Source organism: Miscanthus floridulus, chromosome 11, assembly GCF_019320115.1.
Source record: "Miscanthus floridulus cultivar M001 chromosome 11, ASM1932011v1, whole genome shotgun sequence".
NCBI lineage: Eukaryota > Viridiplantae > Streptophyta > Magnoliopsida > Poales > Poaceae > Miscanthus > Miscanthus floridulus.
Window position 1 is genome coordinate 7,200,611 of NC_089590.1, and position 62,802 is coordinate 7,263,412.

Here is a 62,802-nt window from a genome sequence, read left to right on the forward strand (position 1 = left end):
GGCGCAGCGTGTCAAGGAGGCAATGGAGCCGATGAAGGATTCTGCTGTCATGGTCCTCGACATCGTGTATCCGGTGCCCGGGCATCCTCCAATGCGACCGGAGCCTGGGTTCTTCGAATTAGTAAGCCCTCTTCTCCTGCACTCTTTTCTTTCTCCTGAATCTCCCTTTTTTAATACTTGCTTTTGTGATGTTGGGGCTAGCCGAGGGGGCTAGTCTTCAAGGATAGTCCGGCTCCACTGCCGAAGGACAGGGCTGTGGCGGCGGCGAATCGACTAGCGGCCGAGCGGGACAAGAAAGCAAAGGAGGAGATGAAGAAGGCGAAACGACTGAAGCAGGAGGCACGGGATCAGGGAGAGGACGTGAGCAGTGAGGATGACGACGATGATGATGATGACGACGACGACGAGGTAGCCGTCGACGTGGATTGGGGTGTCCTGGAGGATGAGGAAATGCTGACAAGTGGCCACCCACCCGTGCAGGGGCCCTTCACTTTTCACGCAGAGGGAAGTGAAGCAATGAGGTCAGTGGAGGCCGGTGAGTCCGCCGCTTCGCACGGCGTGCCGGCCGAGGATCGGTGGATGGAGGACGCCGGGCTTGCTGCCGCCGACCCTGAGGCGATCGTGGAGGGGGGTGGTACTGGAGCCACGCCCGGCTTTGGTGCCACGCCTTGTGAGGTGACGGAGGGGAGCAGCTCCGGTGCTGCGCCCCGTGAGACGAGGGAGGGGGGCGGCTCCGGTGCCGTGCCCGTCGAGACGATGGAGGGGAGCGACTCCGGCGCTGCGCCCGACGAGATGAACCCCCCTGCCCTGGAGCAGGGGGTAGGCATGAAACGGTCCCGTCCGGACGAGTCAGGGCAGGGATCTGGGGATCCGTCCCCAAAACGCTTCCGCCGGCCGAGGACGTCAACGTAAGCTCTTGGCTCCTCTGTTTTCATCTTTTTTCCATTTTTATTTTGACTTAACGGTTATTACCTTTGTATAGGTTCTTGCGGACGGGTCACCCCCTGGGGCTGGCGCCCAAGAAGAGTCTCGCCCTTCAAGCGGGACAGACGGCATCACCTGGAGTCACCCCTGTTTCGAGCAGGGGTGGTGCCGACGTTGGGGCCGCGTTGGCCGAACCGACGGCGTCCATGGTGGCTCCCATGCCCGCGGAGGCTACTGAGCGAGCGGCTTCTTCCGTGGCGGGCATGGAAGAGCCGGCCGAGGACCGCATACCGCCGGTGAAGGTGATCCTGACTGCGCCGAGCCAGGATCAGCCGGGCGTGGTCGTGGTGGCACCCGAGGGCGTGGTGCAATCCGCGCCGCCAGGTGTCCATGTGGATCCGCCCGTGGCGCCTGAAGCGGTCTAGACGGAGGAGGGTCCAGCCGGAGGGTCCTTGAGTGCGGCGGTGGTGTCGCACAGGGTCAGGAGGGAGCCACCACCGGCCCCTTTGTCGGGAGGAAGCCGCTCCCCTGCGCGGGGGGAGCCGCCGCTCCAGTGGATGGCTGCTCAGGACCCAACGTCGGCTCTTTTCTCGCTCGATGATCATTCCGAGAGTATGGAGCGAGAAGGTCTTGACATCGGGATCTCGACCATGCTGAACGCTCTGGACCAGGCCAGAGGAGCCCTCCGTGAGATCGTTATCCCTACCTCTCAGGTATTTTCTGGACTTTCTTTCTTCTTTCTTTGTGTGTTTGTGTGCTCTCGCATTTCTGATATCAGTCTTCTTCTTCTTCAGATTCTTGTTGCTCGTAGCCGGAAAAAATCCCAATTCCTCCGTGAGTAGAAGGCAGAGCGGGATCGCCTCTCCGAGGAGGCCCGGCTGCGAGCAAACATGGCCGCCCAGCTTGCTATCGCCCAGGAGCAGGAGGCCCAGGCGCGTCAGGATGCGGAGGAGGCGCACGGGATGTTCGAGGACCTATCGGCGAGGTCCAAGCTGGATGGAGAGGAGATTGCCAGGCTCCAAAAAGAGCGAGACGAGCTGCTGCAGAGGAATGCCACGGCCAATTAGAAGGCCGGCGAAGTCCTGAAGGAGCTGGAGATGGAGCGGGACCTCTGGCAGAAGGCCGAGAGTAGGGTCACAGCCCTCCAGCAGAAGGTGGATGAGGACGTCGAGGTGGTCCGCTCTCTCCGGGCGGAGCTTGATGACGCGGTGAAAGGAAAGTTGAGTGCTGAGAACATCGCCACCAAGCTGGAGAAAGAAGCTGCCTATACGCGAAGGGCCCTTCAGGCTGAGAGCGATGAGCACGATCTTCTACAAGCTGCGGTCAGGGTGGTCCTTAACGCCCTGAATGTGACGGAGCCGGTGGAGACCAGCCCGCTCGCGGCTCATGTCGGAGGTATCACGGCTCGGGTGGGCCAGCTTGAGGAGAGTGCCTTTCACGCCGGGATTACCCAGGCCTTCACCGTCGCCCACGCCCACTATGAGAAGGAAATAAACCTGAAGGTGATGAGCGAAGGCTTTCTGTCCACCTATGAGGATGAAGAGCTAGAGGAAATGGAGCAGATGGTCGCTCCTCTTGCGAAGAACCTGGCAGACAGTCTGAAAGAAATGGTTCTCCCTTCACGGGAGTAATTAATCGAACAATTTTGAGAACAGCTTATATGTAATATGTGGACAAGTGTTGGTACTTTTCGAGTCTGGACGCCTTTTGTGCTTTTGCATCTTAATTTCGTTTTGTTTGATTTTTTGCGATTTGATTTTTTACGGTCTTACCAATATGTCCCCCTGAATTATGCCACTGATTATAATGTGAGGAGATTGAGGAGGTAGCCGTACCTTAACAGCCCCCGAGTAAGGTCCGACCCCCGCACCTGCTGGGGTCGGGTGTTACTGGAGACCGGAATCGTGGTTTTGGTGACGATGGATGTCATCGCAATAATCCCCACCCTGTCTTCCAACAGAAATCCCAACTGGGGACTCTATGGGCTCGGCAAGGTGGGGCCTTTGAACCTGTGTCCCTGCATTGTTTGGCCCGAGCCCCCGAGCCTTGTTAGGGTCTGATAGGGGTCGGCCGTTATTTGCGTGTTACCCCGTCCTCGGTTTTCGCAATCGGAGGGGCTGAGTGAACGACACTTGCCTCGATGGCTTGAGTACCGTGCTCAACGAGCTCGCTAACGGGTACGTTCGTGCGGAATCCAGGTCCATCATTTGCTGATGGGGTCGGCAGAGCCCTCTGGTGGCATTCCACAACTTCTTAACCCGCCTCCCGGCAGATGCCTGAGTCGTTCGATAAGCTCAGGGGGCCCGATGGCCTCTCCTCGATGGAGATTCTGTGGGTTTGGCTCGAGGTTAGAATCGAACGAGAGAAGGTCGAGACGTCCCGGTTCGCTTCTGAGCGGGATCGGGCAGGGCCGCTGGGGCTCGTCTTGGTTATCTCTCCCTAGCCCTGTTCGGTGTGAGGCGGCCTCGAGCCCTTCGCGGGCCGACCTTCGAACCTCAGCCTATGGTTGCCTATATCGAATAAGGCGACAGCCGTTTTGTGTGCGACACGAATCGTTGGGATGCAATTTTTTGCATATGAAATGTTTTGAATGCAACATTTAATTGAAAATAAAGGCGGGGTCGGTAACGTTATCTTGGTGATATGAGTGGCGGAAAAGCTCCTACCAGATGGGTTCGGGCCCTGACGTTCGTGACGAGGTTGAAAAAACCTGCGTAAGAATTGCTATCCTTTGTTTTCGTGTCTCGGTGACGATCCGAGCCGTTCGATTTACTTGGGCAGCCTGACAGCTTCTCCTTTGGGGGAGACTCTGTAGGCGGACCCCTCCGATCCCTTCCTTGAGAAGGCAGACGTCGAAACTAGAGACGCGAGGGGCGTTGAGTAGGATTTTTCTGGTAAACAGAAACACCGTAGCTATCGGGGCGTAGGGTTTGCTAGTTCATCTAGTTTTACTCGAAGCTTTGTGCCTGTATGTCGCGCCCTTAGTTTCTGGCATACGGAGGGGTCGGGTGAAGAGGATGTCTAGACTGGTAGTCATCCTCGGCAGCCCCCGAGTGATGCTCGCGTCCCCGCTATTTGACGGGGTCGGAATCTTGCGAACGAATTTTAACGCATAAAGTGAGAAAGCTGAGAGGCTTATCTTTCTTTGGTCGTTCGTTCGTCGTGTCTTCTGGGCCAAATGGTCGACCCAGGAGATCTGAAAGGTCCCGTCGTCGGGTCGTCCGTGGTCCTGCATGGGGAGGCAAAAAGTTGTCTGCCTATGTGGGTGCCTTAATCGCCGCGTCCAGAGCGGGTCAGTGGCGGGCCATACCCAAGCAGTGTTTAGTTTGACCAAAGAGGGACGCTTCGTAGACCGTGATTCGTCCCGTCACTTCTGGCGCGTCCTCTCATATATCAATCAGCATTGATTGTATATTAAAAAAGAGGAAGGGAGAGGGTTTTTCGTCCGACCTTTCGCCTTTCCTTAGTTACAGCGCCTCCTCTTTAAATAGGGAGGGGGAGAGGAATTCTCATCCCACCTCCCCTTCTGCCTCCGAGCTGCTATCTCTCCTTCTTCTTCCTTTCCGCTGAACGTGTCCGTGCGTCGTGGCAGTTCCTGAGTGAGGAAGAGTAATGCCAGAGAGAGAGAGAGAGAACTTACAACCTTGCTCATGAGTCTGGTGCGTGATGTCGAGCCGGAGGTTATCCAATGTAGATGAGATGGTGCGCGCGGCCCTGGGTGAGGAGTTGCTGCTGCTGAAGGAAAAAAGGCATCGGTGGGCGTCGTACGTCGTTGACTACGCCGTCATTCGCTGCGCTCCTCCCTTGGCGGGAGGTGTTTCCTGCCCATATGCCGTTGTTAGGGTTATGGCTGGGGATGATGGTGTAGTCCCCAGACGCCATGACGGTGGCGTTGTTGCCGGGGTTGCGGCTGACGACGATGGCGTAGTCCCCGGACGCTCCGGCGGAGGCGTCGTAGATGGTGGCGCCTTCGAGGATCCAGCGAAGATGTCGCCGATGGAGAGCGTGGCACGGCGTCCGCAGTAGACGAGCTGGCCCGTGTACACGCCCCGAACGTCACTGATGGAGAGCGTGGCACGGCGACCGCAGTAGACGAACTGGCCCGTGTACACGCCCCCGACGTCGCCGATGGAGAGCGTGGCGCGGCGACCGTAGTAGCACTTGTGGTAGAGCTGAGCCGAGACTGTAATGAAATAACGTTGTGGGGAAGCCCCCGAGTAAACGGTCTTCAGAGTATATTGTTCCTTTTTGTAATGACATCGCTTTGTAAGTGGTGAATTTGTGCAAGAAATGAACAAAATTACATCCTTTGCTTATGGCAAGTCATCTTAACGCTTTCCAGCTCTTCTCATGGTCTAAGTCATAGGAAACTAGGAACGTGGGCGAACTAATTCTGATTGAACTAGTGAGCAAAGAGGTTGCAGCCGCTGGGGCGTGGGTGTCTCGCAGTCCTACCAGTTGTGTTCAGAATTGGTTCCCAAGATCTTAGCCCTCGAGACTCGTTTACGAGGCGAATGGAAAACTTAGAGAATGTTTGTAAGTATAACACAGGGATTTTTTTTACAAGCGTAATACTTGTATTACACATGACATATGTTACGATCACATGCCAGCCCCCGAGTGAGGTCTGACCCTTCGCGATTTGCAGGGGCCGAAAGTCACTAAGGATCAGGGTTCTGTTAAGACAAAAAACTGATAAAGAAAAGTGTAAGCTTATTTTAAGGATAGAAACGACGTAGCTGTTCAATGTTCCAGGCGTTGGTGAAGACCTCGCCTTTGATGGTTTTCAACCGGTAGGCGCCTGGGTGAAGTATTTCCGCGACGATGTAGGGTCCTTCCCAGGGCGGGGAGAGTTTGTGATGATCCTTGTTGCTCTACACAAGGCGGAGGACGAGGTCTCCGACGTTGAAGGCTCGACCCCGCACCCGTCGGCTGTGGTACCGCCGTAACGCTTGCTGGTACTTGGCTGAATGGAGGAGGGCGATGTCGCGGGCCTCGTCCAGCTGGTCCATGGCATCTTGGTGAGATGCCTCGGCTCCCTTTTCGTCATATGCTCTGATTCTTGGTGCTCCATAGTCGAGGTCCGTCGGGAGAACGTCCTCGGAGCCGTAGATCATGAAGAAGGGTGTGTAACCGGTGGTCCGACTAGGAGTCGTCCTTAGGCTCCAGAGCACAGCCGGGAGCTCAGCGAGCCAACGCGCGCCGAACTTGTTCAACCGGTTGAAAATTCTGGGTTTGAGGCCTTGAAGAAGCATGCCGTTTGCGCGCTCGACCTGTCCATTCGTCCGGGGGTGCGCGACGGCTGCCCAATTGATTCGGATGTGTTGTTCATCACAGAAACGAATGAATTTCCTACCGGTGAACTGTGTGCCGTTGTCTGTGATGATGGAGTTCGGTACTCCAAAGCGATGGATGATGTCGAGAAAGAACAACACAGCTTGCTTGGATTTGATTGTGGATATTGGTCGAGCTTCAATCCATTTTGTGAACTTGTCTATGGTGACAAGCAGGTGGGTAAAGCCTCCGGGCGCTTTTTTAAGTGGCCCAACCAGGTCAAGCCCCCAGACCGCGAAGGGCCACGTGATGGGGATCATCTGGAGAGCCTGGGCCGAGAGGTGTGTTTGCCGAGCATAGTATTGGCACCCTTCGCAGGTGCGTACAATTTGCTTGGCATCGGCTACTGCGGTGGGCCAATAGAAGCCCTGTCGGAATGCCTTCCCAACCAAGGTTCTTGGTGCGGCATGGTGTCCGCATGCCCCACCGTGGATGTCGCTCAGTAGGAGTTTTCCCTGTTCGCCAGGGATGCAAAGCTGAAGAATTCCGATGTGACTTCGTTTGTAGAGTTCGCCCTCTACAAGAACGAAAGATTTGGCGCGTCGCGCGAGCCATCAGGCTTGTCTTGTTGGTTGGTAGTACGTCGTGGAGGAGATAGTCGATGTAAAGCGTTCTCCAGTCATTGGGAGGATCGGACTCCATTGCTGGGTCTTCTTCAAGCTCCATGACCTCGGGGTCGGGAGGAACAGTTGGCGGATCGGCCTTGGGGGTCAGACTAGAAGAGCCGTTGTCGGCTTGTTCCGACCCCGCGTAGCGTACCGAGGGTTTGTGTTGGTCACTGGCGAAGACGCCTGTTGGAACTGGCTCTCGGCTGGATGCTGCTTTTGCAAGTGTGTCGGCCGCTTCGTTGAGGCGCCTGGGGATATGATTGAGTTTGAGGCCGTCGAATTTGTCCTCCAGACGTCGGACCTCTTGACAGTATGCCTCCATCTTGGTATCGTGGCAGCCCGACTCTTTCATGACCTGGTTGACGACCAGCTGAGAGTCGCCCCTGACGTCAAGGTGTCGGATGCCCAGCTCGATGGCGATTCGTAGGCCGTTGATGAGCGCTTCGTATTCTGCAGTATTGTTTGATGAGGGAAAATGAAGCCGAACCATATACCTCATGTGCACCCCGAGGGGGGATACAAAGACTAGTCCTGCTCCGGCGCCCTTTTTCATCAGTGATCCGTCAAAGTACATTATCCAATACTCTTGGTCGATGGCTGCCGGTGGCATCTGGACCTCGGTCCACTCCGCGATGAAGTCAGCCAGTGCCTGAGATTTGATTGCCGTTCAGGGGACATAAGAAATGCCCTGATCCATCAGCTCGAGTGCCCACTTTGCGGTTCTTCCCATAGCGTCATGGCTACGAACGACTTCGCCGAGGGGGAACGACGTCACTACTATCACGGGGTGTGACTCGAAGTAGTGGCGTAGCTTCCTTTTGGTGATGAGGACAGTGTAGAGGAGTTTCTGGATCTGGGAGTAGCGAGTTTTGGAGTCAGATAACACCTCGCTGATGAAATATACAGGGCGCTGCACCTTGAAGGCGTGCCCCTCTTCCTCTCGCTCTACTATTAAGGTGGAGCTAACCACTTGGGTGGTGGCTGATATATATAGCAGGAGAGATTCTCCATCGCATGGAGGAACTAGGACTGGCGGCTTAGTTAAAAATTGTTTAACCGTGTCAAGTGCCTCCTGAGCCTCGGTCGTCCACTCGAAGCGGTCAGTTTTCTTCAGGAGTCGATAAAGGGGGAGTCCTCGTTCGCCGAGGCGTGAAATGAATCGGCTGAGGGCGGCGAGGCACCCGATGATCCGCTGAACCCCCTTTATGTTTTGGATCGGGCCCATCCTCGTGATGGCTGATATCTTCTCTGGGTTGGCTTCGATGCCGCGCTTGGAGACGATGAAGCCGAGCAGCATGCCCCTCGGGACCCCGAAAACACATTTTTTGGGATTGAGCTTGATGCCGTTCGCCCGGAGTTTCGCAAAGGTGCGTTCAAGGTCGGCGACAAGGTGGTCAGCCCGCTTAGATTTGACTACGATGTCGTCGACATAGGCCTCAACGGTTCGCCCGATGAGGTCTCCAAAGCAACTAAGCATACAGCGCTGGTACGTTGCCCCAGCGTTCTTCAGACCAAACGGCATTGAAACGTAGCAAAATGATCCGAAGGGCGTGATAAAAGATGTCGCGAGCTGGTCGGACTCTTTCATCGCGATTTGATGGTAGCCTGAGTATGCGTCCAGGAAACAGAGGGTTTCGCACCCCGAGGTGGAATCAATTATTTGGTCTATTCGTGGTAAAGGAAATGGATCCTTTGGACACGCTTTGTTGAGGCCAGTATAATCAACACACATTCTCCATTTCCCGCTCTTTTTCCGGACAAGAACAGGATTTGCTAACCACTCTGGGTGGTATACTTCCTTAATGAATCCTGCGGCCAGTAGTTTGGCTATCTCCTCACCGATGGCCCTGCGTTTCTCCTCGTCAAAGCGGCACAGGCGTTGTTTTACTGGCTTGGAGCCCAGGAGGATCTGGAGAGTATGCTCGGCGACCTCCCTCGGGATGCCCGGCATATCCGAGGGTTTCCACGCAAAGATGTCCCTGTTGGCGCGGAGGAAGTCGACGAGCGCGCTTTCCTATGCGGAGGAGAGCGCGGTCCCGATTCGGACTTTTTTGCCCTCGGAGCTACTGGGATCCAAGAGGACGTCCCTGGAGCCCTCTGCCGATTCGAACGATCCAGATGACTTCTTTGCGTCGGGTGTCCCTTCAATGACCTCCTCCCTGAGGGTGGCGAGCTCTTCGGATGCGATGACCGTGGATGCGTGTCCGCAGCATTCGACCTCGCACTCGTAAGCGCGCTGGAAGGGGGTGCTAATGGTGATGATCCCATGGGGGCCCGGCATCTTCAGCTTCAGGTATGTGTAATTGGGTACGGCCATGAACTTCGCGTAACATGGTCGCCCCAATATGGCATGGAAAGTCCCCGGGAACCCCACTACATCGAAGGTGAGGGTCTCAGTCCGGTAATTGGATTGATCCCCGAAAGTGACGGGCAGGTCAATCTGCCCTAGCGGCATGGCTTGCCTTCCTGGCACGACGCCATGGAAAGGTGCTCGGACGGGGCGGAGGCGCGTTCGGTCGACGCCCATCTCGTCGAGCGTCTTGGCGTACATGATGTTGAGGCCGCTGCCCCCATCCATCAGTACCTTGGTGAGCCGCTTTGGACCGACGATCGGGTCGACGACAAGCGGATACCTTCCCGGGTGCGGGATGGTATCCGGATGGTCGGTCCGATCGAAGGTTGTGGCGGATTCCGACCACCGGAGATAAGCTGGCATAGCCGGTCCAGCGGTATAGACCTCTCGACGTGCGACCTTCTGGCGGCGCCTGGAGTTGTAGGCCGCTGATCCTCCGAAGATCATGAGAGCACCGGTCGGAGTTGGGAAGGTGTCGTCCTTCTCCTCCGTGTCGTTAGTGGTGGGAACAAGCTGCTTCCCCTGCTCCTCCTCGTTCAGACCCCCGGCCAAGTATTTGCGCATAAGGCCGCATTCCTTGTATAGGTGCTTGGCCGGGAAGGCGTGGTTCGGGCATGGCCCTTCGAGCATTTTCTCGAAGTGGTTCGGAGTGCCCTCCGCGGGCTTTCGGCCACCTTTGCGGTCGGCAGCGGCCACGAGTGAGTTGTCGCGCCGTTGCTTCTTATTTTTCCCTTTGGTGGGACGGTTGGAGGCGCCTTCGCTGGCGTCCTCGACCCGCCTGGTCTTTCCGTCGGAGCGATCAAAGATGGCTCCGACCGCCTCCTCTCTAGAGGCGTGACTGGTGGTGATGTCCAGAAGTTCCTTGGTAGTTCGCGGGCCCCTGCGTCCTAGCTTGTGGACCAGGGATTCGCAGGTCATTCCGGACAGAAAGGCTCCTATCACGTCGGCATCGGCGATGTTCGGGAGCTCATTGCACTGTTGGGAGAAGCGCCGGATGTACCCGCGGAGGGTTTCATCGGCCTTCTGACGGCAGTTCTTGAGGTCCCATGGGTTTCCAGGTCGTTTGTACGTGCCCTGGAAATTACCCACGAAGATCTCAGTCAGATTCGCCCAACTCTGAATAGCGTTGGACGGTAGGTGCTCCAGCCATGCTCGTGCCGAGTCGGCCAAGAACAGCGGGAGATTGCGAATAATAAAATCATCATCACTCGCACCACCGGCCTGACATGCAAGCCGATAGTCTTCGAGCCAAAGCCCGGGATTTGTTTCGCCAGAATATTTAGGAATGTTCGTAGGCGGTCGATACCTTAGGGGGAACACAGCGTTGAGGATGTGCCGGCCAAAGGCCTGAGGGCCTGGCAGAACGGGGCTCGGGCTTCGGTCCTCGTTGCTGTCATAGCGCCCGCCACGTCGGGGATGATAGCCGTGGCGCGCTGCTTCTCCATCGTCGCCGTGGGCACGTCTCCGGGCGTCGATGATGCTATGTACGTCGCGGCCACGGCCGAGGCGTTGATGTACAGGGACGACGGAGGGCTGCCCGCCGGCTGGCGGTGTTTGGTGTACGGATGCGTCTTTGGTGGGACGCACTGAGGGCGCACGCTGGCTGGTGTCGGGTTCGCGTCATCGAGACAATGAACTTTCCGCCTGCTGCGCTGCTGCACGCTCGAGCAACGTGCGAATCTCCCGATAAGCGCGTCGATCCTCGGACGTTGCGGCCTCCGGGAGGCCATGCAGCAAGGCGGTTGCTGCGGCGATGTTCTGGCTAGCTCGAGCAAAGTGAGGAAAGGCCCCATCGTCGGTGAGGATCCTTTAATGTACGGTGCGGGCTATGGCGCGTGCGCGCCCCCCGTCTTTGCGGCGTTCAATCTCGCGATTGATGTCCGCGTATTCCCGTGTGAGCCCTTTCCCGGCCTCATCGATCTCTTGCTGTCGAGCCCTTAGCTGCTCCATCCTCAAATGAGATGGGGTTGTCCCCTCTTCCCCGGATCTGCTATCAGGATTGTCTGTGGGGGTGGCCTCTTCCCTGGAGGCGCTTTCGACGTGACCCTCGAGGGTCTGCGTCATGTAGCATTCTCGGGAAGGGTGGTGACTCCCCCTACTGGAATCTGAGCTGGAGAGCGATACGGGCTCCTCGTTGAGGAGCTCGTAGAGGGTCTCCGTATCCCGCTCAATTGTCCCCACGAACTTGATGTCCGTGGGTGGTTGAACCACACGTAGCGCCAGAAGGCGGCCAGCGGTTGCCGCAACGTTGCGGAGACCGAACGGAAACGCTGTCAGGGCGCTCCATACGGACCCTTCCGGACTCATGGTGGCGTTGTGAGAGGTCTCCTTAGGTGGCGGAACTCCCCGGGAGTTGCCCGGTGGACCCTCAAGCCTGAGAAGGTTCAGGTTGATGGGAGGGAGAGACAGAGCGGCTGAGTGAGTCAGCGCCAGCTCTCCTCCTAATGTGACGATGAAATCCAGGTCGCCGAAATGCAGGTGTGCGCCCGAGGCCCAGGTGATTGCGTGGGTGGCCATCCGAGACCTGATTTGGAACGCGCAAGGCCCCTACCTGGCGCGCCAACTGTCGGTGTTTCATACAAGCACCGGCAAGTAAATTTATAGTAATGCGCGTTAGGCTCGGATGGTGCGCTAAAGGACACAGGATTTATACTGGTTCGGGCGGAACGTCCCTACGTCCAGTTTGTTGCTGCTTGTGTTATTAGCACCGTGATCGGTCTGTAGTAAGGGATACAAACTGCCGAGAGAGGGACTGGTCCCAAGTCTCTGATCGAAAGATTGAAAGGTGGTCGAGAGCTTCGTAGCTGCTCGTGTGTACGAGTGCGTTCTATTGTTCGGTCCTATTTTTTCTCCTCCCTTTGATGGAGGAAGCGCATCCCCTTTTATAGATGAAGGAGCTGGCTTTACAAGGGTGAGGGTTCCAGGATGCGTACTCTACTTAGCCTTGTGGCTCACGTCTACCTGGTCAGGTCCCCCATTCTGATGAGTGCGAAGGAAGATAAATGCTTATGATGTTGCCGATATCTCTGTAGGATGTCAGATTAGTCACAGCATGCTGCCCCCAGGGTATGGGCTGTAGTACAGTGGTTTTGACTTAGTAGCCTCTCCCAGCCTCGCTCCGTGCGCCTTCTGGTTCCCATGATTCCTTGTTGGGAGAGCTCGGGGTCGGGGTCCGGTGTGGCACCGTGGCCAAGGCCTTCCGACTGGGAGGACCTGAGGGGTCGGGAAGCGGGCGCCGCTCCCTTGGGTCCACAGCGTGGTGACGGAATACCCGTCGTCCGTGGAGATTGCAAATCCGTTCTTGGAGCATAGTGGTTGTCGTATATCTTCGTTGGGTTCCGTGTCCCAGAGCTGAAGGCGGTGCCTACAATTCTACAGAGTGAGGCGTACACACCTGTAATACCTTTTGGGCTCTGCGGCGCCCGGAAGGGTCTAAAGCATCAGTCCTGTCGTTCCCTGGCAGTCCTTTTCCTGCCAGGGCGCAGGGTATGGTCGTTGGAGCCATGGTTGACCCGAATGTCTTGTCTCGTCCTGTACCCATCATTACGAGGGATAGATATCGATCAGGGCGAGGCTCATTCTTGACCGTCGGGTGAGGCGGAGACCAATCCCTATCTCCTGGGCGAGACTAACCCTATCCCTCCGGGATCGGGCGAGGCGGAATCCATCCCTTTGCCTTCGGGCGAGACCGAGCCCGCCCTATAGGCGTCGGGCGGGACGGAGATTTGCCTTGAGCTTTTGGAGCGAGGCAGGGTTGTCCCACAAAGGCATCGGGTGAGGCTGACCCCGCCCCTCCGGGATCGGGCGAGACGGAATTCATCCCTCAGCCCTCGGGCGAGACCGAGCCCGCCCTCAAGGCGTCGGGCGAGGCGGAACCGAACTCCTGTCACTCGAACATGGGATGACAAGGAGCCCTTGTGCTTCTAGAGGTTTTTCACGTTCGGTGGTTATCGGTTCCACCTTCTGGGGTACCCTGGTATTAGGTCCCCGACAACTAGCTAGGTCACCGTATCTTTATTTAGTTCAATTCATTATTACCCTGCTTTATTGGTTGATGATGAATCTTTTCCTTGTAAAGTGGTGTCTGCAGCAGGGAGCGCGGAACAACTATGTGGATACTACGTCTGTGAGTTCCTCATGGAGTACTCAAGGAGAACAAGTGAAGAGATCCTTGAAGTACGTGAAAAATATACACAATTTATTTATTACCATTGTGTTGATATATATAATCATATGTATATATATATATGTATATATTCACACTTTTCCTTTCATTCGAATTGAAGATTGAATGGAGAAAGGAAAAGGTTCTGTGATGTGACCAGATCAAAGCAATTCATAAGGCATTGTCAGGATTTTTTATGGATGAGGTCATAGATCCCAAAGCCACGTACTACTGTGACAATAAAGAAATATTACCTTGTAGCCATACGACTGAAGATTAGGGTTGAATGAAATCCCAAGGACATGAGTACAAGGTTTTTTTTACTTTATTATGTACATATTCCATGCATCTACAACCTCTTAATATATATATATATATATATATATATATATATATATATATATATATATATATATATATATATATATATATATATATATAGTTTCATACATTTTAGTATGTTATTTATGTATAATACTCGAACGGAATCATATAAGTACGTATATATGGACGTATATTTGTAGCTTAGAATTCATATACGAAAAGCTAATCAAAACAAAAAAGAATTGAATTAAAAATAAACCATAAAATGAAAAGAAAAGAAATAAAAAAAACCTTTAGTACCGTTTGGAAACACCAACCGAGACTAAACGTGTCAGCCCCAGGGCAAGGTCTGAAGACCTTCAGTCCCAGATTCACAATTCCGATTGGGAAACCGAAACTAAAGAGAGTTTCTCACCCGGGACTGATGCTCTGCACCAGTGAACACTCTCCAGCATCTGATGTCACACAGAGAGGTTCAGGAGACTCCCATAACTCATCGAACATGTTCGATGTCACCCCATCAGACGCAACTTATCGTCCGATGCACGTTGGCCCGCCTGGTCAGCATATGAACAGTGCTAGCGCCACGTCCGATGCCTTCACACGTTATCGTCCGATGTTTAACCAATGTCCGAAGAATTATTTCGTGCAAACAGAGAACAGCCGAAACACATCAGACAGCATCCAATGCACACAGTGTTAGCATCCGATGCTCTCTGTAGCGCCAGGCTGAGCTAGGGTTAGCCATAGGACGCAACGCCTTAGCGTCCGATGTAAGCGTGATCAACGTCCGATACTACCTGAGCAACTTCTTCACTCCATGTCTTCCACCCTTGTGCAAATGTATTAACTCTGCAATGTTTCCAACACTTGTGCACACTAGTATATTACCCGTGTTAACGCTACGGTAAAAACAAAAAATACAATATATTTCTTGAAAATGAAGTAAATACTGAGATAGCACATGTCTCGTGCTAGCCTTAAGCGCAGCAACGTCCTGCTGGATAATCTCCACCAGGCGTTGGACGGCATCTCCCTGGCGTTTTGCGGCTTGGCCTCGTTCGCCTCAGATCCTGGGGCACGCGGCCCTCATCTCCATGGTGTTGTAGGAGCTGCACCCGGGGCACTTCTGCACCAGCACGTGGAATCGCATGCTCGAGGTGCACTCATTATTGTCATCAACAATCCACCACCAGAAGGAATTAACCCAGCTCTGCAAAGATCAAAAGAACAATGAAATTATGGTTTGAAAAATTCAGACCGATTTACATTTAGTGCTCGTGCTGATGCCCCTGCCTAGTATGTTGTTGTTCCCGCTGTCCGAAGTTGGTGAAGTCCCATGCCCACGTAACCATGGAAAACAAGCTTGCTGATGTTGACAAGTTATTTAGAAACCATGGAGATGAACGGATATCTCAATAAAGATGCCATCTATAAATCTTCATAAACACTGAATTCTGACATGATGAAAAAAATGTAATAACAGCACCAATCAGAAGACAACCAAAATCCCCAATGCCATCCTTTGAGGTTCAAATGAGCAGTGTTCAGGTTAGTTATGTGCTTATATATCTCTCCTAAAACTAATATAAATAGTTTTTGTCTCCCCGAAGCAATGTATAACTCCAAGGAAATGTAACAGATTGTATCAGTCACCTACATAACAAAATCCAAAGGTACCAGGAATAAATACATCATAGGAACCTGGAAGACCAAGCCTAGACACAAGCCGAGATTTTTGTGGTGGCAAGCCAAGATTTTTGTGGTGGCAAGCAATCCTGAAAGAGAAAAAATATTAATCATATGTGAACAAAAAAAGAACAATTCTAAACACACCAAAAGACAACATCTAAAAAGCTTGAACTTTGGGTTCAGCTTAGTCACGATCAACGGCTGTATGGTAATCTAAAACCATGCAAATTCTTGTTTCAACCTAATATTGCAAATGCAGAATATGACCATTCAATGCTACATCAATGCAGAATATGGCAATTCAATGGTACATCAAAAAATAAAATCGATAAAACAGTCTGAATATGATCCTTCGATATTCCATACAAGAAGGATTTTTTTCTCACTTGTTACGGCATTCAGGAAACTGTGATGTTATTCAATACTCTCTCCAAGGCCAAATCCTGCAATCCAAAAGCCTGCAATGAATTTGGCAACAAAAGCAGTAGGTTTTTCCAAATCCAAAAGACAACCTCTCTGGTAGCTCCAAGTTATCACAACTTGGCCGTGGTTTTGATGGTGCTTCCTGTGGCTAGTTCTCCTGAAAATCCATTCAAAGACAGGGCCTTCCTTAACATCAATGATAATCCTCCATAGAAACTAAAAAGCCCTAAGAAACATGGGTGGCAACCATCCTACCATCCGTGGTATGGGACAAGAATTGAGGAATGGAGTACGTGGCCGACGACGCTGTTCAACTTGGGGTTGTTTGAGAAGCTCCTGTGTCCACTGCAAACAGCAGACATGTGGCAGGAGTCAAAGCTAAAACTCGCATGAAAATAAAAAGGCCAATCCAATCTTTGGCACGGGATCGTGGTGGTGAAGGCGTACCAGTTGTGGCCGAGGACGAAGACCACCCGGAACATGGTGCCTTGCGTGGCCTAGTATAGCGGCCAGACGAGCCAGCTGTCGAGGCACACGGCTGTTTTGGCGAGTCCCAGGACGACGACGACGACGTCGCGGAGCACATAGCTCATGGAGCGCCAGGGGTTCATGACCAAGCAGTGCTTGGGGATGGCCGCGCGGATCTCCGCCAGCCCGAATGGCGGCGGCGCCCCCGGGTCGAACTCCCCGTCCGGGCGCCGTTGGCCGCCATGTCCTCCTCCCGAGCGGGGAGCGACTGTCCGCAGTCGCATGCAGCAGGTCCCGGTGCTCCCGACAGTGCGCGGCCGCCAGGGACATGTCCGCCGCGTTCAGCCGCTCAGCAAGCCCCGGGGCCATTCATCTCCTCCGACTCCTCCTCCGGCGATCCAGGCCGCCTCGCAGATCCGGTCACCTCGTGTCCTTGCGGCGGGCGGCGTCGCCTGGTGGCCGGTCCCTGACGTGGCCTGGTGGCTGGCGCCCTGGTCGCCTGGCCTATCGCGCGTGGGAGAGATCACGGCCTCGTCCCCGATGGCGGCTGCGCAGGCTTGGATACGACGCTCGGCCTCCAGCCCTCCATCCAGCGACGCGATGGCAGATCGAGGCCGCCCCGATCTCCTGGCCATCGCACCATCTCCTCGCCCGCTACTTCTCTTCCTCCAATGGCGTGGAGGCGCTGCCGCCGTCTCATGACCCCGGCCTCGCGTTGAGTTTTTGTTTTTTTGGAACCGCCGATATTATTCAACGATGATTACAGGCTTCCATCCCTGGTCGCGAGGCGAGTGGGGCGCGCTTGAAGACCGCGTGCTTGGGATGGATCGGCCATCAGATGAGTTTTGGTGTTTTATTAGTCCTTGATTTTAATAAAGACAAATTTTTGTGTACATTTTTCTGGATGTACAACAATCGAAGGCTCTCAGCGGGGATGCTTTCCTGAAAGGACTTTGTATAATTTTGATTGGTCCATTATATTAAAGATGAGTTAGCATTTTCCACAAACATTTTCAAGGGTTGTTAGCACTGATTAGGTCCTAATGCAAATGCATGAAGTTAAATCATCTAGTGGCACTAGATAACCGTAATCACCGTGAGAGTTCCCCTCTTAATAGTACGACTATCTATCCTAAACCCAATCATGCACAGTATTGCATCTTGATTGGCAAAACAAAATAGCTCTAGCATTTACCTTTGTCTTGACCATCATTTTGTTTTTCTCTTTCTTCTTTTCCAAGTTGGAGCCCTTGATCGATCTCCATCTTTTGGCCATCTCTATCACTTGAGTGCCATCTAGCTCCATCACTTGGACTTGGACCAACCTATCTCAATTACACACTTAGAGAATAGGGTTAGTTCAATGTGTTTCATCAATTAGCCAAAACCAAACTAGGGCTTTCAACAAGCGAGAACCGACCTAGCTAGTCCAGTTTTTCTAGGGGAACTAATATTGGCTATATGAGAAATAAATCATAATTTTTCTTTAGAAACTCATCTGATCTAGTGAAAAACTTGTAAAAAGCATATGGAATAAGTTTCCTAATGGGTTAAGATCACCCCTCTATTTGTATGAGAGGATCACAGCCGTTTAAGAGATCCAGCTATCCAATCGTCAAAAAACCAATCTATGGGAGTATAGCATGTGTTACATACTTCAGCGCCGTAGAACCTACTCTTCCTCCGATCTGTAAAGATGAATTTCAATACCTTGTTCTTACTTACTTTTACTGCTCTACTTCAAGCTCTTTCCAACCCCCTTGCTCAACACTTCTCTCGACAAGATTTGTTGGTATTCTTGGTGGCCTTGCTAATCCTATATGGGTCTTTCGAAAGGTGTTCATGGGTGATCCGAGCGAAGAACAAGCCTCAAATAGGCCTCATCGACCCGTTGACTGGCATCTCTGTTTAGACCAAGGTTTTAAATATCTAGCTATACCTTCTGCTATCTCCTGCTGGAGCTATTTGAGCATGATTTAGCTAAGTTTTTTCATGTACAATTTAGCTCTTAGCTATAGCTATACTATAGCTGGTTGTAGCCTATTTTAGGACATAGACTACTAAATGCCTTAGGCGGCTATTTCAAACAATGGTTTAGACCTACCTTTGTTGCGTGTCATGGTCGTGTGTGGCCTGGGCGATCTTGCCCTTGCTAGTATGTTGGCGAGGTATAGCATCAACCAATATTTAGGTGGAAATTTGCGTTAGGATACACCTGATCTTAAGTTGCATTCGTCTTCCTCTTTTTTCTCTTTTCTATAAATGTGGAGAATAATTAACTCATAGTATTTAATATTACCTTTAATATATTGTGCCTTAAATTTAGTTGTATTTAAAGGTCCTAAAAACCCAAAATCCAACAATCTCACTGAGCCCTATATTTTATTCATATCCTTGGTCCTTTTGATTGTTAAGTTGGAGTTGTGATAATGTTTAATTGTAAAAAAAGAATACTAAATTTCTTCCAATCATGTTTGGAAAAACAAGTGAATTTGATCTTGTTCATACGGAATCAATTTTTTCCTACATTTAAGACTATTTTTATTATTCAATTTAGTACTCCCTCCCTTTTAATAAATTATATAAGACGTTTGGGGTTTTCTAGATTCATGCCTTTTACTATAAGCATCTCCACGAATCTTTCTAAGATTTACTCTATAAATCATCGTTTAGAGAGTCATTGGAGTTAAAATCGTAACAATTTTTCTATATCTTGTGTGCGCACTCTAGAGAATCATCATCGTTTTTCATCTTTGGCTAGCGAGAAATCTAGAATAGAGAATATCTATATTTGGAGATCCAATTAAAGGCTTTTGGAGGGTATTGTTTTCACCAAAATCTCTATTCCTATACATTAGAATTAGAAAGATATAAAAAGTCTCTTGGAGTTAGTCTAAGATATATGCTATGTATAATGTATAGTAAAAACAATATATCTACTAAGAAAGCCTAAAACATCTTATAATTTGGAACAGAGGATGTGAAATTTAACTTATTACTCAATTAAACTCCATTGTAGATATACTCAATGAAACTCCATTGTAGATAGAAAACGGTAGTACATATATTACAATATATTTAATAGGAGTAAATAAATGAAATGTACTCGCGCTTATGATCGAGCTAGCTGCATGCCATTGTTTGCGTCTAATTAAGAAACGAGAAAAAGGGAAGGAAATAATCTATGGAAGGATTCGTGCAGTGCGTGAAGTGGTCACAAGGCAGGCGTGAACCACGCCGGCGGCGGCCATAGCCGATGCTTGCCGACCGCACCTATCTTCTCTACCCTGCCGGTCTTTAGGCTATAGACGCCAACGTCCCTGAGCTCGTCTATGAGCTCGGTGTCGTCGGAATTGCAGTAGGCGTTGCGCAGGCAGGCACTACCGACATCGTCGTCAGTGAAGTAGACGCAGCCGGGCGTGATGCCCTGGTGCTCCCTCGTCGACAGGCACAGCGATCCGTTGACGGCGACGAAGATTGCGGCGTCGCTGATGTCTGCCGCCTCCTCCCACCGGCCTTTGTCGTGGTCCAGTATCTGGACCTTGAAGAAGACGCGCGTGTCCTTGGAGATGGGGCGGTACCGACGGCTTGGGTTTTCGTCATCCCTAGAGTGTTTGAGCACCACCATGAGCCGCTCGTCCGTGGATGCCGCGAGGTACTTGCGGCGCAGGTGTTCGTCCTCGTAAGCCAGCCTCGGCGCGACCGCGTCGGCGGCGTCGCTGGTGAACTCGCCGGTCTCGACGTTGCGCTGCCACGCCTCGACATGGCCGGTGTAGGTGATCTACAAGAAGCGGCCACCGTGGTGTATGGCGTCCTCGACGCCGTCGCGGGAGGGCGCCATCCTCCACACGGGGTCCTCCTCCGCCGCCGTCGCGAAGGCCGGGGCGCCGATGAACCGGTCCATGATGAGCATGGCGGCGTAGCTGCCGGGGCGCGGCGACGCGGAGAGGACGACCTTGCGGTAGAAGACCTGCCGCATCTGGGCGGCCTTGTACGTCGACGTCCTCGGCCAGCCACGACCTTCGTGTTCCGACGGGGGTGAGCATCCGAAACGGATCTAAAGCAAGGGGTCTACGTCGAGGCAGAACCAGCCGCCGCCAGAAACCGGGCGGAGGAACCGGATGGTGGAGATGGCCGGCAGGTCGGCGTGCGCCCCGGTGACCGGGTTAGCCATGCGCAGGGCGCCCCGCTCGTATGTCGAAAGCGGTCACGAGTTCTTGGAGCTGGCTTGCAGTGGCACGGCTCGTTACGAGCCTTAGATCGGAGCTGACAACATATAAGAGTCTTTGGATATTACTCAATCCAAAAGACTAAACCCAAAAGACTAGCATGATAGGTGGAGTTCTCCCGCCTTATATATTGTGCAGATTGTTGAGTTTTATTCCCACATCGTGTAGCGATGGTGGAGGAGCACAACATATAAGGCGGGAGAACCCCCAACCCCACATCATATAGCAATAGTGGGGGAGCACAACATATAAGGCAGATGAACCTCCACCTCTGATGGACCCTGCGCTGGACCGGCTGCAAGCGAACTTCAAGATTGGAATCAATATCAAGATTTATTAAATGAATGAATTGTGTGCTATGAGGAACCTAAGATTGCAAGTCAGCTTATGGAATCAATATCAAGATTTATTAAAACTAAAAGCAAGCCAACTTCAAGAATCATCCTTTTTTTGAGTCGAAGAAAGCTAAGCTTATGAATGAATTGTGTCCTCTGAGGAACCTAAGGCTTGGTTTAAATTGAGGTTAGGAATCAGTATTTGGCACTGTAGCATTTTCGTTTGTATTTGACAATTATTGTCCAATCATAGCTTAACTAGACTTAAAAGATCCGTCTCGTAATTTACAATCAAACTGTGTAATTAGTTATTTTTTTATCTACATTTAATACTCCATGTATGTGTCCAAAGATTTAATGTAATGAAGAAAATGAAAAAACTTACAATCTAAACAAGGCCTAAGATTGCAAATCAGCTTCAAGATCGAGAACTTGTAGTCATCGCTGATTCCAACATCGTCGACCGTCACGAGCCACCCATGGCGACGTCCGAAGTGCGCACGGACACGGATTTCCCGCTGGCCAATGACAGGATCGTGGCCTTCTCATCGTACTCCTGGGGTCCGGGGAGGAGGAGCCACGGCGTCTCCAGCAGGTTTTGCCCCGACGCGCGGTGGATCTCGGCCAGCAGCTCGGGCGGGAGGCGTTGGAACGGGGCAGCTGCGGCGGCCCACTGCTCAGCGGCCAACTGGTTCTTCTCCCTCTGCTGCTGGAGGCGGCGACGGCGTCGCGTACCGGCCATGGTTTGTTTCGAGAATGCTGAGTAGGGCACGACGGTCTGCTTATATATTGCCGATGCGCACGTCGGTGGACTTGGATCTATATCCGTCCCGATTTTATTTTTCTTTGCCTGATGAAACGTATACCATACCAACTTAGGTGCTAAAATAGAATCAAATCAAACTGCAGGACAATGCATGCCTTTTAAAACTATAACATTTTTTATGCCATCCAAAAATATAGTTTTTCCTCACTGCCATCTATTTAGATTTTTCTTCAAAAAATTGACAATGCTTTTGGCTTTAAGCATACTCCAAACATATAACGCTGTCCGGGACCAATACCAGGGTACTCGAAGAGGAGGAGCTAATAACCATCAACATTGATTCATCCGAGCAGTCAAGAGCGTAACTACAGCTCCACCCGACCTCCAGGTGCGCAAACCCCGCCTCGCCCAACCCCTGAGGGTGGGCTCCGCCTCGTCCGACACCGAGGCCGCGGGCTCCGTCTCGTTCGACCCCTAAGGGTTGGCTCCGCCTCGCCCGACACCGAGGCTGCGGACTCCGCCTCGCCCGACCCCTAAGGGTGGCTCCGCCTCGCCCGACACCGAGGCCGCGGGCTCCGCCTCACCCGACCCCTGAGGGCGGGCTCCACCTCGTTCGACACCGAGGCCACATGCTCCGCCTCGCCCAACCCCTGAGGGTGGCTCCACCTTGCCCAACCCCTGAGGGTGGCTTCGCCTCGCCCGACACCGAGGCCACAGGCTCCGTTTCGTCCGACGGAGACCCATACCGCCGCCGACCGCTCTAGGTCCAAGCGTATGGGCCTGGGTCAAAGCTCTGACACCAGAGAGGTGACTGGCACACCCTAATATAACCCGTGGCCGTGACGGGGCATACTTGAGGATTCACATCAGGAACAGCGTCGGGCGAACCGATGCTGTTCTGCCTAACCATCGTACGAACACTGATAGGCGCGTCAATTCGCCATGATATCCGCTAGGACGGAGTGGAGCGCCATAACCGGGAGACGACGCCTATGCATGGCGCTAGTGACGGATAGGGCCACGACATGAAGCTGTCCCTGTTGATGTCTACAGGGTCAGCGAGACCCACATAGAAGAAAAGAAGGACCCGTCAATCCTGGAGGACTTCTTCTCCTTTTGACTCTCCTTTTTTTCCCGCTGTAACCCTTGCTTTTCCTTGGCCTATAAAAGGAAAAGCAGGGCATCCCATTAGAGGGCATCAGACCAACGATCGAAACTCATCGCAACACACCACAGGAGACTCGAATTCGATCAATTCATCGAACCCCGAACATACAACCGAGCAGCAACCGAGCTCTCGGCACCTGTTCATTCTTTCCATCAGAGACTTGGGGCCTATCCCTCTCTCGCCCATTTGTAACCCCTACTATGAACTTTCAGTACTAGTAACACAAGCAACAGCAACGAACTGGACGTAGGGACATTCTGCCCTAACCAGTATAAACCTCGTGTCCTTTTAGCACACCATCCGAGCCAGACGCGCAATATTAGAAATTTACTTCGAAACACCGATAGTTGGCGTGCCAGGTAGGGGCCTTTTGCACGTCTCGACATCCATACCAGGCCTCGAATGGCTAGTCACAACCTTGGCTGGGTCCTAGGCACGCACGTGTGCTTCGGGGACCTGGACTTCATTGTCACGACGGAGGGAGAGTTGGTGATGGCTCCCGCCGCCGTCCGACCTCTTCACTCCACCAGCCTCGACATGACCGCCGACACGCTTGAGGAGCTACAACTACACGCATCGGAGGCCCGCGCCCCTAGGAGCAACCAGCTCCTCGACTTCGACTATGGGAGGTTAAAGTGCCAGCTTGGTGCCTTCCTGAGGCCCCGACCGTCCTGGGAAGACCTGCGCCACCTCACCTTTTCGTTCGCCAACGTCATGGTACAGCTTGCCGAAGGGGAGACGCTCTCTCTGGCATACCTCATCCGGAGCGCCCCGACAGCGCTCCCGTTCGGCCTCTGCAACGTCGCAGAGACTGATGGGCACCTTATGGCACGACGCACACCTCCGTCCTCGCGAATGACAATTTTGTGGGGATGACCGAATATGTCATGGAGTCTTTCCACAACCTCCTCGCGGGAGAGTCAGCCCTCCGGCTCTGACTCCTACAGGGGGAGTCATCACCCCTCTCATGAGTGTTTCATGGCAGGTACCCCCGAGGGACACATCAAAAGCATCCACGAAGAGGAGGCTACCCCATTGAACAATCTCGGTGATGAGGTCGAGTGGGAGACGGGGGGGGGGGGCCACCCCGCCTACGGGTGGAGCAACTGAAGGCCCGGCACCTAGAGCTCGAGGAAGCATAACTCCAGCTCAAGCAGAAACGCGCGGAGCTCGATAGGGAGATCAAGCGCCATGGAGACGGTGGGCGCGCGCGCGCCATGGCCTGTGACGTGAACTGGAGGATCATCATTGATGATGAAGCCCTCCCGCACTTCGCCCGGGCAAGCTAGAACATCGCTGCTACGGTGCCCTTACTCTGTGGGCTTCTGGGGCCCATGATGCCCAAGGATCATCGTGCCCATAGCGAGATTCGCACGCTACTCGAGCGTGCAGTGGCGCAGCAGGCCAAGAGCTCGCTGTCTCGGTGACACGAGATCAACGCCAGCCAGCGCACACCCTCAGAACGAACCGACCAGGATGCATCAGTCCACCAGGCAGCAGGCAGCGCCCCACGGTCCCAGTGCATGAGCGCCTCGGCCGCAACCGTGACGCACGCTACACCCTCGACGCCCGTAGACGCACCCGCGATGAGCCAAGAGAGGAAGCTAGCCGTGGCTATCACCCTCATCGTGGTGGACGCTACGACAGCAGCGAGGACTGAAGCCCGGGCCCCGGCCTCCCAGGGCCTCAGGCCTTCGACCGACACATCCTCTACACTGCCTTCCTGCTAAGGTACCGACCACCAACCAACATTCTGAAATACTCAGAGGAAACGAACCTCGTACTGTGGCTAGAGGATTATCTGCTTGCCTGCCAAGTCGGTGGAGCGGATAATGATGATTTCATTATCCGCAACCTTCCATTGTTCCTAGCCGATTTGGCGCGAACATGGTTGGAACACCTTCCAAAACCAGGATGCCACTAGAAGAATCGTGAAGTGGGCACTCGAGCTGATGGGTCAGGGCATTACGTATGCCTCCCGAATGGTCATCAAGTCCCAAGTGTTGGCTTTTTCATTGCAGAGTGGACCAAGGTCCAAATGCCACCATCAATCATCGACCAAAAGTACTGGATGATGTACTTCGACGGATCACTGATGAAGAAAGGCGTCGGCACGGGGCTGGTCTTCGTTTTGCCCCTCGGGGTACGCATGAGGTACATGGTCCGCATCCATTTCCCCTCCTCCAACAATGTGGCTGAATATGAGGTGCTCATCAATGGCCCGTGCATCGCCATCGAGTTGGGCATCCAATGCCTCAACATCCGGGGTGACTCCCAGCTGGTCATCGACCAAGTCATGAAGGAGTCAAGTTGCCACAACCCCAAGATGGCTGCATATTGCCGAGAAGTCTGCCAGCTAGAGGACAAGTTCGACGGCTCGAGCTCAACCACATTCCAAGAAGTCTCAATGAGGCGGCCGATGCGCTGGCAAAAGCGGCATCCGGCCGAGAGCCAGAGCCAATGGACGTCTTTGCCAGCGATCAGCACAAGCCCTCGGTTCGCTATGAGGGGCCAGAACAAGCCGGTGATAGACCGCCCGCCTTGGGCTCGAGGGCTGACCAACCGTCGGCTCCATCCGACCCTGAAGTCATGGAGCTTGAAGAGGACCCAGCAATAGAGCCCAACCCTCTGGTCGACTGAAGGATGCTCTACCTCGACTACCTCCTCCATGAGGCACTGCCGACAGACAAGATGGAGGCTCGACAACTCACGCGTCGTGCCAAGTCCTTTGCCCTTGTTGAGGGCGAACTCTACAAGCGAAGCCACACCGGGATCCTGCAGTGCTGCATCCCCATCTAACAGGGGAAGCATTTGTTGAGCGATATCCACGATGGGGTCTGCAGTCACCATGCCGCACCTAGAACCCTGGTTGGAAACACATTCTGACAAGGCTTCTACTGGCCGACTGTAGTAGCCGACGCCAAGCAGGTTGTGCGCACCTACGAAGGGTGTCAGTACTACGTTCGGCAAACTCATCTACCAGTCCAAGCGCTCCAAACAATCCCCATCACATGGCCATTCGCGGTCTAGGGGTTCGATCTGGTCGGACCTCTTAAAAGGGCGCCTGGGGGCTACACCCACTTGCTTGTCACCGTAGACAAGTTTACAAAGTGGATAGAGGCTCGACCAATCTCCACGATAAAGTTTGAGAAAGCTGTGTTGTTCTTCCTCGACATCGTCCATCGCTTCGGAGTCCCAAACTCCATCATCATGGACAATGGCACGCAGTTCATAGGAAAGAAGTTCCTCTGATTCTACGATGAATACCACATCCGGGTCAATTGGGTCGCCGTGGCGCACCCCCGCATGAACGGCATGGTCTTACAAGGCCTCAAGCCTAGGATCTTCAACCAGTTGAACAAGTTTGGCAGATGATGGGTCGTGGAGCTTCTCGTGGTGCTTTGGAGCCTAAGGACGATCCCTAGCCGGGCCACTGGCTACTCACCATTCTTCATGGTCTGGTTCCAAGGCTATCCTCCCAACCGACCTCGACTATGGAGCGCCAAGGGTTAGGACGTATGATGAACAGGGAGCCAAGGCGGCCCTCGAGGGCGCCATGGACCAGCTCGGCTAAGTACCAGCAAGTGTTGTGCCAGTACCACACCCGATAGTGCTTGCATGTTCTGGCATAGTGTAGTTTGGAGATCCCTTAGGACTATTTTTCTCGAGAGTCTACCATGTACTGTTGACACTAGCCTAGGCTAGCTAATTTTTTAATGGCATGACCTAGTTTTGTCTGTCCGAGATGCAAATCATATTTTTCTTTAGAAACTCATCTGATCTCGTGGAAACTTATAAATTACGTGTGAAATAAGTTTCCTACTGAGATAAGACCACCCCTCTATTTATATAAGAGGATCATGGCCAATTAAAAAATCTAGCTATCCAATCATAAAAAACCAATCTATCTTACTTTTATCTCTTGCCTCAAGCTCCCCAAACCCCTTTGCTATCCAGCACTTCTCTTGATAAGATCTGCCATTGTTCTAGGTGGCCTTGCCGATCCTAGAACACTGGCTCCTCCCTGATGGTTCTTTTTGAGAGGTGTTTGCAGCTGTTTCATGTGAAGAATGAGCGTCAAATCAGTCTCGCTGACCTGCTGGTCGGTATTGTCATGTTTAGGCCCACCTTCGTTGCTTATCTTGGTCGTGGGCGCTAGTGTGTTGGGGTTTGGCGTTAGCAAATATTTAGAGGAAATTTTGCATCAGGATGCACACTATAAGAGGATATGGTCTTGTTTACACCAAAATTTGGGAAAAAGAACGCGAGAACTTGAAGCTTCCAAAATTATGTCAATCAAGGAATCGATTGCATAAGGATCGATATCAGCTGATTCAGATGTGGCACTAGAATCGGCTCTCTTTGAATGATGTCAGCAGATAACGACAATGAGCTATGGTTGGCGTCGGGAAATATATGTTGGACTCTACAAAAAGGGAAAGATTAGGGTCCAAGTTATCTTAAGTTAGGAATGTTTTCTTTTATACCAAAGATTGTAATGAGTCGTACTTGAGTAGGATTCATACTTTGGCTCTGGGTATAAATATTGGACCCCAACTATTGTAAAAAGGACATCTAATCAATCAATACAAATTACTTTTTTAGCTTTACACCAACCCTTAGGAGTAGGAGTAGTGTAGATCTCGGTGAGTTCTTCAACAAGTAGGGCTGCATCGGTCCGGACGACCTTCGGCTTGTCTGTAAGTACCATCATGGCTTATGCTTTGGTTTATAAGGCTGCATTGGTTATGTTCGACCTCCACTACGAGCTCTAGCATAAGCTAGTAATCGACTCTTATCTAGTTCAAGTACGGCTACATCGGCTAAGTTCGACCTCCACTGCTCGAATTAGATTAAGGTCAAGTTATCGGCTCTACCTAAGGGTGGCATTCTTTGGATAGATTCATTAAGTTACCGATCTTACTGATGTTCTTATTGTTATTAGTTTTTAGCAACATCAACCTGCCTGGTCAAGATCAATCTAGATCGGCCTCATATCCCTTTAGTCCATCGTTTGCCTTGTTACAATACGATGTTTCTTACTTTGATTGATGGGCTATGTTTCATCGGTTGTTCTACTTCGATCTTGATCATGCATAATATGTGGTTAAGGCATGTCTGATCTTGAGGAGGTTTGTTGTCTAGTTAAATCTGGTCTATAGTTCTCTATTATGGCTGTAACGATCTAGTCGATCTCCACTGATGGCACTATAGATCAGAGGATGCTAGTTGATAGATTTGTTCTCGATCAGGCGTGACCTTTGCTGTTTGCCATGCCTGCATTGGCTAAATAGCCGATCGCCTATGCTTTAACGCCTACAGTGTGTCTCCATGATTCTGTTAAATGTGGATAGATCTGTTTACTTTAAAGGGATGATTTGTTGTCTTTATCACGGCTGCCATTGATCTGGTCGAACCCCACTGTTAGAGATAACATGTTATGTCTGATGAGTTCATAGATTTGTTCATATTAAATATTTGATTGTTCACATGTTGTAGCCACTTTTCACCTGAATCGGCTATTTCAGCCGATTCGCTTGAGCTTTCACACATATAACATGTTTTTTGGAAAGCCTGTCAATGTATAGATGATTTTACTGATTCTTCGGTTTTAGTTTGTTATTATCATCATAGTTGTCATCGATCCGGTTGAACCTCACTGTTGATGGTAACAGATTAGATTCAGAGTGTTTGTAGATCCATTTGTACTAGACAGTTGATTTATTCGCATGTTATATCCTTTCTCGTTAGATTCATTGGCTCAATGCTTTATACTTGTAATATCTACCTAGCTGATGATTTTACTTACATCTACGTGCATTGTACTTATCAATATAAAAACAATCGCTGCCCACAAGCTTTACAGTTCGTAACAGCTAATTTCTGCGCGTATCAGCTATTTAGTCGATTTTCTCGTCTGGCTGCTCCTGAAGCGGCACACTTGGAACTATCTGGGTAAAACCGGCATGTTCCACCTTAAATTACTGATAAACTTTCTCTCCTTATCAATTGCAGGTCAAATTAATTGGCACGCCTCTAGAGGAATTCATAGGATCGGCTAATCCTGCATTGAAGCCAAGCGGATCTCCAGCCTTGCTCCATCAAGCGGATCCTTCCGGCTTAATGTGTGCCAGGCGAATCAACATATTTTTGTGCCAACACACATTCTGGCACGCTCGGTGGGACCCCACAATCGTCATGGCGACTTACAACAACAGTGATATTCTTATGGTGCCTTATGAAGACCTACCTGATGAGGATAAAGATGTCATCAGCAAAGCTATAGAAGAATTTCAGATCAAGTGTTTGTTGTCCTACACCAAGACATGTGACAATAAAGTTGTTCAGAAATATCCACTACCAAGAGTTTTGTTGCATGGGCAGTCAGATACAGATGAAACTAAGGATGGGCATTTCTTCATAGAGGCTGTAAACAAATCTGTTATGGATGTCATATTGAACCATAATGCAGTTTTCTTGAACACATTCCACAACACCATGAAAGAGGTGTTTCATGGATACCAATTGATCAGGCTGGACTGATTTACTACAATATTCCACATCCATCGACTCAGGGGACTAATCAAGCCGATACTAGCCATCAAGAAGCAGCACCAGCTGGTAATGATGATGTTCAGGCAGTTTAGAGCTCATCTGAGCAAGTTTAGGGTGCTACTACTAATCAGATACAACATAATCATGGATCGTCAGTGCAGCATGTGCAACAGCCAATGGGGCAAATTTAGAATCAAATGAATTTTGGCACGTCAGGCCAAATACCGTCGTCGGCTCAAAAATAGCGCCATTAGTCTAAAGAATTCGTAGAGATATAGATCCTAGCATCTACAACCAGAGACTTTAAGTAGCAAACCAGCAGAGGACCCAGCAGATAGAGATTCCACAAGAATATCATTATGGCATAGATTACAATACCCTTCACATGATTCCAAATCCGGGGTATCAAGGTACTCAAAATTTTAATCCACAAATGGGTCAGCAATTGCAGAGAAAACCAAATTCAAATGCTGATGAGTTATTGCTTAGAGTGACCGAGATGATGAAGAATCAGTTCGGTTTAAAGCTAAAAGGACAGATCTTCTCGTACAAACACCCATATCCAGAGTGGTATGATTTGGTCGCTCTTCCTACAAATTACAGGCTTCTAAAGTTTGCTAAGTTTACTGGCCAAGATAACATAAGCATAATAGAATATGCCAGTCGGTATCTTACATAGTTGGATGAAGCATCCATTGAAGAGGCCCATTGAGTTCATTTCTTCTCCTTGTCCCTATCAGGACCAACCTTCACTTGGTTTTTATCATTGCCAGTTAATTCCATTGCCAATTGGGTTGATCTAGAGAAGAAGTTTCATACATATTTTTACACTGGGATAGGAGAAGAAAATTACCGATTTGACGGCTATAAGGCAGAGAACTAATGAATCGGGCACCGAGTTTCTTCAGAGATTCTGAGAGACCAGGAATTTGTGCTTCTCATTGAACTTGACCGATGATCAGCTAACTGCTTTGGCCATTCAAGGAATGTTGCTAATGTGGAAAGAGAAACTGCTCGGGCAAGAGTTTAACAATTTAGGTCAGTTGGCTCAACGAGTGGCAGTGCTCCATAGCCAATTTCAGAATATGCGCAGAGATACTCGATTCTAGAAGAGTGCCGCAATTGCCGAAACATATAATCCATATTCAGTCAATGATGGCTATGAAGATGATGAAGAAGAAGAGGTTGCAGCAGCTGAATAAAATTGGGGTAAGAAGACAGTAATGGTACCAAATCCTTGGGAAAAAGGAGAGAGCTATGATTTCGATGTCACAAAATTGGACAAGCTCTTCGATTTCTTACTTGAGAAGGGACAGATCAAGTTGCCCGACAATCATGTTATGTTGCCTCATGATCAGTTGAAGAATAAGAAGTTTTGCAAATTTCATAATGCCACCTCTCATTCTACTAATGAGTGCAGAGTTTTTCCGGCAACGTATACAGAAGGCTATTCAGCAAGGAAGGCTCAAATTTGATACACCTCAAAAAATAAAAATTGATGATAATCCTTTCCCAAGACATCAGAACATGGTTGAAGTTAGGTTGCTCAAAGGGAAGACTAAAGTCCTAACATCAACTAGGGCCAAAGAAGTTAGAACCATCGACCCAAAGATGCGAATATCGGCTAATGAGTATAGAGAGATTAAAAGGCATCGTGACCAACAGAAGAGCCAATATGAGTAGGGAGAGATGTCAATGAATGGGGCAACAAGGCCACGTGTTACATCTCGAATTTTGTTGAATAAATGACAGCGGCAGAAGGAAAATGATTTATCAGCGTTGGTTAGAAGAGAAAGAATACCAGCGTCAACAAGAGAAAGAGAGGTATGAAAGAAAGCAAGTTGAAGCATATTGGAATTATCCTTTCTTCAGACATTGTTGGAATGAAGGTTTGAAATTGTCTACTAGAAATAATTGCCCAGTGTGCAGTGAGTAATATTGGGAGTTTAGGCAATCTCAAGCCAACCGCCAATCTATCCATGCTCAAGATGAGTACCATCATAATATGGATCGGCGCTTAAAAATAGAAGTGTTCATGATTGTCTTGGAAAGCGAGTTGTTGATCAAAATTGGCCTGATCATGAAGAAGAAGATAATGAAGAGGAGTGTGTTTGGCAGGAAGGCCTATGGTGTCCAGGAGGTTTGACAAGGAGCCAGAAAAGAAGGGTGCAACGCCTAAGAAACAGAGAGCTAGAACAGGCTCAGGTATCTGGTAGACCTCAAGTGTGGCGTTGTTTACACCAAAATTTGATAATTTTATTACCCATGGAAGTCTATGGAAGAAAGCCGATGATTTGGACAATATTGAGTTGAAGATGGAAAAATCATATACATCACCGTTGCCAAGTATGAAAGCTTATTTAATATCTGGCAAGGAGCGACACACAAAATGCATCACGTAAGACTTGCTGGGTGGCTCGGGATGCTTGTACATATGAATTAAAGGAAGCCAGCCGGACTCCATATGTGTGTAACGTTACTTGCCTTAGTTTTGATGGTGTACGTTCTATCTCCAAATATGAATCAGTCTAAAGCAGCACGTTGATATTCAAAAGGGAAACATATCGATTTAATTATCATTGGAAAGTGGCATACTTATAGCCAGGTACAAGAGCAAGATAGTCAAATTAATGTACGTGTACATGGTTTGGTGAACGAATATATGCCTTGCAACCATGGCCATGTAAAATACTATATGGAGGAACTTTGCTTGAGACTTTACAGCCGGTACTAGAGATGGATGACGTATAGTGATCGATTTTTGGCAGAATACAATATATGCAGGGATTGACCAGGGTGGATCTCGAACTCTAGTCCACGTACGGCATGAACGGCGTCGGTGTGGTTCCCGGATAAGAAAGTATAATAGTAGCTGTAAATCGACTAAATGCTGTGGTGGAGGAGAGAGGAGAGGAGAGAGAGGAGAAATGGGCTGTAAGCTTACAATCGGCTTGGGCACAAGAACCAAGAAAGTCTGTGAAAGAGACAAATGGGTCATGTATTAACTGTAAAGAGCTAACTACTATATGAGTGGGCTGAGAGAAGGCTATAAGAAACCTTACAGCCAGCAAGTCGGTTGTATTATTAACCTTGCTCTAATTGAAGGAAATAATAGACAAAGTAAAATCCACCCAAGGAAGGACACGTGCCAGACAAAGATATGGGTGGGACCAAGGAGCTTTATTAACATAGCACAACAAAAGGAAAATTAGAGTCCTTATATCTTATAATATCTAAATCTTGGTAGGCAAGTTTGTACGTGATATTGTCGCGGTTGTTCCGGAGTTATCAACCCAGGGTATAAATATAAACCCCCGGCTATTGTAAAAGATCATCCAATCAATCAAAATCAATTTATTTTTTTCGGCTCCGTGCCAACCCTTAGGAGTAGCAGTAGTGTAGATCTCGGCGAGTTCTTCAACAAGCAAGGCTGCATCGGTCCGATCGACCTCTGGCTTGTCTGTAAGTACCGTCATGGCTTATACTTCCATTTGTACGGCTGCATCGGTTAAGTTCAACCTCCACTACGAACTCTAGTATAAGCTAGTTATCGACTCTTGTCTAGTTCAAGTACGGCTGCATCGATCCGATTAACCTCCACTGCTCGAATTAAATTAAGGTCAAGTTATCGGCTCTACCTAAGGGTGGCATCCTTCGGATAGATTCATTAAGTTATCGATCTTGCTGATGTTCTTATTGTTATTAGTTTGTAGCAACATCAATCTGCCCGGTCGAGATCGATTTAGATCGGCCTCATATCTTTTTAGTCCGTCGTTTGCTTTGTCACCACATGATGTTTCTTACTTTGAGCGATGGGTTATGTTTCATCGACTGTTCTATTTTGATCTTGATCGTGCATAGTACGCGGTTAAGGCATGTAGTATCTTAAAGAGGTTTGTTGGTTAGTTAAATTTGGTCTATAGTTTACTATTATGGTTGTAACGATCCGGTCGATCTCTGCTGATGCACTATAGATTGGAGGATGCTAGTTAGTAGATTTGTTCTCGATTAGGCATGACATTAACTGTTTGCTATGCCTGCATCGGCTAAATAGTCGATGGCCTATGCTTTAACGCCTACAGTGTGTCTCCATGATTCTGTTAAATGTGAATAGATTTGTTTACTTTAAAGGTTTGATTTGTTGTCTTTATCACGGCTACATTGATCCGGTTGAACCCCGTTGTTAGAGATAGCAGGTTAGGTCTGATGAGTTCATAGGTTTGTCCACCTAAAATAGTCGATTGTTCACACGTTGTAGTCCCTTTTCACCCGAATCGGCTATTTCAGCCGATCCACTTTGAGCTTTCACATATATATAGCGTGTCTTTCGGAAAGCTTATTGATGTGTAGATGGTTTTACGGATTTTAAGGTTTTAGCTTGTTATTATCATCATAGCTGCCATCGATCCGGTCGAACCTCACTATTGATGGTAACAGATTAGATTCAGAGCGTTTGTAGATCCATTTGTACTAGACAATCGATTTGTTTGCATGTTATATCCTTTCTAGATTAGATTCATCGGCTCAATGATTTACACTAGTAATATCCACCCAGCTGATGATTTCACTTACATCTGCGGGCATTGTACTTATCAACATAAAATCAATCGCGATCCATAAGCTTTACTGTCCATAACAGCCAATTTCCGTTGCCATCAGAATTCAGAGCTCCAGCAGATCAAGATGTCTATTCAGATTTTGATGAATTGTAGTATGAGGAAATAGTTGCCAAGTTGGCAGTGATATAGCAGGCTATATTTGATAAGCCAATCAAGCATCAGCACTTAAAGGCTTTATATGTAAAAGGTTTTGTTGATGGGAAGTCGATGAGCAAGATGTTGGTGGATGGAGGTGCTTCTGTCAATCTTATGCCCTATACCACTTTTTGTAAACTTGGCAAGGGACCAGGAGATTTGATTGAGACCGACACAATGCTTAAGGATTTTGGGGTAATACATCCAAGACCAGGGGGCAATGAACGTCGAATTGATAATCGAAAATAAGACTTTGCTCACCACATTCTTCATCATTGATGGAAAGGGTTCATACAGTCTACTCCTTGGTCATGACTGGATTCATGCAAATTGTTGTGTACCATCAACCATGCATCAATGTTTGATTCAGTGGCATGGAGATGGTGTTGAGCTGGTTCGCGCCGATGAATCTGTGAGTATCGCAACAATCGATCCAATATATTGGGAGCTAGAAGACTTCGAGTGTTTTTCTAGCAAGCTATGAGAAGAAGGCTTCATTAGAGTCAATGATGAAAGCCAATAGCCGATCCAAGCAGTCGGCTCTGAGAGTTTGTTTTAATGGATAACTCGATAGATGGTACAGATGGTAAGCTAGGACATGGCTTCGTGTTGGACAATGGATTCAACTTAGTGTAGATCTCAAGCTGACCGTTTTCCTGAGTTGCCTCAGAATAACGGTTCTAGGCTGCCCTCCACTCCTGGAGGAAATGTCAGGTGTCTTCATCGTTATCGGAGTCAGAGGAGTTCGATGATGAATCCAGCGTAGAGGTAGCATCAGATACGGCATTGGAGGGCTCGTTGGCCCTAGGAAGAGGACAGAGGCTATCGTTCAAGATGAACCTATAAACAAGTTAGAAGAGTTCATCACTATGAGCAGAAGATATCGATCTCACCTCATACGACGAAGGAGCTGCCTCACTAGCATGTCCTCCTTCAAAACCTCCTCCACCGCGCGTTTGCCTCTGTAGTCGTCGCCGGCCATAGGGTTGATTGAATCTATGAGAAGGGGGAAGAAAGCCGCTATAGAGTTTGCGAGGGCGGAGAAGTGCAAAGGAATAGGAGCAGTTGCGAGTATAGATGTGTTCGAGTCCGGAGCCCACAGTCGGTATTTGTAGCCACGAAGCGAGGTGGCAAATATCTCGAGACATGCAAAAGGCAACCGCAATTAATAGAAGATAGAGCGCCACCACACTAATGTCGAAGAGAATGCGGCGTTGATAACTGAGGACAGAAGGCTGAGGGGTTTTTCCTAATAAAAGCCGTGTTTTCAGACTTTATCGGATTAATGTTAGAAGTCTAGAATAGGCTATTTTCAAATCGGCTCTTTAGCCAAAATAATAAATACAATAAGGCGACCAAAAATATGGTTATCATTGATTCTACACAAGATACATGTTGATATATAGATTACAAGTCTAGAACATCCTGGATTGCTTTCAATGCTTCTAGCCGGATAGCATCGACTTCTGTGATTTGATGCTTGTCTTCTATGGCTAATCCAGGAATGTCCTTAAGGCTGTTGTAGATGGCCCTACCTTCTCTGACCTTGGCCAGCAGTTCTTGTTTCTTCTACTTAATGGCATTGGGTATTTGAGCCAAAGTAGACTTATGGCGATCGATGGCAGCATTCACATTCTCCAGTTCCTTCTCAAGTCCTGCACGCCTGGCTTCCAGTTGGGTCAGCTCTGGATTGATCTTGAGAGGGGAGTTCTTCAAATCATCAATCAGCTGTGTCAGCTCTTTAGTCTCTTACCTGTCAGAGTTCTTCTTGGCCAGTAAAGCTTCACGGGTAGACAGTCTCCTCTAAGCCTTTTTCATCTTTGGAGCTTGATCTTTAATGATAGACAAAGATGACAAGACCTCAGTGAGAACCGAGGATGAATTATCCTTAAAGGCCAAGGAGACTCTTGGCATTAAATCCGCATCTTGGACCAAATCGGCTATATTCTTCTCAAGCATTGGCAATATATCCATTAGCTGATTTCTGGTCTCTTCTGATAAAGCTTCTTTAGAAGAGGCGGCTAATGAGCTGATTTCATCTTCATCTAGATACTCTTTGAGATTGAAAGAGTAGCTCAGAGCTGGAAGATTAAGTACCTATATATAAGAAAATCTTGTTAAGAGGATTGAATCAGTTGATAATAAGATAAATGGTGAAGCAAGTATGGTACATTTTCTAGGATAGCTTCTATCTGAGAAAAAGGAATGGCTGATGATGCACCAATGGTATTTGGTTGAATCGGCTCTAAACTCTCAACATTGGTATCTGCAAGCATCAAGGAAGATTTTTAGTTCATATTTGTTGCAGAGAGATAAACTAAGCATGTGACTTCCTTACCATCGATTGTTTGCTAGACTAGAGATTCAACAGTTTGAGTGTCAACATCAACAGGATCACCTTCAATGGGTAGACTACCAAACTCCTGCCCTTGCATGAATGTTTCTTCAGGGAGTGTCTGGCATGGTAAATGGTGAGAGAAGGGTAAAAACTGAATGAAAATCAAGAATTTTGAGAAAAATACCTTGGCAACATCAGGGATTGAAGTGGAAGGGTTCTCACCTTCTACAGTCTTAGAAACATCTTCTGCTGTTTCAACCGAAATTGGCTCCTTTTGAGGATCAACTGATGAAGGTTTAGTTGATGCTAACTTGAATGTCTGGGACAATAGTTCCGCACCCAGAGCAGGTTGAGATGCAATGGTCGACAACTGCAAGGAAAGAATTAGAATTAGAGATTGAATATCATTTTGGGAAGAGGATGAATTGTTTTACCTAAGCAGTCGATGGTCTCGTTCTACAAAGTCTTTTCCTAGTAATGGTTTTCTGGGTTGTCCCTTGGGCTCCCTTGCGCTTTGAAGATTGATACGTTACAATTGTAGAGGCAGCATGAGTTTTCATCAGCTTCTTCAGTGGAGGTGCAACTGATCATATTCTTGAGGCTGGGCATGGTGGCAGATAATCTATAGGACGCCCCTTCCTGTCCAAACTTGGGGGATCGAATTCGGTGTCCTTAAAAGGTCTATTAGAACAGTTGGTAGGGGGGTTCATCAAAGAATTTTTCTAAAAAGGAATGGTAAGTTGCCTCACTGTCGGAAACAAACTCTCCATTTAGAGCTATGCATCTAGGACGGGCCGACCCACAAAAGAGATGGGAGTGCCATTCTTGCCACCAAGAGTCAAAAAGGTTGGAAGTGAAGTTGACTATTGTCCAGTCATGCAAGCAAAAATAAGGAAGATCTGATCCTAACTGAAAGACTCTAGAGGCTTCCAATACTTCACTAATACCCTCTCTTGGCTTCAGTATATTCTTAAAGAACAGTTGAGGAGACAGTTGACCAAGACCAAATTGATGAGCTACAAAAGAAGGGTTGTAAAACTCATAGATTGGAAGGTTGCCTGGAAGGAAGGAACCTATGGACATTTTGCCATAGCTATGATGAAATTCGGCTTGAAGAACACAAGGTTTGATGAAGGAATTGAAGATTGCAGTCACCGTTTCGTCTGAGCAGCCTGATTCAAATTGAAATTTGAATGGAAAGACCAACTCATTGTTCTCATCCTCATCATAGGGTAGCCAAGTCAGGATACTTGCATCAAACCCTCTATAAAATGTCTTGAAGAGATGGCCAAGATCGATAGCAATTGTTATGGTCGATGCAGCTTCACCATAGTTCATGCACTGACGAGTTCTTCCTTCTTCGCCTCTGTATTTCTCATCAAAGTTGGAGGAGGGAAAGCTCAAATTCTAGAGATTTGTCCTTACAATCTTATGCATATACATGTTTAACCACATTTGTATTAGCCACCAAGGGCCGCTGATGGTGTGCACTGCTTCATTCCTCAGCAGCTGAGCGGCCACCTGATGCATCAAGTGGTAAGCTGATCCCAATAGATATTTGCCAAGACGAATTTTAGCACCTACTGTCAGATGTTCTGCCATGAGTTTATGATTGTAAGTCAGACCACAAGATGACCATGAATCTTTCAAACCACATGTTCAGAAAGGCCACATATTCTCTTTCGCTAATAGTTGACCCATCTCCAATATGGTTCAGAATGTAGCTTGCCCATTTTGTGCAGTCTGATATTTTGGCTAATTTTTTGGATCCGGCACTTAAAAAGTCATAAGGTTGCACTAATCCTGTTATTCTAAGGCCAGTCAATATATAAACATTTGCCAAAGTGATGGTCATTGGGTCGTGACAAAAAACAAAAGCATTTAGGGTGTTAGACCAGAAATAAGATGCAGAAATCAGGAGTGAATCATTCCGCTCTATCTCAGACAACGAGAGTGTCAAGTATTGATTCAAGTCATAAACCTCCCAATCTCTAGCCTTTTTCTTCGATACCCTACAGAACCAATCTCTCCACCCCCTATGCATTTTGGGCTAGTTTTTTAAGGGGGTTTTGGTGTTCCAGGAGGACAAATCCACTACAAACTGTTTGAACAGGATTCAGTTGGTTTCTTGACGGATAAAGTCAGATGGGTCAGGATCACCCATACGCCCAAGAAAATAGACATTAGGAGCAACAGCAGATGGAATCAAGATTTTGTTTCTCATTTCCTAGAAACTAGATAAAATAAATTTGAGAAGATAGGAAATACAGGGTAGCGACTAGTACTTGGAAAACGGAAACTTTAAAGCATACCTCAGAGATATGGTCGCTGGTCGCCATTGCAGCCAAAATAGATCTAAATACAAGAAGGGTTACTTGAAGAACAGCTTGATGAAGCAGAGGATTTGCTAGGGTTGAGGCCTTAGCGATGGCGGCTTTGGTTGTTAAGATTTGCTCGAGAAAGAAGGGGGAAGCAAATGAGCCGAGTGAATTGGAGAAGATACTATTGGTATATTATATAAGACTCGAACTGAGAAATCAGGAGTCATGCGTATATCTCGGAATAAAATGGTTGCGACGTGGTAAACAGGTAATTGAGAATTTTGGAATAAAATCATTTTTATCCCAAAATTAGTGGCATGTGTTTACACCAAAATTTAGAAAGAACGCGGGAACTCGAAGCTTTTAAAATTGTGTCAATCAAGGAATCGATTGTATTAGGATCGATATCGCTCGAGCTTTCACACATATAACATGTTTTCGAAAAGCTTGTCAATTTATAGATGGTTTTACGGATTTTTTGGTTTTAGTTTATTATTATCATCATAGCTACCATCGATCCGATCGAACCTCACTGTTGATGGTAACAAATTAGATTCAGAGCGTTTGTAGATCTATTTGTACTAGACAGTCGATTTGTTCGCATGTTATATCCTTTCTTGTTAGATTCATCGGCTCAATGCTTTACACTGGTAATATCTACCTAGCTGATGATTTTACTTATATCTGTGTGCATTGTACTTATCAATATAAAATCAATCGCTACCCACAAGCTTTACAGTCCGTAACAGCCGATTTCTGCGCGTATCGGCTATTTAGTCGATTTTCCTGTCTAACTGCTGCCGAAGCGGCACACTTGGAACTGTCTAGGTAAAACCGGCATGTTCCACCTTAAATTACTGACTTTCTCTCCTTGTTAATTGCAGGTCAAATTGACTGGCACATCTCGGGAGGAATTCGTAGGATCGGCTAACCCTGCGTTGAAGTCAAGTGGATCTTCGGTCTTGCTCCATCAAGCAGATCCTTCCGGTTTGTTGTGTGCCAGGCGCATCGACACGTTTTTACGCCGATAGGTCTTAATTTACATTGGTTCATCTTCCTCTCTTCTTCTCTTTTTCTAAATGTGGAGAATAATTAACTCGTAGTATATTTAATATAATCAGGACGTTTAATTGTATTTAATGGTCCTATAATAACCCAATCAAATCCAACAATCTCATTGAGTCATATATTTTTATTTGTATCCGGTGTCCATTCGGATTGTTAAGTGAATTTAATCTTGTTCACGCGGAATCATTTTTTCCGCCTATGAGACCATTTATATTATTCTTAACATGTACTAGTAAACTTTATAAATAGTCACATCAGACGAATTTCAATATCCAAATACTTAAGCACATGTGTTTCAATCAGGAAAGCACCAATAACAAATCCCTGCGTTATAAAGACCAAATAAAAGTAGTAATAACAAGTTTTTTACTCAAATGAAACTATATGGTAGATCCAAAACGGTTGTACAGTCTAATTAACTAACACAAGTAAAACAATTTTATTACGTCTACTTAAGCAACGAGAAAAAAAGGGATCCGTGCAGGTGCACTGCTTGCAGTCACAAGAAGGAAGGCGTGAACCACACCGGCGACGGCCATAGCCGATGCTTGCCGACCGCACCTATCTTCTCTAACCTGCCGGCCTTTAGGCTATAGACGCCAACTTCCCTGAGCTCGTCTATGAGCTCAGTGTCGTCGGAATATGAGTTCTCGGAGGTGGCGCTACGCATGTGCAGGCAGGCACCCCGGACCTCGTCGTCAGTGAAGTAGACGCAGCCGGGCATGATGCCCTGGTGCTCCCTCGTCGACAGGCACAGCGATCCATTGACGCCGACGAAGATTGCGGCGTCGCCAATGTCTGCCGCCTCCACCCACCGGCCTTTGTCGTGGTCCAGTAGACCTTGAAGAAGACGCGTGTGTTATCGGAGTTGGAGCGGTACCGACGGCTAGGGTTTTCCTCATCCCTAGAGTGTTTGAGCACGACCATCAGCCGCCCGTCCGTTGACACGGCGACGTACTTGCGGCGCAGGTGTTTGTCCTCGTAAGCCAGCCTCGGCGCGGCCGCCTCGCTGGTGAACTCGACGGTTTCGATGTGGCGCTGCCACGCCTCGACGTGGCCGGTGTAGGTGATGGACAAGAAGCGTCCGTTGTGGTGTATGGCGTCCTCGACGCCGTCGAGGGAGGGCGCCATCCTCCACGCGGGGTCGTCCGCCGTCGCGGAGGCCGGGGCGCCGATGGACCGGTCCATGATGAGCATGGCGGCGTAGCTGCCGGGGCGCGGCGACGCGGAGAGGACGACCTTGCGGTAGAAGACCTGCCGCATCTGGGCGGCCTTGTACGTCGACGTCCTCGGCCAGCCACGACCTTCGTGTTCCGACGGGGGTGAGCATCCGAAACGGATCTAAAGCAAGGGGTCTACGTCGAGGCAGAACCAGCCGCCGCCAGAAACCGGGCGGAGGAACCGGATGGTGGAGATGGCCGGCAGGTCGGCGTGCGCCCCGGTGACCGGGTTAGCCATGCGCAGGGCGCCCCGCTCGTATGTCGAAAGCGGTCACGAGTTCTTGGAGCTGGCTTGCAGTGGCACGGCTCGTTACGAGCCTTAGATCGGAGCTGACAACATATAAGAGTCTTTGGATATTACTCAATCCAAAAGACTAAACCCAAAAGACTAGCATGATAGGTGGAGTTCTCCCGCCTTATATATTGTGCAGATTGTTGAGTTTTATTCCCACATCGTGTAGCGATGGTGGAGGAGCACAACATATAAGGCGGGAGAACCCCCAACCCCACATCATATAGCAATAGTGGGGGAGCACAACATATAAGGCAGATGAACCTCCACCTCTGATGGACCCTGCGCTGGACCGGCTGCAAGCGAACTTCAAGATTGGAATCAATATCAAGATTTATTAAATGAATGAATTGTGTGCTATGAGGAACCTAAGATTGCAAGTCAGCTTATGGAATCAATATCAAGATTTATTAAAACTAAAAGCAAGCCAACTTCAAGAATCATCCTTTTTTTGAGTCGAAGAAAGCTAAGCTTATGAATGAATTGTGTCCTCTGAGGAACCTAAGGCTTGGTTTAAATTGAGGTTAGGAATCAGTATTTGGCACTGTAGCATTTTCGTTTGTATTTGACAATTATTGTCCAATCATAGCTTAACTAGACTTAAAAGATCCGTCTCGTAATTTACAATCAAACTGTGTAATTAGTTATTTTTTTATCTACATTTAATACTCCATGTATGTGTCCAAAGATTTAATGTAATGAAGAAAATGAAAAAACTTACAATCTAAACAAGGCCTAAGATTGCAAATCAGCTTCAAGATCGAGAACTTGTAGTCATCGCTGATTCCAACATCGTCGACCGTCACGAGCCACCCATGGCGACGTCCGAAGTGCGCACGGACACGGATTTCCCGCTGGCCAATGACAGGATCGTGGCCTTCTCATCGTACTCCTGGGGTCCGGGGAGGAGGAGCCACGGCGTCTCCAGCAGGTTTTGCCCCGACGCGCGGTGGATCTCGGCCAGCAGCTCGGGCGGGAGGCGTTGGAACGGGGCAGCTGCGGCGGCCCACTGCTCAGCGGGCAACTGGTTCTTCTCCCTCTGCTGCTGGAGGCGGCGACGGCGTCGCGTACCGGCCATGGTTTGTTTCGAGAATGCTGAGTAGGGCACGACGGTCTGCTTATATATTGCCGATGCGCACGTCGGTGGACTTGGATCTATCCGTCCCGATTTTATTTTTCTTTGCCTGACACGTATACCATGCTCCAAGAGTTGAAGTATTGGAGGACATCTCTGACGGTTTTCAAAAAGCGAGGACGAGCCCGACTCGGAAACAGGGTACGATGTAATCTCCACGCGCCATGCTTGCCATGTCCGGCGGCCAGGGCATCCGCGTGATGCCCAGGGATGCCGCGTGCCACACTACCGAAGGCGGCTTCTTTGTCAAGTGGCTGAGGCACTCGGCAAAGGCTGATATACACTCGGTAAAGTATTTGCCAAGTGTTATACTCGGCAAAGGGCGCTCGGTAAACAGTTTATCGGCAACGACCTCTTTGTCGAGTGCATTTTATCGGGTACTCAGCAAAGGCTTTGCCGGGTGCCAATCCGACACTTGGCAAAGAAAAGTGGTCATGACGGTGAGCGCCACCGTGACGGCGGCTTTGCCGAGTGTCAAGGTCAAGCACTCGGTAAAGGTGGCCACTTTGCCGAGTGTCTTGTCGGCGACACTCGGCAAAGTGGCAACCTTTGCCGAGTGCTTGGACCGTGGCACTCGGCAAATCTGTGATGTTTACTGAGTGCAATGGCCATTGCACTCGGCAAAGCATGTTCCCAGATAGTTCCCAGATGGTCACTTTGCCGAGTGTCATGGTCATTGCACTCGGCAAAGTGACTGAAAACAACATTTTTATTTGTTTTTTACATCCCATCTAAACAAACAGAAGATATATATAACAAACATCACCAACATCACATATATATCATCAACATCACATATATATCACCAACACCACAAATAAGTTCACAAGCAATCCAAGTGCTCCATCATCGTCAACCATAATTGCAAATAGAAGTATCATTAACAACCACAAGTATCATCACTGATTTGGTGAAGGATTCGTTGAAGCATGAGGATCGTTCGATGCCGCCGATTGATTCTGCACAAAGGAGAAGAGATTGCATGTGTGAGTCAAAATAAATATATACCATACATGAATAAAACTTTCATACTCCACTAGGTTTGACCGTAAGCATGAACATATAAACTAAAACATTTATACTCACAGGAGTAGAATAGTGAGGAGGTGGAGCGAATAGCGAAGGTGGCAGAGCTACACCCGTAGCGGCGCCAAGACTTTGCATGTACTGAAGAATCTCCGCCATCCTCCGCTGCTCGGCCTCCCACTCGGCCTCCACCCTCTCCATCTTCGCCTACATTTGCTCCCGTATCCTCCTCTCTTGTTCCAGCTAGGCCTACAATATATTCACCCTAATGTTACAATAACACAAAGGAAAGGTATGAAAAAACCAATGAACGACGAATAAACCAGGAATAACCTCGAGTGCCTCTACCCGGTGGTTTGAAGTGTCATGCCGAGGTCGTATGGCCGGGCTCCTACTCGTGCTGCTTGCTCGAATCTGGGAGAGACTGGAAGTAGCGGCCGAGTCGATTGCGCCGTCGCTAATCCAGTACCGCCCATGCTTCTTGCCTACTCCCACCCTCATGACGACTTCTCCATCAAGGTCCTCGGTGCTCGGATCGTACTCTGACCCATAGACCTCCCTTACCATCAATGTGTACTCACTGAGGCGGTTGTGGACAGTCGCACTGCTGTACGCCTCGGGCCCGTCCTCCGGGTTGTAGTCGATGTCGGACGTCACCTTGCCCTTGTGGGCCATAGCAAATGCCTTGAAGATGGAGCAAGGCTGGCCACCATGTGACGCCGACTGCGAGAAAAAATACAAGATGATTAGAAATCATGCAGAATTGAGCGTTAGAATAAATAAATGACTTTGCGTACCCATGTTTCTGTGTATCCGCTAAGGCTGCGGCTGCCTTGATGGTGTGCTACACTTGGCATCATCAAACGCCGCTCCCGGCACAAGTTGTGCGTCTCCTCCCACTCGCGTGAGCACCACCTGTCCACCATCTGTTCCCAGCACTGGGGATGTGCGGCGCACCAATAAGGAATCATCTATAGGCCATCAAGTACATGACATATCAGAAGATGAAATTAAGCCTACTTAATCTCAAAAGCAATCAGCATTAATGTTTTGTATTTACCTACAGGTACTGGTCCTGGGTCAGCATCATAGATCTTGCGTCCCTTTTGGTGACCTTCGTTCCAAGGACGGTCCCGTGGTAAGTTACGACGGCATGGATACGTGCCTTGTAATGCATGTCCACGATGAGTTTTTTGTAGCATTTGGTAGCCACCGCATCCGCCCTGGCCTCATTTCTGTCCTAGCATCTAAAGAAATCCTGCATACAAACACGATGTATCCATTCATTATTTCAAGAATGTATTGAGGAATGTAGTGCGAGGAAGACTTACCCACAACTCTTGCTTCACCCGCTCTGCCTTGTTGTTGAATACCCTGCGGGCCCGATCTGCAACATCGGGGGCGGCGGCATAGTGGTCAAACGAGTAGGCCGGCCCGTCATTCCAGCCTACTCAACCAGGCCAGGGAAGTGCTCCTTGCACAGAAGACCGAGGATGCCATTGACTTGGCATGTGTGATCACCTCCAATCGCCACAATCGTCCAGTTCCTGCCCAAGTGATTAAGAAAAATTATTAATTTCTATTTTGATTTTCAACATATCATATAAAGTAGTGATAACATCTAAAGTTACTTAATTTTCCCCCTCAGGTCGAATCAGCGGGCGTCTCTCATGAGGTATCGATCGCTGAGGGAAGCTCGCGGGACCTCGCAAGTAGACGCTCGACGAACTAGAGGAAGCGGAACCCCCTGTTGTCGCCTCATCCTCGTCGTCCTCCTGCGCGTCCTCCTATGCCTCCTCGTCGTCCTCCTACGTGTCCTCCTGTGCCTCCTTAGTGTCCTCCTGGGGCACCTGCTCCTCCTCCTCCTCCTCACGCGATGGGGCGGTAGGCGATGACTCCCTCCTGCAGCTGCTCCTCCTCCTACTCTCCCCCGGCGCAGCGGTCCTTGTCCTTCGGTACAAGGACGTTAGCTTCCTCATCCCACCACCCACCATCTTTGTTCAATCACCTGCAATTAAAAAAAGTAAACTAATAAGCACAGATAAACAAGAAGTACTTAGAAATAGATGCAAAATAAATAAAACATAATTACAAAATAACATAGTATTACATGTATTAGAAATAATCTTCATGATCAGGATTAGCTGAATCATAAGTCTCATCATCACTATCAATCATGTTGAAATAGTCAACACTATCCGAATGAGCAATGTGTCATTGTCATTGTCTAAATGTAATCGCTCAAGCATTTATAAGTCCTTCACATTTTGCACCTCATCTCCAGTGTCCTCTTCAATAACTGTTTTATTGTCTACTTCCATTCCAATCATTTCGGTTAAGTCTATCTCAAACCTCCCTTCTAGTCCCTCTTCTTGAAAGAACTCTCCGTCATATGTGTTTGGGTCTAAGTTGTAATCTTCATCGTTTGGGACAGGCACTTTACCGTGTGGCGATACCCTATGCACAATATCCCAACCCTTAAGATGCCTTATGGTTTGACACGCATATGGGAGATAATAAACTTGCGTGGCCTATTGGGCCACAATATAGACATCGTCTCTTGGTAAGATGAAATCATGTTGAATTTCGACTAGCCCAAGATTAGAATATGTCTGTCTCGTTACTTTAGGATCAAACTAATGGCATCTGAATATGACGGGATTAAAAGGTTTGGAACCATGAAACTTGAGTTCATATATTTCTTCAATTCTTCCATAATACTCGACCTCATCAATGCCGGCCATAAAAACTCCGGAACTTGTGGTTCTTCGATTGGGCTGACTCTGCTCGTAGCTTGTTGTGCGAAAGCGATATCCATTCACGTCATAACCAGAAAATGACCTGACCCTATAAGCAAAGCCATCGGCAACCTGTCTCAACTTGGCACGCATAGACGCATCCCTCTGGCCCTGCAAGCTCAAGCAGGATACATCATTATATTATTCGCACGTACAATTAACTTGGAATGTCAAACTAAGTACGAGCTAAATTAGACGGTACCTTCCATTGGAACCAAGAAATGAAATCGGGCATTCCATTTCCCGCACCCTGTCTAAGAAGGATATCTACTTGCTGTGGGGTAGGATCCCTTGATTGACGCCAGAATTCATGAAGAAACTCCCTGTACCAACGAGAAACAAGGGGGTTGGATGCAGAATAGTGACGGAGTATTTAACAAGTTCGTTGAGAACTTACTGCATGTACGACGCCACTTCATCAAGGTTGGTCAACACGTATAGCATGATATGGCGCCACTCTTCATGATTCAAGGTCTTGGGGGTCGATGCACTTGCGCTTCCGAGTTGCCCTCAGAAAAGGCTGATGTTCGATTCATTCTCGCCAGCATTGTAATGAGGGGGTGGATTATGCACGATAGGGAGGTTGTCACCATAGTATGTTGTTGTAAAGTTCGCCACCTCCTCCAGAATGTATGCCTCTGCAATGGAAGGCTCGATTTTGCATTTATTTCTACATTTCTTTCAAAGAACCTTTAGACATCTCTCGATTGGATAGCACCAACAGCCCTACATGCCCCCCCCCCCATTCATGCCTCATATGGGAGGTGCAAAATCAAATGCTGCATCAGATTGAAGAAGCCGGATGGAAAGATCTTCTCCAACTTATAGAGCAACACAGGTGCCATTCTTTCCAAGTCAGCAATCATGGTCCGAGATAACTCCTTGGCACAAAGCTGGCGAAAAAAATAGCTTAACTCTGCCAGCACTAGCCAGACATGCTCAGGGACATAGCCTCGAACCATCATCGGAAGAAGCTGCTCAATCCATATGTGGTAGTCATGACTCTTCATCCCTAAGACTCGCATAGTAGATAAGTTCACTCCCCTCCTCAAATTAGCTGCATATCCATCAAGGAACATTAACGTCTACATCCATTCTAGTACTTCCCTCCTTTGGGGCTTGCTCAAGACAAAATTGGCCTTAGGCCTTCTCCATGTCTTGCCATGACTAGGAGGCTTCATATGTTGGTTTGGTCTATTGCATAACGTTGTCAGATCCACTCTAGCCTTAACGTTGTCCTTTGACTTGTCAGGAGTGTCCATGATTGTTTCCCAAAGTGCCTCGATGACATTCTTTTCAGTGCGCATTACATCAATATTGTGTGGAAGGAGAAGGTCATCAAAATAGGGGAGCCGAGTCAAGCCTGACTTATGAGTCCACATATGTTGCTCTCCATATCCCACAAAAACACCTTCTGGATTGACCACGAGACCATCTATATGTTCACGAACCACAGCACTAGTCATTATCGGTGGTGCAGGGTCTGTCACTACGACACCTTTCGGAAAGTTCTTGATGTCTCGTCTGAATGCATGGTCAAGAGGGAGGAATTGCCGATGTTTGTCGAACGATGAATACTTGCCACCCTTCTGCAACCAAATGAACCTCAGACTTTCCTTGCATACTGGACATGGAAACTTCCCATGAACACACTAGGCATAGAATATCCCATACACCAGGAAGTCATGCAGGGAGTAGTGGTACCAAACATACATTTTAAAGTTTTTCTTTGTAGCTCAGTTGTATGTCCATACCCCTTACTCCCAAGCACGGACCAATTCATCAATCACAGGCTCCATGAACACACCCATATTATTCCCTGGGTGTCTTGGAATTATCAACGATAAGAATACGTTCTGTCATTGAAAGCATACGCCGGGGGAAGATTGAGGGGGATAACGAACATGGGCCAACATGTGTATGGGGCAGCCATCATTCCATAAGGATTGAACATGTCTGTTGCTAGTGCAACATGTACATTATGAGCCTCTTTAGCTTTCTCATGATGAATGTCATCAAAGTGGGTCCATGCTTCACCATCGGATGCATGTACCATCCTGTCAGGATTGTATCGTTTGCCATTTTTGTACCATGTCATCTGTTTCGCGGATTCCTCGGTCATGTATAGCTGTTGGATCCTCGGTATGAATGGAAGGTGCCGTAGGATTGTCACGGGAATGTCAAGCTGCCTCTTCTGGACATCACTAGAATCTACCTCCAAGAACCTAGAGGATTTACACTTTGGACAATACTTTGCTTCCACATATTCTTTCCTAAATAGGACGCACCCCTTTGGGAAAGCATGTATCTACTCATACGACATCTTAAGTGCACGAAGGAGTTTCTGTGACTCGTGCATGCTCTTTGGTAGAAGGTGACCCTCCAGAAGCAGGCAGCCAATAACTGTCAACATACCATTGAAGGCGTCTCGACTCAAGCTATACTAGGACTTTAACGCCATTATGCGTCCAATAGCATCCAGTTGAGAAACCTTTGTCTGACCATGAAGGGGTTTCTGTGCCGCGGCAAACATGTCATAGAACGCCTTTGCGGTTGCCTCTAGCTCCTCCTTCGTACGTCCTTTAGTGAACTGTGCCTCATGATAGTCATTTAACATGTCTGCTACCCCGGCATCAGCATCATAATCCTCGATGCGTGGTCTCACCACCTCCTCTCTCATATGATCGGCTTCACCATGGTAGACCCACCGGGTATAGTCTGCCGTAAATTCATTCTTCCAAAGATGTTCCCCCATGACCTTCTTCATTTGTCTTTTCCTATTTGCACATTTGCTGCAGGGACGGTAAATTTTACTCGCTCCTTTAGTAGCCACGCCAAATGCCCATTCCAAGAAAGCATCGGTCTTGTCGATCCATTCATTAGTGACCTGACCCTGACTTGTGTGGCCCGTGTACATCCACTCACGGTCCTCCATCCTCTAACATATATAGAGATGAGTAATACAAACATCAATTGCATCTACACGACATTCCTACTATCTAATAGGTGAGCATAGGTCCTAATCCCACGCGAGGATGCGTATGTGGGGTTAGTTTCCATGCTCTACTCCTATCCAAGATAGAATTTCGGCAGCACCTCCCCGTTGTTCTCCAAATACACGTCCTGCCAGGGAGAGTGTGTATCCAGAGAACAACAGGGAGATGATGCCAAAACTCTGTCTTGGATCGGAGCAGACCATGGAAACTAACCCCACCTACGCATCCGTGGGCTGTCCAAAAAATGTGGACAATTCGAAATAGATACGTTTTAGATATGGAAATATCTACATATTTCCAACCATATCTCTTTTGAACAGGAGACGTCTAACTGGGTTACATGATCTACGACCATGATACGGAATGAGGGGTTATACCTAGGGTGGCGGTGGAGTCAGGCTAGCGGGGCCATGGTGGGTCGGTGCAGTGGCGAGACGACGCAGTGCAGGTAGACCCACAGCGGCGAGGAAGGTGATCGGGGTCGCCGAGGTACTCTGGCTCCGCTCCGACGGGCTCTTCTCTACAAAAAAAGAAACATAAAACTGTCAATACAAAATTTTGGCAGCACCTCCCCTGCACGGTGAGGTTTCCAAAACCTGCAAGAAAACCAACGGCACGATGGCCAACATGCACATATATATGAACGGCACGATGACCGACATGCACAAGATTATATCCAACCACATATATATAACAATGTCATAACCACTCCTATGACTACCACCACTGCTACTCTACCACTACTACTACCGCAACTACTAGTAATACTACGACGACGACGACGGTAGGGCATACCTAGTGGGCGTCGTAGGGCAGCGGTGGTGAAGGGGCCAGGGTGCCGGTGGACAAGGCGACTACTGGGGAAGCGCTGGGGATGGCACAGGCGCGGGCGGGGGCGGCGGCGGGGTTGGCGCCTCCTTCTTCTTCCTCCTTCCTTCTTCTTCCTCCTCCTCCTTCTCTTCCTCCTTCCTCCTCTCCTCCTCTCCTTCTCCTCCTCTCTTTCTCCTCCTCCTCTGGCGGCGCGGTGTGGGGGGCGGCACGGGCAGGGGCGGCGGCGCGGGGCGGCGCAGGCACGGGCGTGGGTCGGGGCTGGCGCGGTGGCATGGGCGGGGGCGGTGGCGGTCATGTTTCGTGAAACAAGATGTTCAAAATTGGTGGTCTGTTCCTGGATACAGCCTCACATTATACTAAATAACAAGAATATCATTTTTTCATTCATTTTTTTCATTATTCGAATGACTAGCAGTTATAATTTGAATTATCCAGGAAAATTCGATTAAATGAAATAAATTAAAGAAATATAGAAAAAATCTGAGAAATGTGCCACATTAGAACATGGAGTACCAGGTATTGTCTAAAGACTGCAGAAAAAGTTTAGAGGTCAAAAGTGAAAAAAATGGTTTGCCGAGTGTCAAAAAATGACACTCGGCAAAGGATTAACGGCAGCTACCGGCCGTTAACGGCGGCAGTCCTTTGTCGAGTGTTATTGTTTGCCACTTGGCAAACCTGGTCTTTGCCAAGTGTTATTCTTTGCCGAGTGTTCGGCACTCGGCAAACCACCTTTTTGCTGAGTGCCATTTGTTTGCCGAGTGCTTTCTCTCTGGCACTCGGCAAACAGCCTCTTTACCGAGTGCCCGATAAAAAAATACTCGGCAAAGTCTGGGACACTCGGCAAAGAAGCCGTCTCCGGTAGTGCCAGCTCACCGCCGTGCTGTACCGCCATGCCGCACGACGGAGGTCCGAGGTCATCATCGCCGAAGGAGAACCTCACGCCGCCCACGGTGGGGAACGCCGCTCGCCCGTGCCATCACCCTAACGGAGGCTGACCCAGGGACGCCTCGGTGGGGTACCGCCATACCGGTCGTCCCGCCACACCAGTGGCAGGGGGCGCTTCGTGGCTTCGCCATGGCCCATGCTACGGGTGTCCCTCCATGCCATGACCGGGGTCCAGGCCTCTACGCGCTAGAAGCAGTAGCCTCCTCACTGCCTCCAAGCTTGTTACCGAAGAAGAGAGAGAGAGGAGTGCCATGTGGACGCGCCGAGCTAGGAACTGCTGCTCCCCCCCTCATGAGTGAGGCCGGCGCGGCAGGCTGGGGAGGGGACAACCGACGGCGGCGCGTTGTGGAGCACCGCCGGCGCGGCCATGGAAGGAGCGCCCGACTACGGTGCTGGCTTGGGGCGGATCAGGGAGAGAAGGCAAGACGGCGTGAAGGTGCGGTGGCGGCGCGTTGCACATGGTCTTCTTGGAGGCGAGGACGAAACAAGAAAGAGTCAAAGGAGGTGAGAGAAAATGAAGGTGACGTGTAGTCCACTTGTCTGTACATTGAGGAGGTAGGGGCTGCTGGATGCCTGGACGTGCGGCGGGAAGATAAAGGTGGATAGAAGAAAAAAAGAAAAAAAAAGTGAGGCAAAAATAGAGGAGAAAAAGGAAAAAATGCAAGGGTACTGCAATCAATCCATCGTTTATAACAACTGGAAGAAGTTGTTTTACACAACATTTTCTCAAAACTGCTTCAAATCTAGCAGAGAATCTACTCGATCATAGAAACAATAGTTAGAGCTGTTGAGTTTAGTTTTCGTGAATTGATTAAACCCTAAGTACTAACCTAGTTTATCTAAGTGATTATTAGATAGGTGGCATATTTCAAGTGGTGAAGCAAATGGTGATGATCAAGTTGATGGTGTGACCATGGTGATGATCAAGTGCTTGACTTGGAAAAGAAGAGAAAAACAAAAAGCTCAAGGCAAATGTGATATCCACAGGAGCTTTTTGGTTTAGTGATCAATACACTTAGCGAGTGTGATCACATTTAAGATCGATAGTTGTACTATTAAGAAGGGTGAAACTCGTATCAAAATACGGTTATCAAAGTGCCACTAAATGCTCTAACTCATTGCATATGCATTTAGGTATAGTGGAGTGCTAACACCCTTGAAAATATTTGTGACAATATGCTAACACACGTGCACAAGGTGAAACACTTGGTGGTTGGCACATTTGATCAAGGGTGGCGAAGTTGGAGAATTGGAGGAGCTGTTTTTCACTGACCGGACTCTGATTTCGAAGTGACCGAACTCGCTGATTGAGCATCTGGTCAATTATAGTGAAGATGGCTTGCTCGGGCTCGGTCTACCAGTTGACTAGACGCTGCATAGTAAATGTGACCAGATGCGTAGGTCCTACGTCTGGTCACAGGTGACGTACGCTGACATGAGCAGTTTAGCGAGCGAGAAGAAGACATGACGCTGGGCGCGTCCGGTCATCAATTTGACACTCTAGAATCTCCCTATAAACGACCTGACGCTGGGAAGCTGCGGGGAGCAGTGTGTCCAGTCACTAGGTGCAGGTGTTGGCACGCACATATGCTAACTACGGATTGGCGTGTCCGGTCCTTGTGACCGTCCGTTCGATCATAACTTAACGCGAGCGCGGGCTGTTTCGACCGTTGGGATCGTTCGACATAGGTTTAAAGCGGGGGACGCGTGGCGCACATCCAGCGATCGGACACTGGGGGTCTGCATCCAGTCAGCTCGACCGGTGCGTCTGGTCGCCCCGTTTTTCAGTGGACTAAGAGGCTAATGGCTCTATTTCGATGGAGCCTCTATAAAAGGTGTTTGGCGAGCTCCAGCTCACTCTCTTGACCATTTGCAATGACATAGCAACCTTGTGAGCTTAGCCAAAGTCCTTCCACTCATCTCCATCATTGATTCATCATCTTTGTGAGATTGGGAGAGAATCCAAGTGCATTGCTTGAGTAATTGCAACTAGAGGCACTTGGTGTTCATGTTTCGCTGCGGGATTCGCTTGTTTCTCTTGGTGGTTGCCACCACCTAGACGGCTTGGAGCAGCGAGGATCGTCGAGCGGACGAAGAAGCTTGTCTCTAGCTCCGATCATTGTCATTGTGAGGGGTTCTTGACCTTTCCCCGGCGGAGAGCCAAAAGGTACTCTAGTGGATTACTCGTGGCTTGTGTAATCCTCATCTTGTGTTGGTTGTGTGGCACCCTATTGAGGGTTTGGCGTGTGATGTCAATTAGCGTATGAACCTCCAAGTGAGTGAATCGCCACAACGAGGACTAGCTTGCCGGCAAGCAAGTGAACCACGAAAAAAAATCTTGTGTCACTTTGTCCGAGGATTTCATTGGTTATCTTGTGATTGATTGATTGGCTCCATCTTGTGATTGGCTCATACCTCGACACGTCAGTATAATCATCGCCATCCTTTCTTGTATTACATTCCTAGTGTGTAAGCTAAGCTCTTTAGTGTAATTAGTTTTGAGAGTTAGTTTACGTCGGGACTAGTGGTTAGTGAGGCTCTTTAGTTAGTTTTTGAGAGCTCACTAACTTAGTGTAGTGACATAGCCATTGTGTGGATAGAGACTATAGCAACTAGAATTGTGGTAGGTGGGTTGTATTTTTAGTAGGCTAGCGCTACACTCACTTTACCATTTATTTGACTAACCACATTACTTAAGTATTGTTGTAGAAATTTTTTTAGGCTATTCATCCCCCTCTAACTATTAGGATCTTTTAGCTGGCACAACTGAAGTGATACCAAACGAGCCCTAATGTATGGACGGAAGTAGTTTGGATTCAAACGAGCCCTGATGTATGGACGGAAGTAGTTTGGAGACGGTGAGCAGGTCATGGGGCAAATAAAAGGTGTCAGATACATGTTGTGGCTCCTTGAAATTTCTAAATTGGGTAGCACGTGGCTTAATTGAGCGGTTATGTATTCGTAGAGACGGCTATATAAATAAAACCATTTCTGATATAAAATATGAAGGTCTATATAAATTATTTTTTAGCGGTGGTTACTAGTGATGGGAGTCTCTGGCGTGCGCGTACCATGCGGCATCATAGGTGCCGGCATGAAGTAGGTGGCTGCAGCAACTACGAGGGCTACTTAATTAACTGTTGATGCTTGTCGTGATCAAATCTATTGCCGTAGACATGTAAAAACAATAATGACTCCATTGCAAGGACGTACTATTTGAATACTACTACTTGCTGTGACCAAATCTATCGCCGTAGGCATGTAGAAAAATCCATAACATGATGCAACATACCGGCATTTATCTAGTTCTATACTATTTTTAAACTATCCTAGCCACTTGTATATATTTTTTTTCTCTTGTACATTTACATCAAGAATCATTTCATATTCTTTATTTTTTCCCACACCCTTCCACCCTACATTGGGAGACCGATACGTGTGTTTTTCCACGCGCAGATATATCCGTGCTTTTGGATATCTTTTCCAAGTGTCAAAAGATTGGGAGGTGGGATTGGAATCTCTTGAAGATGGATTTTTTCTATTCTTGTCAAAAATCATAGATTGGGAGGTGTTGACGGTAGTTAACAACCATTATAAACCATCAATATAACATACATAAGGGTATAAATATAATCACCAACGAAGGTCTAGGGGTTTAAACTAACAAATTCCACGAGTTTTGGTGAATCTGTATTTTCTGCAGGGTTTATCCAGAAAACCGTCAAGGTGGACCAAGATGTCAGACTTAATCGCGTTTATCCACAGCGAAAATAACCCTAGAAAGTTCTAGAAGACTTAAGAGGACTCCACACCGAAGCGCAGGGCAAGACGCCGCCAGCTAGGGCCGGTCGGCCCCACCTGTAAGCCGGCTGGCCCTTGGGGCCCACCTGTCAGCCCCCCGTTGTTATGTTGGTTCTCCACCGCCTCCTAAATTGCATCTACGCCATTTATTAAAGTTGGTTTGATCCGAGGGCTCAGGATTGACGCTCTGACCTATATATACCAGCATCTGCCACCCCCTGAGGAATAAGTCATTTGAGAAGACAGAAACCCTAATCATCCTCAGAGCTTCACCATATTCTAGGACATAGCTAGTTAGGCTAGGTCTAGAGGAAGGCAAGCAGGTTTCGCTTGGATTCCTGATCGTGTCAAGAGTGTGGTTTGGTATAATCTTTGTACCCCCTCTCTTTTGTATCTCTCATTACTTTTATATATTTGCTACAATTCTTACGACAACATTGTTCATATCATTTGTGTTCCTAGTTATCATGTTCATAGCCTACTTTGATTATATACTTAGTATATCTAGATTATCCTTATATTTATGCATAAGTTTGTATAGCGCTTACTCTAAGGTATCATGGGTGAGTGGTAGACATTGTATAAGCATGGTGCTTATACGTTGTTTCCCTACGGATACACCCTATATTCCGGGTCATGTGCTAGATCGCAAATGTGACACTTTCGTTGAGTCCTTTGTAGTTCACTCCCCGAATATAGGTATACAAGTAGGATCTAGTTACTAAGTAAGACAAGCTATGTTCTTAATCTTCCTTAGTAATATCCCTTATGTGTAGATATGAAGTTGATTTTAGCAATGACTACTAGGTGTAATTGCACTAATCAATGTATGCTTTGACTTGTAATTAAGAATGACTTAGGAATTATTCCTCTAATATTCTACTTAACCATGCTAATACCATAGAAATGAGTACTCTGAGTGATCAGTGATTAGTTATTATGCACTATTCATATATACATTTACCTCTTGACTTACCCCTGTTGTGAGTAGAATATTGGTTATGGTTTACCCCTCCATCAATAGCATAGTTATCAATACATGTCCATGCTAGATCTTTTCTATGATAAAAATATAAATAACGATACCTGAAAAACTCTCGGGTAAATTGCTACAATGGTATATTATCTGTGCGCTTGCAGATTTATTTCATTTATATATATTCTTTCTAGTCACACGAAATATTAAAGTACTTCTTAGTGTCATTCTAGAAGTGACACTAGGTAGTACCAACAAGCATTTCTGGCATCAACACTAGGGATGACAACTTAGTAAAAGATGCTAAGGAATGTCAACAACATAGGGTGACTACTTAAAACAAGTGACACGTTAATAAATACCAACAGAAGGCTTTATTGGGAACTCTTGGAGATGCTGTCCAAGAGTTCCCAAGAATTTCTTCCCAAAACCATGGAGTTTTCCAACTCGTCAAAAAGTATTGAGAGGAATAAGTAAGACATCTCCAACAGTTTTCAATAATTCACTTCTAAAATATAGAAGACAATTTTACATCAGGAATCCTATACTATTTCTAAATTATCCTAACCACTTATATATATTGTTTCTCTCTAGTACATTTGCATCATGAATCCTTTCCTACTCTTTATTCTTTTCTACACCCTTCCACCTTAGATTGGGAGACCGATACGTGCGTCTTCCACGCACAGATATATCGGCGCTTTTGGTGATTTTTTTTACAAGTGCCAAAAGATTGGGAGGTGGGATTGGGAACTCTTGAAGATGGATTTTTTTCTATTCTTGCCAAAAATCCTAGATTGGGAGGCTTTATTGGGAACTCTTGGAGATGCTCTCCAGGAGTTACAAAGAATTTCTTTCCAAAATCATGGAGTTTTTCAACTCGTCAAAAAGTATTGAGAGGATAAAGAAGACATCTCCAACAATTTCTAATAATTCACTCCTAAAATATAGAAGACAATTTTACATTAGGAATCTTATACTCTTTCTAAATTATCCTAGCCACTTGTATATATTTTTTCTCTCTCTTGTACATTTGCATCAGGAACCCTTTCCTACTCTTTATTTTTTTCACACACTTCCACCTTAGATTGGGAGACCGATACGTGTGTCTTCCACGCACGGATATATTCGTGCTTTCGGTGATTTTTTTCCAAGTGCCAAAAGATTGGGAGCTAGGATTGGGAACTCTTGGAGATGGATTTTTTCTATTCTTGCCAAAAAATCTTAGATTGGGAGACTTTATGGGGAACTCTTGAAGATGGTCTTAAGTGCTAACAACAGAATCAAATCAAACTATGGGACAATGCCTTTCAAAACTATAATATTTTTATGCCATCCAAAAATATGGTTTTTCATCAATGCCATTTATTTAGATTTTTCTTCAAAAAAATGCCACTGTTGTAGGCTTTAAGCATACTCCAAACATAACGCCATAAGAAAAATGCCACTGCTTAGGTGGAATCAATGAGGGAGAATCAGTGTTTTGATAGTTTGGTGGATCCAGCGACTGAAGATAACAAGTACTGATGGGTCAGAACAAAAACTAGTAGTGATATAAAAATTTTCGCTACCGGTTTGTGGCTAAAACCGATAGTACTATATCATTGTCGGGTCATAGCATAACCTGGCAGTGATTTGGTACATATCACGGTTGGCTCGTACCATGAACCGACAGTGATATATCACTGCCAAGTGGTGGTTTTAGCCTGTAGTAATAGACAACTTCACTGCTAGGTGTTTGGCTTTCCGCCAATTTTCAGGATCTTCGCCTTACCACCCGACAGTGATTAGTAGTCACTACTGGCCGAAGCACACCAGGCAGTGATTGCATGTTCTGGTGTAGTGCAGTTTGGAGATCCCTTAGGACGGTCTTTCTTGGGAGCCTACTGTGTACTGATGAAACTGGCCTAGCACTACTTCAGAAAACTTTACCGAGCCGGGCAGAAATGATTAACCAAGGCGGGCATCGCAATCGCCTTGGTCAAAAGGTCATGGTTAATGGGATATTTTCTGAGGCGGTTCGATGCCTACCTCGGCAAATCGAATAAAAAACAAAAAAAGGAAAACCCGTGGATATATGAGCCAGGTAGAAGGATAGATATGGGCCTTTTCTAGGCTATGAGCTGGGCCACTATTTTTTGGAGGTGGGCCTTATAGGGTGCCCACCTCAAAAATTGATTTATGGAGGTGGGCTCCGTAAAATGCCCGCCTTGGTTAAGTTTGATTAACCGAGGCGGTTGCATTCGGTTAATAGGCATTAACCGATACGGTTCCTTTACATTGCCCACCTCGATTAAGCATTAACCGAGGTGGTTGCTTGGCCGGCTTCCCTGCCACAAATAACTGAGGTGGACAGCTGGCCCAACCGTCTTGGAGGCCATTTTGAAAATGCCTCAAATAAGTTTTTGTGTAGTAGTGTAGGCTAGCTAGTTTTCGAACCAGCTTGAGCTAGTTTTGGTTGTCCAAGATGCAAATCGTGTTTAATTTTTCTTTAGAAACTCATCTTATCTCATGGAAACTTATAAATTGCGTGTGAAATAAATTTTCTACTGAGATAAGACCACCCCCTCTGTTTATATGAGAGGATCATGGCCAATAATTAAGAAATCTAGCTATCCAATCATCAAAAAAACAATCTATCTTACTTTTATCTCTTTCCTCAAGCTCCCCAAACCCTTTTTCTATCCGGCACTTCTCTTGATAAGATTTGCTAGTGTTTTAGGTAGCCTTGCCGATCCTAGCTAGATCCCTAATGGCTCTTATTGTGTTTAGACCTACCTTCGCTGCTTATCTTGGTCTTGTGTGGCCTAGACGATCTAGCTCTAGCTAGTGTGTTGGTGACGTTTAGCGTTAACAAATATTAAGAGGAAATTTTGCATTAGGATGCACGCTATAAGAGGGTATGGTCTAAATTTACATTGGTTTATCTTCCTCTCTTCTCTTTTTCTAAATGTGGAGAATAATTAACTCATAGTATTTAATATAATTGGGACTTAGTTTTAATGGTATCTAGTGGACCTAATAACCCAATCAAACCCAACAATCTCATTGAGTCCTGTATTTTTATTTGTATCCGTGGTCCATTCAGATTGTTAAGTTGGGGTTGTATAATAATGTTTAATAATAATTGTACAAAAGAATACTCGCGTGTTTGAAAATCAGAAGTGAATTTAATCTTGCTCATGTAGAATCACTTTTTTTTCCAAGCTACTCCCTCCATTCCAAATTATAAGTCGCTTTGACTTTTTTGTTTCATCCATTTTACCATGTATCTAGACATATTATTACATCTAGATGCATATCAAAATGGATATAACAGAAAAGTCAAATTGACTTATAATTTGGAACGGGGGAGTATGAGATTATCTAGGCCCCGTTTGGCACAGTTCAGCTTTACTAGTGAAGCTGTTTTTTTGGTGTTCAGCTCAATGATGAGCTCTACCAGTGAAGCTGAGCTGTTTTTCTCTTCTTGTTGGGCAAACCAGCTTCATATGGTGGAAGAAAAGATGAAATTACCATAGTGTCCTTAGCTTTTTTCCCTATTTTTTCCTCAACTCCTCACGACATCTCTTTCTTCCTTACTAGATGCTCGGTCGCGTGCGGGACCCATGGAGGCCAACGCACCGCTCATCCGGCAGCTCTTGCGAGCCCCGGTGGCCTAGCCCGGCGCCGCTCCCCAAAGGTCGCGCTATGGCGACTGCGCCCCCACCGGCCCCAGGGCCCTCCCCAAGACAACTCCCATAGATGGCGATAAAGTTGTAGCCACATGCCCCAGACGAAGCGTCCCAACCCCGCGCCCCCGACAGCGGTGCCCCCGATGTGTCGCGAGCCAGATGGCGGAGTCCTGGCCCTAGGCCCTAATGGCGGTGCTATGCCCCACGCCTCTGCACCTGCGCCCGACGACATCCACATGCCCGCAACTCCTGTCGTGCCCTCAGCGGGCGGCACTCCAGCAAGCGATGCCTCGGCGAGCTGCGCTCCCGGTAGGCAGTGCCCCGGCGAGCCGTGCCACACTCCCGGTGGTCACACTCCAGCGACGGCACCCTAGCGGCCGTGGCCGGCTCCCTCCCGCGAGCGTGCGTGCACTCTCTCCCTCTCTTGGGCAAAAGTTGTCTTTTGTGCACAGTGGGGCCTACATATGAGAGATGAAGCTGGAATAAGCTATTGGATAAAAAAAATAGCTTCACCCTACTAGATAAAAAAATAGCTTCACCCATGAAACTGTTCTAGAAAACGGTGTTGGGCGTTTGGCAAAAAAACAGCTCAAAACAGCTGATGAAGTTGTTGGTGAAACTATAACACCCTCGATGTTTCCGCTTAAACAACTTGCTAAACTATGTCATGAACATTATGTTTATGTGTCAATGCATGTGATAAAGTGTGTAGATCAATTTCCGTAACTCAAAACGATCAACAAAAGTGTTAAACGAAAGTTGATTCAATAGTCATGTTATATCACTTAGGGTTTAAAACCAATTTTTATTAAGCAAAAAATACTATAGAATATGTATGTGACACTTAAATAAAGTTGGAAGTACAAACTTGGTAGATGACAATACAACTTTTGCTTCGGTAAATAAATGTTATTCAATAGTATTTTTGATAGCTCAAGGATTGAAGTTGGAATTTAATTCCAGCCTCTAGAACTAAAATGATCAAGTCTAAAAACCTAATGACGATGCCGTTTTGGCATTTAAAATTTGATTAAATTTCTTAAACACTAGATTCTTGTTTTTGCATTGTTGGTTGTACCAAAGCGAGTACATGAGCATGGTGTAGGTCGAAGTCCTGTTGGAGATCACGTTGCTCTTGTAAAAATTACCTAAACTTCGTTAAAACATGTTGCGGTCAGGTTTTGGCGCTCTGTTCGTGAATCAGCGCCTAGCCTGACGAACCTATTTTGGTGTGTCTATCGCTCTCGGTAGTTCACCTAAGTTTATGTTTGATGCTCCTTGGGATAGCCTTTAGGACCCTCTTGAGCCTTGGCAAATTGGTTTGGTCTCAACCGAGCTGGGTTGGTTTTGGTTGGAGCTTTAAAATTCATGCACACCACTGATAGTAGCCGCTCGGTCTAGGCTCATGGTCACCACACGTGGGGTGCTACCATTGCCTAGCTCACGCATGAGGTTGATGTCACGCATCGACTGTGATTTGGCTCGCTGCTACGCGCATGTCATGCTTAGGCGAATGGCTGCAGTGCCACACGCAGAGCATGTCGTGGCCACGGCGGAGGGGGCTCGGCAGACATGGTGCCCGCCTCAGCCTTCAATCCACCTACCGCATCGAGCACTCGAGCCATCCTATGTTGTCGCGTCTACGTCATTGGCTTTGGCTCCAGTGGGCAATGGGACTCTTCCCTACCCTACCGCTAGCCGCCATAGAGGGCTCTGCTCGGGTTTGGTCGCTTCGAGTTATGCGCGTCACACCAAATCACCGGCCTCGTTGCCTTTGTGCGTGAGCTTGCTGTCGTCACCGACTGGAGTCTCGCTTTAACTCGCTCAACCCTCTCGAGCTCACCCGTTTGCCCTCCAACGTGGTCTTAGCCATAACCCCATGCCTCCGCCTTTCTAATTCACCTAGCTCAAGGCTTTTCAGCCCATCTCCTCATGCCAGTAGGTAGCATAGGAAGCCAGCTAGTTGCCCTGACTGTACCTAGTCCCAGTAGATGTCCTTCACCGCGTCAATTTGAGGTTCTACTCGTCGTGGGCCATGGTCATCGCTATGACCTGGAACTAGGGAGAGAGGTAGGATTGGAGATATTAGTTCGATTGCATGAGGCCATAAACTTGCCTTGACCCCCTCCGCTTGGTGCTTGTGTTGTTTTGTCCAGGGAGTCCACCATTGGAGCGGTGGTGCACCGGTGTTACTCTCGGCACACCGTGGTGAGGTGCGGGCACACATGGCTAGGTCGCCTCGTCACTCCACTACCTCAACCCCCCACCACAGCGTGAACCCTGTTGAGCTACATGTGCTCATCCATCACCACCACCACCTCGGTAGAGCCTTAGGTCGCTGGAACGAGCATGCCATGGCATGGCTCCACCTGTCACTAGGGCAAGCCCTCGGTAGTGTGTCGTTAAGCTCCCCACCGCTACCTAGGAGTGCGCTCTTAGCGGTAGGCAAAGGTCGGCTCCTTACCCTCATGGTAGTGAGCTCGGGGTGCCCAGCGTAGCTGCCCATGTCGCTGGTCACCATGTCGGCGAACGTGGGGTCGAGCAGGGACCTCCCCATTGTGAAGGCAGAAACAATCAGGGTCCTTAGTGCAAAGCTTGTCTCTGGTGTAATAGTGCTTAGTGACGCCGCGTGATAATCTGTTACGCTGAGAGTTTTTCTGCAAAAGGTGTGGGGGTGCAAGCGAGCTCCCTATTGTGGGCTGATTGTTGGGCCGGCCTGCTACACGCGCGGGCTCCCCGTCGTGGGCCGTTTAGGTTGCTGGGGCGAAATCATTGGCCACTGGTTTTTCCTTTTTCTAAAGCGTTTTCCAAATTAGTTTCTAAGGTGAAATTGTAAATTCAAGATAAATTTGTGTAGATGTCTAAAAATTGTGAAACTAATTTTGGTAAGTTTCTAAAATCATGATCTATCTATTAGTGTATTTTGTTCACATAGCTTCATAGAATTTTTAAGAGTAATTTAGTTGATTTCAAGCACTTAGGAATGTTAAAACATAAATTTGTAGGAATTATTGCGATGAATTGGTAGTAGCATTGGCTTTGAAATTTTTATAGTAAATTCCTAACATTATTAAGTGCTCACTGAAAAATTTTGTATCTTCTAAATAATTAGTTTGCCGAGGTAACTAATGATCCTTAGTTTATACATATAGTAAATAAAAGAAAATAAAGAAACACCTAGGGATTTTATAGCTAAAACATTATGGGAAATTAGCGCTTTGTTCGACAATGTGGATACGTCGCCTAGTACGTTTGTCATTAAGACTGACTTGTTAGTTAGTAG

The 62,802-nt window shown here is 48.0% G+C and overlaps 1 long non-coding RNA gene and 2 pseudogenes across 2 annotated transcripts; all 3 read right to left on the reverse strand.

Annotated features, from left to right (window-relative positions):
• Positions 1-14,285: 14,285 nt before the first annotated feature.
• LOC136494262 (uncharacterized) lies at positions 14,286-17,051 on the reverse strand. 2 transcript variants are annotated; one of them, XR_010768544.1, is made up of 6 exons: positions 16,271-17,051; positions 16,079-16,168; positions 15,913-15,980; positions 15,787-15,843; positions 15,005-15,486; positions 14,286-14,921 (listed from the first exon to the last, which is right to left on the reverse strand). It is a non-coding gene; the product is annotated as an uncharacterized lncRNA (long non-coding RNA). The 2 variants fall into 2 exon arrangements; XR_010768543.1 differs by having other exon boundaries at positions 15,787-15,980.
• Positions 17,052-19,505: 2,454 nt separating this feature from the next.
• On the reverse strand, positions 19,506-21,597 carry LOC136491594 (uncharacterized; annotated as a pseudogene).
• An 18,727-nt stretch (positions 21,598-40,324) lies between these two features.
• Positions 40,325-42,415, reverse strand: LOC136492893 (uncharacterized; annotated as a pseudogene).
• Between the last annotated feature and the right edge of the window lie 20,387 nt (positions 42,416-62,802).